Source organism: Rhyacophila brunnea, unplaced genomic scaffold, assembly GCF_057557595.1.
Source record: "Rhyacophila brunnea isolate RB1 unplaced genomic scaffold, BYU_Rbru_1.0 scaffold_21, whole genome shotgun sequence".
NCBI classification, from domain to species: Eukaryota; Metazoa; Arthropoda; class Insecta; order Trichoptera; family Rhyacophilidae; genus Rhyacophila; species Rhyacophila brunnea.
Window position 1 is genome coordinate 10,948,691 of NW_028232871.1, and position 72,089 is coordinate 11,020,779.

Consider the following 72,089-nt stretch of genomic DNA (forward strand, 5'->3'; position numbering starts at 1 on the left):
GTTCACTTAGGCCGTACACAAAGGTACCTAGATCATTTAAAAAAATAAAATTTTTGGAGAACCTTTCAATTGGAACCTTTGAATAAAATATCATAAATAAATGAAAAGTACTGAGGAAATTTAGGTCACGAGACAAAACATTTATTGTGACTGGTTAGAGTGGAGTTGAGAATGCACACTTTCTGTTTTAAACTCAGGCGGAGTTGAGACAATGCTAGAAAATTTCATTTTTTAAAGCATCTTCAAAAATAATCATGTTTAAAAAATTTGATTGGCAATTATTGCCCGCTTGTGGAGTTTAAAAGTCATGTTGTACAGACTGGCATTGCTAATTAATTCATGCCACAAGTGGAGTTAACAACTTTTGAAATTATGATTCTTCTGTTGATCTGATATAATATGGCTGGATATGATTTTGCTACAGTAAATGGATACTTCATTACGATTGGACTAAACATCGAAAAACTTTCCGGGAGGTCACGGGGCCACTGTTTTCAAGGAAACACAAAGTTCTCTGGATTTGAGTTGTACATGCATTTTGCAGTCTGGAATGACGCTTCACAGATGTCTTTGTGTTTTTCAGCTGTAAAAAGTAAGACAAAAATGTTATTTTATTTCTTGAAGACAATGACTGGACGGAGTGTAGAGGCCATTCTCAAAAGATAATGTAGTAAATTCCCATGCGGGTTACGTGAGTATTTGTAAAAGCTTCCAAAAATGGTAAAACTTTGTCGATAGGTAGTAAAATAAATGGTAAGTATTTTGGAAGTCTAGCGCTTCTATTCTATACACAAGACTGCTATGACCGTTATCGGCGGCTATCAAAAGTAGTTTATATTTATTTTCAATTTATTTTTTAACATATTGTGGACATTACCTACAAATTATAAGTTTAAGACGTTAACAACATGTCATAACATACAAAAGCAGTGAAAATACAATTATACATCTATAGAAGTACACCGAGTTTGCTAAGGATTAAGAATTTATAAAATAGCGTCCACCTGAACTCACTCTCACGCAAGTGGAATATATTAAGACCCGAAGCAATTTGGTTGAACATAGTAAAGTTATCCACCTCCCAATTGGGATTACCAGTGGCAGGTTGGTTTTTCACCTTGGGAGAATAAACAACTGATGCTCTCTATTTCGAAAATAGTTATCAGGGACACACTCGGTCAACACTGCCCAGAATGGCAGAGTTCTAATTTATACCTTTTATAAGTCGAGAAAATACGTAGTTAAATAAAGATGTCTTCTAAATTTCAGATTGCAGTATGTAAGCATACCTAAGAGAAAGTCAGTTGAAGTATTATAATTGTTACATAAGTTAGCTGTCTAAACTGTCTGTCTCACGCTAAAAGTTAACACAGCCAACAGAGATGCTGTTTAAACAGCACTTATTGTAACAATTATAAACCTCAATACAAAAATATGGTATACTACCACCGATAGCAGTCTTGTGTATAAAAATGGATCACAAAAGATTGGTATCCTATAGAACTTCAATTGGGGAAATTGTTCAGCGGGTCTATTCTATACAAAAGGCTGCTTTCGTCCGCTAAAACCGCTAACTAGGGTATGTTTGTATCAAATTATTAACACATATTGTAACAATTATAAGTAGCCGGTATTAATTGTTGCAATAAATGATATATTTTAACGGCATGCCCCCTGCCTGTGCTAAAATTTAGAGCATGAGCGATAGAGAGAGAGCGAAAGAGACAGTTTCGACTGATTAACTGATTACAATACAATTACAATTATAATATTTCAATATAAAATGTATGTAACAAATACTAACACATTATCACGTTAGCACGTTAGCGGTCGATAATCGCCTTTTGTATAGAATAGACCCGCTGGAAGGAGAAAAAACTTGATAATTTAACTATCGAGCGGAATTTCACATTTCCAAAAATACACTAAGTTTTTATTTTACAAATAAACTGAATTATGAATTAATACACTATTTTAGTTTCCCTTTTATATATTTATGTAAAGAATGGAGTTGTTCAATTTATGATATTGGAAATTTGGCACCTGCAGTTGGCTGTTTTGTGTGAAGAAAGATAACACATTTATTTTATAGGTTAGGAGTTTGAAATTTTTTGGGAGCATAAAAATCATGCTTTATAACAAAATGCCATCAAAATATCATTTTCGGTCAAAAGTATAGTTAGCTGGCATGTGGATTAAGCAGTCGAAATGTCCCTCTATTGGTAACTTACAAATGTATCTGCATTCATCAAGCGACTTCTTGGCGATCACCTTCATATCTTCAGGGAACATGATGTCGATCTGTTTCTTGGCAGATTCATAATTCAACTTTCCGTTCTTCATCTGGAATATGACAGTGGTTGTAAGTATATATTTAATGGCGTTACTTAGAATTAAAACCTAACTTAACCTGAGCGGTAACATGTAAATTGTACGTGAAACATTTAACCGTTGCACAGTTCGCTGTGACCTTTCTTATCGGAAAGAGATGACCGTATACAAATTTATTGGATTCGATATGAACATTAATTCAATTTTTATGGTTGATTTTGGCAAAATTCATGAATTCAAAAATGAAAACCTAACCTAACAAATAGTCAAGTACTATATCGGCTATTTTCAAAATTTGTTTGCTGCTGGCTTCCCGTAAAGTGTAAACTGTCAAGAACCGTGTTTTATTTAGACATGAATTTTATGTCAGTACTATACGACCCAAAGAGGTTGGACGGTCTTTAATATTCAGCCATATATTTCCGATACAACACTTCACGGTGAAGTGTGAGCAAGAGATTCAGCATTTAATCTATATCAAGCTTTACGGTATTGCTAGATGTCTTTAAATTATCGAGATATTATTTATAGCTTATCCTTTTATAGTCTGCTCTACCCATCTCTTTTTATTTATGTTTGCATTGCATATCAAAATATTCTCCGTCACTGTTGAGATGTGAATTTTAGATGAGATACCTAGGTTCCCACCACCACCCATCATGTATGTAGAGCCGTGGATATGCACGGCCGCCTTCCATGACGCTATAAATGTGTCTGAAAGAAGTGATTTTCTGAAGTAGAAGTAGAAGTGAGCCGAACGGGATTGATACTGCAACCATGCACCATAGTATTTAAAGAAGGAAGTTAAGAAAAAAAAATTTGGACTGGCTCTGCTGTCCGCTGATGTTAAGCGCCCTGTGTATCCGCACACTGAGTGTCACGTGTTGAAATGGATGAGCCTACAGAGGAGTCAGACTATCCCGCTCCCCATACAACGCTGCAAATTTCTCGAATGGGCAAAAGTCGGATGAGGAGCTAGTATATGCATATTAAACAGTCCTCTGCGACTTTTTTATTCACACTGACAGCTTGCACAACACTGAATATACAACAATAACTATCAGCCGATGATTGTTGCATTTGGTTTCTATTATTTATTCAATAAATTTGATACAAAGGTGGCTACACACCAGTGGCGAGGGTGAAGGTAGGCTGTTAAGATTCAACATAAATAGAACACATTCTACATTATCAGTCATACTTATTTGTGTTCATTGAACTAAAAATACACATTGCAGATAGATGGTGCTGGTTAGTTTTTTTAAATTCAATTAAACCCTGACCAAACCGGACTATCAGGGTGGATGTGGGCAATGGTGATCCAAAAAAAAATAATGAACACTTTGTCAGTCATACATAATTGTTTTCATTGAATTAAGTGTGAGGCCTCAGTGCCAGCGTTGAGCGTTTTGCGCAACTCAAACGTATAACCGTATAAATGTATACCAAAAAAAGACATTGTCTACAAACATTTTCAAACACGGTTATACGTTTAAGTTGCGCAACACGCTCAACGCTGCGCCGAACGCTGCCACTCAGGACGTACACTAAGAGTAAGCAGACGGTGTTGGTTAGTTTTTAAAATTCATGTTACGTCTGCCTAAACTAAACCTATAAAATATCTTAAATTATGTATAATTTAATGGCATAATTAATCAAGATGGTAAACATCTTACCATCTGCGCCATTTGAAGCACACAGGCAATGTAGCATTTCACATTTTTATCTTCAAGAAATTCACCCTTACTGATGTCCTGCACTTGTTCTGGAAAAATAAATATTCAAATACAATTAATAGAAGTCAAAATACAATATTCGATAGGGAAATGTAAAGTGGGAATGGGACAAATGGAAGCCAGGACAATTGGACAACACACTGTCGAATGACATAAATGGACGGTGACGATTTTATACAGATCATAGACAAGGAATTTTAATCAGTTTTACCTACCTACTTATTAGTTTCAATTCATTTTGGTCTCAACATAATGTTTTTATTACGGATTGAGAATTAGCGTGCCTGAGGCTTTATAAAAAACTTCGTTGGAACTTAAACATATGCATATTTAAATTCTCACCAAGTATTAAATCATAATATAGTAATTTAAATATAAATATATATTTTAAAAGAACCTATAAGTATGTAACGTCTATTTATTTTTGAATTGCGTGGCGCCCAGTTGTCCCGGCGCCAAATCGTCCTAGACCCGGTAAAGTATATTTCAGGCATGTCTTATGCGTCGATTGCGGGATGGATTTTGGTCAAATAGCATAATATCCATTCAGTTGTGACATGAGGAAGGTCTTCTGGCCTTCTCGTGTCACTTGATGTGAAGAGAATGTGAAAGAAAACATGTGAATCCCCACCATCAGGGCTATTTTAACATATTTATTCTAACACTTCTCTTCGGATGCATTTGGAATCAAGTAAGATGTATTAACTGTGCTACCAAACAACATTTGACAGCTCGGACATTGTGGACAAAACAAATCAAAATTTCACAATGTGAGATTTACAAATATTACAAATATTACTCTCACAAGAGAGAAGAAAAAGAAGAATAATCATAAAAAAACATTAACAATTTTATACAATAAAATAAAGTTTCAAAAACAAAATGCAAAGTACATCATTGAAAATGTCTATGTCTTTAGGGAGCGCATTTACTTATCTTGCACCCCTCTAATGGTGCCTGATAGGTTTGACTCGAGCAAACAGTTCTGACCCAGAATAGGTCATGGCTGTGACCATGTAGGTCAGGGATGGCAAACCTATGGCACGCGAGATGATTCTGCATGGCACGCGAATGTTTTATATCATAGAGAGAAAACAATATATATCAAAAAAATACATAAGAGTTTTACAAATAAATATGTATACACCTATATAATATTAAAAAATAACGACGACATAGCCAAGCGTATTTACTTCGATTTTTAATATTATTTTTACGAATAATATTTACCGATCGATGCGCAAACGGAAACGATGAAATGCATAAATGAATGTAAATATATAATTTTACAGGCCGGTCCTTAGGTTTGGTTCAGACACGGCAGATTCCGCGCGGTTTGATCCTCGCGGAGTCAATTTGTACTACTACTACTAACAACCGCAAAAAATGGATCCCGTGCGGATTCCGAAAGCTAGTACAAATTGACTCCGCGTGGTTAAAACCATGTGGTCCAATCCGCGCGGAATCCGCCGTGTCTAAACCGAGCCTAAGGCTTTGTGCGTCACACATAATATGATCACACTTACCTCAACAGGCGGCGAAAGAAGCCGCATCGTCGACCAATGATTTTGATCGATTTGCAATGCTTGAGACCAATCAGGCAATTCAAAATAAAAATATTCAATATTCAACAAATTTATCGGCAGTCATTCAAATACAAACAATCGATTGTTATTTTGCCTTAAACAGAATCGCTAAAAATGATAGAAGAAAAGACGAATATAATATGAAGGAAGTGTGGTTAAAATGCTTCCACAATCTCTTTGAACATGAAAAAAATTATAGATATAAAATATATAGAAAAGCTAGAAATACGGCAAAAGATAGAATCTCAAGTACTCCATTGTAATTTTCAAACTTCTTTAATATAATAGATTTTTTTACATTTTTTCCCCATGAAACTCGGCACGTCAGATAGTCGAAAAATAATATTGGTGAAATTTTGGCCCAGGTACGTAAAAAGGTTCGGCAACCCTGATGTAGGTAATTGATAGGCGCATATAAATTTAAATTATTTAGGACGCCAGGATTTGAAATCATCTTTAAAAACAAAAACGACACACGTTTTTTGCCCGAAAAAAATAAGTTACAATATTTTTTTCAATATAATGCTCTGGTATTAAATTTTTCCGCATATCTGTCAGTATTTATTTTATATATGCGGAAAACGACCTCAACGTCTACAGAGGTGATTGGGCAAAATTTAAATAAAAGTGCCCGAGTTGACTTTTTTTCTGATAAATCCACAGCTCGGAAATGGCATTAAAAATGCAAGTGTACCTAAACTATCTACCTTCCTAACTTAGCTATATTTCTATAAAATAATTTAATGAAACTAAAATTATAAATGCAACAGCTCTAAGATATTCATTTATTTATGAAATATGCACTAATGTCTCAAATATTCTCCAACGTCTCAAATATGCATTTACATGCACAATAAAATTTTATTTTTGGATTCTGTGTCTTTCACCAGATTTCTGTGCAACTCTCATAGCTGTGCATATACCCTAACAAAACATGCACTAGCATATAAATCCGGCCCCTAATTCTAACCAATAGAAAAAATCTTTTTGAAAAAAGTAAGACATCCGGCAGGAATCGAACCTGCATCTCGTGGGTTTACGCCCCGTGCGCATTGCCACAAATTTTAACTATTCGCCCTTATAATACCTGCTCATCAGCACTCTTCCAAAGTGTTTTCAAAAATATGTATGTTCAACATTTATTATTACTAGCAGAGGCAGCTGGCAGTCGCCAGTCTGTCTCGCTAGGTCTTGCAGACGGCTTGGCGGTGTTGGATATTAATATAATTGTGAAGTATGCATAGACGGCGCCATAGTTTTTCTTTCGGGATGGATTTTCATTCACCTCAGACAGCTTGACATTTCGCCGATTTGTCAGTTTTACGATTTGCAAGTCGTCAAAACAAAATGGTATTTAAATAAGAAATTGGTGCGTTTTCCAAAATCTCTTAGGATAATAATAATATATAGGAGATAATTATTAACATGCATTTTAAGGTATTAGTGGCGAAAGGTAGAGGTAGGTTTTCAAAATTATGTATGTTCAATAATTAGAATGGTACATTCTTAAATCTTCTGAATTTTTCGTTGAATCAAAGAAATAGTTAATTAAAAGGAAAATAGTTATATGTCTTAAAATAAAGACATTGAAGAAATTTCTTTTGAACGCGCTCTAAAATAAGCATGTAGGAAACTTCATAGGGACTCCAGATCATCCAGTCATGAGCGACCGTGTTAAAAAAATAGCCTGACAGCTATCTTCCTGGGATAGTTAACTGTCTGTATACTATATGACATATATTTATCACTTTTTTTATTGATTTTGTAGTTAAGTGTTAATGTTAGAATATCCCTTCTGATGTGTAATTCCCTCTGACGCAGTCTGCACAGCAGGAACATAGTTTCATGATGGGTGCAATGAGTAGCCAAAATAAGACAATTTTATTAAATAATTCTTTGTAATAGAGAGTTTTTTTGTATTATCTTGATTTTATTAACGCCTCAGTGTCTTCAGCCAAATATAATGCATTTGTCCAAGACCACTAATGATAATGTGAGGGTCTGGTAGATAGATTATTGCCAGTTTTGATACCGTACAGTAATCAGACCACCGCCTGCCAACTTGAAATTGAACCAGCCTGGTATATTTTGATTGCATGTTCGCTATGTTGCAAGTGATTTTGAAGTGAAAATATTAATAAAGTTAATTTAATTTAAACTTTATTAGTTTCTGAAGTTTACACTTATTTTCAGTAAAATAAATACATTAACACTATGAATTATTATTCTAAAAATCTTGTCAAAATCCTCTAGTGAAAGTATGTACATTCCCTATAACAATACTTACTATGGTAAAACCATTCATGTGCCCCAACAGATTTATGAATAAATCGCAAGTTTTTAATGGTTTTAGAAACGCATTTGTTAATAATTTAAAGATTTTGGAGACAAAGTGCAGAATACGTGCTATTTTCGAATTACTGGAGACATCTAGCGAAAAAATATGAAAGATGCAAAATAATACATTTTACTGGTACTTTACAATTTAGAGGAAATAATCAATACATGCATGGAAATATTAAAAAGAAAACAATGTTTTTTTAAATGTAAGATAAATGTACTATTACATAATATTACATTTGACCTTCAAAAGAAATTAAATCCTGCGTAAATCAAGGCATAAAAGTCAAAAAAAAATTTGTCTATCTATAAAATATCTAAAACTATGCCATTAACTCATACATAATTATAGATAGAAGAATGTTTTTTATCTATTATGGTTTTGATAGGCAGGGCTTCATGTATTTTTAAAAACAAACCAACATCTCTAATAAGAATGTATACTTAAGGCGAAGTCTTCACTGAGCCTTTTTTAAAGAGGCACCTAGCGGAAAAATACGAAGCTTGCAATTTGAGACATTTTTTTGATAATTTACAATTTCAACTGTATTAATGAATAAATATGTATCTGAAAACATTAAAAATAAAAATATTTAATATAAATATTTTATTTATATTTATAAAAATAATTGATTTGATATAAATAAAAAGGATTTCAAGTTATACACATTTATATTTTTTATAAAAATCGATGTTTTTTAAAATATATATAAAAAATACTAAAACTATGAATTTGTCAAAAATCGCTTAAGTGATGCTTAGAAAACTTAACAAACTAAATTTTAATAATAAATATGACCATAAAATATATGTAATAATAGGGTGCGGACCGATAGAACAAATTCACATTTTATTATATTTTTTACAATTGTAAGTTTGTCTTTGACTTAAAATAAAAAATATTTTTATTTTTAATGTTTTCAGATACATATTTATTCATTAATACAGTTGAAATTGTAAATTATCAAAAAAATGTCTCAAATTGCAAGCTTCGTATTTTTCCGCTAGGTGCCTCTTTAAAAAAGGCTCAGTGAAGACTTCGCCTTAATTCAACGAAAACAAATAACTATGATTGAAAAAGCGTGTATTATTTTTGTCGTATCGCTCATAGCATACCTAAACTATTATGGTTTTTAATTAACTATTTCTTTTATTCAACAAATAATACACAGGATTTTAAGAATTTACCATTCTAATTTTATTATTGAACATATATAATTTTCAAAAACACTTTCTGAGAAAATATATTATAACCAATAGAAAAAATCATTTTGAAAAAAGTAAGCCACCCCCGGCAGGGAATCGAACCCTGCATCTCCTGGGTTTACGCCCCGTCCGTGCATTACCTCTATGCTACAAGGCGACATACTAATTGCGACAAATTTTAACTATTGGCCTTTTTAATACCCACTCATCAGCGTTCTTCTAAATCAAGCTACTTTGGCAATCGGTTTTTGTTTATTTAATCAAAGTAGATACCTATTACTTCAATTACTAACCGATGTCGTGGATTTCTCCAATATTTTTTATGATGTAACTTACTTGAACTTGCTAATAATTTATAATAAACTATTTCTTTTATTCAACGAATACTTCACAATATTTTAAGAATGTACCATTCTAATTATTGAACATACATAATTTTGAAAAACACTTTCTGAGAAAATATATTATAACGAATAGAAAAATCTTTTTGAAAAAAGTAAGCCACCCCGGCAGGGAATCGAACCCTGCATCTCCTGGGTTTATGCCCCGTCCGTGCATTACCTTTGAGAAAGCCTTCTGCAATTTGTATTACTAGTTAAATAAAAACAAATAAGTTTGACTGACCAGGTTTAGTGTGTACTATTTACGTTGAATCCAGCCTACCTCCACCAATCGCCACTGACGCATACATTATTACAATAAATACTGTTTTTGCCCCTTTTGTCAATTTATTTAGTTATACTTTGCAATAAAAGACGTGTCCTTGATTTCATAAAATTATCCTACATTAAATCGTCACTGTTCTGGCAGAAGACACTAATTCGAAAAAATGACATTGAGTTAGTTATACCAAAATGTTCCTTATTTCAAACTTTACCGTCTGGAAACCTTCTTAATAAATAAACAGTCTTTATTTTAAAGTCATCCTTTTTACGATTACTTAATAAACTTACATGATAGACCATTTCAAACATTTTAACAACTTCAAAGTCAAATTACTCAAAACTAGTATTCTCCAGTTAGTGTGTTCTGCCAGAACAGAGACGAAATAATCTTAATTTAATTTCAATAGGTATTCTTCTTCTTCCGTCCATGTCCAATCCTAATAAGATCATATCGGCCTCCATAGGGTGGATGTTTGTACCAGATTTTGTTTTTACGAGAAATGGATGTCAGCCAGTTGCTCAACCTATTAGGTCCATACACTGATACGTACACAAATTTTAAAATAATATGTGTACTTGTCAGACCCAGGATTTGAACCTGGGACCCTCGACACTATACATATAGTGCGTAAAATGCCTTATGATATTACTATGGCAGTGTCTTGCAAATTTTTAACAACACATGTAGAGCGAAACTTTTACTACAATCGCTGTAATACCGATAATATTTTGTGACTAAGTATTTTATATTTATTCAAACAGATGTCACTATGTGCTTAATTTTTTAGATTATCCAAATCGATCGACAGTTGCTAGTAATTTGACTTTAAAATTGGATGAGATAACTCGGGAAATTTGTATGTGCGGCCTATCGATCACGGCCTCAGAGAGCGAGAAAACTTGCTGAAGGCATAGAAGCAGTTAAAATATTACCAAAAATTAATTTGATTTGATGATTACTGTGACTGAATTTCAACGGAACCTGTAGGAAGCCCCTGGCTAATACTGTTGCCTGTATTATAAATTACTGTCCGTGACCATGGGTATCTGTAGAAATGACACTAGAATCCATTGAAGGTCAAAATTAATGATATATTATCATATGACTGTTGCCAATGTTCATCTGATGCATAATTAAAAAAATCTTTCTTGCAAGTGCATAACCTGTAATTATTGAATACTTAATTTTATCTTCCGTCAATCAACGAGAGAATGTGTTTATACCGGAAATATCACAATATGGTTTCATTAGACAATGCCTTATAATCTCCCAAGTCATTATTTTGCTGTTTTATTATGTATGCAGGGCTCGAAATGGACCGGTGCGCACCCGAGCGCCATTCCGGTTCATAAAATCCCCAAAACTATCGCTCCGTCTCGTGGAAAAAATATGTTTGACAGTATGAGCTAGATAGGCCGTATAACAAAAAATCTAACACACTTCTTTTGATAAAATACATATAAAATTAAATATAAACTTTCTTAATACTTTCGTAAAATTATCAAGCGCTCTGGTTCGTAAAATTTTCTATTTCGAGTGCTGTATGTATGTGCAATTGGAAACCGTGGAGGTAGGCTGTTTAGATTCAACGTAAATAGTGCACACTAAAATTTGCCAGTCATTCGTATTTGTTTTTATTGAACTAAGAATAAAATTTGCAGATTGTGCCGGTTTGTTTTTAAAATTCAATTAAACACTGCCTAAACCAAATCAATATAGTTTTGGTATGCTATGGGCGATCTGACAAAAATAGTGCACACTTTTTCAGTCATACTCATTTGTTTTTGTTGAATTAAGAATACTCATTACAAATGGTGTGGTTATTTTTTTAAAATTCAGATTTTTAAAAGTCCTGCCTATTTCATAATATTGTTTGATCTATAAAACATCTAAAATTATGTATGATTTAATGTCATAATTTTAGATATGAGGGTTGTCCAAGAATTAAAGACCTTTATTATTTTAACAATCAGGAAAAAAATTATTTTATAAAAAAAGCAAACGAAATTTTAGGTACATATCTCCACTATTTTTCGACATCGTCCCCGTCGCGATCGATGTACTTGGTGAGCCGTGGTACAGGTCATTGATTCTCTTGTCGTAGAACTCTGCCGCCGTTGTCCTCAAAAATGTTTTCACCTCTTCCACCACGTCCTTGTTGGTCTCGAAGTGTTTTCCGGCCAAATATTGCTTCAGGTGAAGAAAAGTATGGAAATAACTCGGCGCCTGGGTTATGAGCAGGATGACGGACGACTTCCCATTTTAATGAGTCCAAAAGGTTCAAAAAGACCTAAGTGCTTTTCACACGATTTTGTTTGTGAGCTTCCGTCAGCATTTTGGGCACCCAAGGAGCACACCTTTGCATACCCCCCCAATTTTCCCCTTAAAATCATTTGTATGGTAGACTTACTGACGTTTGAGATCAAAATTACGAGCTCACGGTCTGTCAGACGGCGATCTTCACGAATTTTATCATTGATTTTCTTCAAAAAAACGTCACTAATTGAGGACCTCCTTCCTCTCCCCTCCTCATCATGAACAATCGTTCTACCACTCGAAAACTCAGTACATCACATCCTGACATTCCGCTGGTTCATCACATTACCATAATTGGATGTGAGACGACAATGGATTTCAACAGGGTGGACGGTTGAGAAACCAAATGATTGAAAGCAGTTTGCAGGCGGCGGGATTCGACAGCGGAGCGTCCATCTCAAACGGACACAAAGGTCATACCATACTGAAGCAGCTTCCGAGCCGGCTCACCACTCGTTCTAGAGAGGGAAGTCTACGCTACACGCCAGTGCTGCCATCTTTTGAGAAATAAGATCCACGTCGCCAAACATGAATAAAGGTCTTTAATTCTAGGACAACCCTCGTAAATGAATATTTTTTGACTATGGCTTGGATTAAGCGAGGTTTCATAAAATTTAAAAAAAATATCACTATACACATAGGTAGTAGTCTTTAGTTCAATGAAAACAAATACGTTCGACTGACAACGTTAAGTGTGTTCTATTTATGTCGAATCTTAATATCCTACCTCCAACCTTCGCCACTGCTACACAATGAAAGACCCCTAAAAGTTTCTACTGTATCCCCGACCATGTCCGATCCTAATGAGAGCATATGAGCCTCCACAGAGTGGATGTTTGTATTAACAGATTTAGTTTTTACGAGAAATGGATGTCAGCCACTTGCTAAACCTATTAGGTTCATACTATGTGTCATACACAAATTTAAAAACAATATGACGTGTAGGTACTTACTTGCACAGACCCAGGATTCTAACCTGGGACCCACGACGCTATAGGCCGACGTTTAAGCCGAGCCGCTCGGATCTATGGTATTCTGTGTAGTCCTTATGTATTCGGTATAATTCATTGATTTTCAGTTTATATATTTTATTGTGGTTAATACCAATTCAAAGTCAACTTGACATTTTGAATTTGGAAGCCTATAATATACCAAGATGGCAGCCAAAAAAAATATTTTTTAACTTTATATTTTTAATTACCTGGGGTGACATTGTTTTTTGGCATGCATACTTTCTTCATCACTTTCCCAGCATTCTTTAGTTGAGCCTTTGACATCTACGGAGAGAACAAAGTGAATAATATTATCATTTTTTTTTAAATTTTAAAAATTAATATAGGTTAAGTAACATACATAATTTTGGAAACACTTCTGAGAAAATATCGTCTCTGTTCTGGCAGAACACACTAACTGGAGAATACTAGTTTTGAGTAATTTGACTTTGAAGTTGTTAAAATGTTTGAAATAATGGTCTATCATGTGAGTTTATTACGTAATCGTAAAAATGATGACTTTAAAATAAAGACTGTTTATTTATTAAGAAGGTTTCCAGACGGTAAAGTTTGAAATAAGGAACATTTTGGTATAACTAACTCAATATGTCATTTTTTCGAATTAGTGTCTTCCAGTGCCAGAACAGTGACGATATATTGTAATCAATAGAAAAAATCTTTTTGAAAAAATAAGACACCCATTACAATGCTGTCCCTTTTCTAGTTTCAAATTGTCCGAAAAATTGTTAGATACCTACCTACTTACCAATTTTATTAATTATTTTTGACTATCTTAAATCGACAAATACACAAAAAATCTAAATTTTTTTAATTCAATGAATAATTTACAAGATTTAAGAATGTAACATTCTTTAACATACATAATTTTGAAAAACACTTAAATATATGTAAATACTTAAATACTTAAAACTTAAATATACTTAAATATAAAAAATAAAAGCGATAAATTTTAACTATTGGCCACTTTTAATACCCACTTATAAGCGCTCATATCAAGCTAATAAGCGCTCTTCTAAATCAAGCTACTTTGGCAATCGATTTTTGTTTCTTAAATCAAAGTAGATACCTATTACTTCAATTACTAACCGACGTCGTGGAGACGTCGCAATTAGTATGTCACCGCGTAGCATAGAGGTAATTCGTGGATGGGGCGTAAACCCGGGAGATGCAGGGTTCGATTCCCTGCCGGGGTGGCTTACTTTTTTCAAAAAAGATTTTTTCTATTTGTTATAATATATTTTCTCAGATAGTGTTTTTCAAAATTATGTATCTTCAATAATTAGAATGGTGCATTCTTAAATCTTGTGAATATTATTTGTTGAATAAAAGAAATAGTTAATTGTAACATTCTTTGTATTGAACATACATAGTATTGTGGTCGATGTGTATGGGCGTGATACACGAAAGATGCGTGGGTCTTACTTTTTCAAAAAGATTTTTTCTATTGGTTAAAATATATTTTCTCAGAAGTGTTTTCAATGTATGTATGTTCATTAATTAGAATGTTACATTCTTAAATCTTGTGAATTATTCGTTGAATAAAAAAATTGAGATTTGCTGCATATTTGTCTATTTAATATAGTCGAAAATAAAAAGTAAAATAATTAGTAAGTAGAAAGGGGCCGGCATTCTAATATTATGCTTAAGGGTCACACTTTGCCTTGGTATGTCACTATTATATTCAATAACACGAAACAAATGAGAGAAACGACATTGGCGAAGGATGGAGTTCGGCTGTCAATATGCGGTACAAATAGTGCACACTAAATTTTGTCAGTCATGTTTATTTGTTTTCATTGAACTAAGACTACATACAATGTATAGATAGTGTTTGTTACTTTTTAAAATGTAGTCAAACCCTGCCTAATTCAAGCTATAGCAGGTAATAATCAAAAAATATTCGTTTATCTATAAAATATCTAAAATTAAACCATTCAACCATAGATAACATTAGATATTTTATAGATAGAAGAATATTTTTATCTATTATAGTTTGGTTAGGCAGGGCTTAATAAATAAAAAAAATGAACCAACAATATATTGTGTAATATGTATTCTTAATCCAACGAAAACAAATAAGTATGTATAAAAAGTCTGCACAATTTTGTCGTATCGCCTAAAGTATACCAAAACTATTATGGTTTGGCTTAGGCAAGGTTTATTGATTTTTAAAAACGAACACGATCTGTAAATTATTTTAGTCTTAATAAAAACAAATACGAATGACTGACAAAGTTTAATGTGCATTTTTTATGTGGGATCTTAACAGCCTACCTCCACCCTTCGCCACTGGTATATACCTAAAAATTCATGTTCATAATTATAATAAAAAATGTTGAAGATACATAATTTTGATAACACTTCTGAGAAAATATATTAATAATATTTTTGAAAAAATTAAGACACCAGGAGTCGAACCTGCATCTCTCGGGTATCGCGCCCACGCACATAGACCACTATGCTAAACGAGTCATCGTACTTTATTGCGACAAATTTTAATTAATGGCTTTTAATACTTACTGAAGGGCTTTCAAGTTTTTTCAAAAAAAAAAATTCTATCGATTATACTTAATATAATTTTCTCAGAAGTGTTTTCAAAATTATGTATGTAAGTATGTTCAATAATCGTCGCCGTAGATGCCAATGGAGCCAAGCCACAAATTTGGCGAAAATAAGTAAAGTACACAAAAGCATTTTAAAATCATCAAAGATGCAGTCAATGGATTTAAGCCACAAAACTCTTTTGACTACATTTTTTGTACATTTCAATATTCAGTGGTCAAGAGATATAACACACATAACTTCTAAGATACTATTTTTTTTAGTTATTTATACAAAATAATAAAAAGATAATACCACAAAGTATATTCTATGTTGAAAGTTTCACTGTTATATCTTTAAAAACAAGAAAGTTCAATAAAAAAATGTTACTTTTTTTTGTCACACAAAATCTTTGACTGCCTGTTTCTCAGCATTATGATTTTGCGGACAGGCTCCTTTGACATCTACGGCGACATAATTAGAATGTTACATTCTTAAATCTTGAGAATTATTCGTTGACTAAAAAAATAGTTAATTAAAAATAATAAAAGTATTTGAAAATCTCTTACCCCGCTGGAAAACTGCACCGATGACAAGCAAATTGCAACCACGAAGATCAACCCCTTCATTTTTGTACACTGGTTTATATTAGTAAAATTGAAAATATTTATTATTATGTTATCTAAAGATTACAGATAAAAAAAAGTTTAATTACAAGTATGTAATAATTTTTAATAAATAATGTTTATTGATTAACAAAAAACTGTTTATTTATTTTGTGTGTAGGTATGTTATGTTGTTAGTTCAAATGAATGTCTTCGTAATAATGCATTTGTTTATATAGCGTTTTGTTTGTTTAGATAATTGTTACTTTCGCATTTAATTGTTATGTGAATTGACAATAATTGGCATGTATGTTTAAGATTGTGTATATGTCAATATGACAATGTTGACCGTTCATTTAAACTGTCAAAAAATAAATAATACATGGCTCCCTTCCTGAAGCGGGCCCCCCAACCTATCGCTAAGGTTAAGGGCAGTGTAATGGTTCCCCAAATGGTATTCCGCGGAACTCCACGTGTATTTTAAATGATTTTTGGTATTGATCTCGGCATCATATTATGAAACACTGATCGCGACCCCTTTTTGTGGGGAATGGGACAACTGGACGCCAGGATAATTGGACGCCGCACTGTAGTAGACACGTATACAGAACGTAGACGAGGAATTTTAATCAGTTTCTATCTACTACTTAGTAATTTTAATTCATTTTACTCTTAACATAATATTTTTTTATTGCGGATTGAGAATTACCATGCCTAAGGCTTTTTATAAAATTTTCGTTGAAACTTATTATTATTTAACTTTTTTCGTTGAAACTTAAACATATGCACGATGAAATCATTATTTACGTGTGCATATTTAAATTCTCACCAACTATTAAATCATAATTTAATAATTTAAATATAAATAATAATATTAAATATTTTTTTTAAAGTAACTATAAGTACCTAACGTCTATTTAATTTCGAATTGCGTGGCGTCCAGTTGTCCCGGCGCCAAATCGCCCTAGACCCTTTTTGTGATAGCCAAGTAACATGCGACCCTTCGCCATATTGGATAAATAGTCATTTTTATTAGTCAGGAAACACACTAAAAATATATATAAAATAAAATTCTACTAGTGAAATAGCGCCGCATGCGACTCTTTTTACTATTAGAGTAAATTTATGTGTGTGTTTATCTCACTTAACTGTACGATCTGCCACGCCGGGCCCCCAGGCTAGAACCCTGTCAACCCCAACCTTGTGGGGGCCATGAAATCTAATCTGAATAATAATAATTTCTTAAATGTATTGCTAACTCTTTATAGATATTTATAATGTCTTTTGATACTGAAAAATCGCATGTGATAAAATAAATAATATATTGTAAGTATCCCTTAACTCAAAACTATAGTGAAGGATTCTTTTTCAGTACCTAACTTTGTTTATACGGGTCTAAGACGATTCGGCGCCGGGACAACTGGGCGCCACGCAATCGGATGAAATTATAAAATAAATAGACGTTCGTGAATTTTAGGTAGGTACTTTTAAAATATAATTCATATTATTATTTATATTTAAATTATTATATTATTATGTAATACTTGGTGAGAATTTAAATATACACACTAAATAATGATTTAATTGAGAAGAGAGTTCATTGTTTTTTATATAAAGCCCAGGCATGACAACAATTCTCAATCCGCAATAAAAAACATTATGTTAAGAGCAAAATGAATTAAAACTACTAGGTAGTAGTAGAAACTGAGTAAAATTCTTCGTCTACTTTCTGTTTAAAATCGTAACGAACGTCTATTTATTTCATTCGTCAGTGCGGCGCCCGATTGTCCAGGCGCTCAGTTGTCCAATTCCCGTTTAAACGATATATATTAGTGTTTATATTAATACGATTTAAGAAGCTAGAAATTTATATTGAAGTAATATTTTAAAACTAAGTTTTAACTGGATGAAAATATTTAAAATTTTGATTGCAGTTTAAATACAGTTTTACAGAAAAAAAATAATAAGATTTTTTTTTAATTACGCGTCATTTTTAGTAAACATAAAACAAAAAGATTTTAAAAAAAATTAATTTTATTGAGTATTAGCAATTAATAAGTTGGTAATGGTCGTTTTAATGGCCTGTTTACGTGATTGGCATCAATTATTGCTTATTAAGAAAATGTTAATTATACAGTACATAAAATTTTTAGTAATAAAAATTAATTGATTTTGTTCAATTGCATATATTTTAACAATAATTATTGTAATTAAGATTTTATGCACTCTTAAAACTGCCTATCAAGATACTTAGATAAAAAATGCTCTATGTGTATACAGTCTGTTTCACACGCAGCGAATATTAATTATTATCGCGCGACCATGTTACTCATAAATAAAAACGCATAATATATTACTAGGTTTCTTTTGTCATATTGCACTTATGAGAAGAAGCTGGTAGTTACCGGCAAAGTTGAACGATTTGGAGGGCGTTTAAGGATCCCGATGCCTTGGAATGTTTTCTAAAATAAGCCCCCCTGAGTTAGTGAGTCCAGGAAGAAAGAACAGAGGATCTTCGCTGGTGATGTAGTGGTTTCGGTCAATAAGGATTGCGACTATTGCGAGGTATAAGGTGTAGAGAGGTAGGTTTGGTTGACTCCAAGAATGAGAAAGCTTGGTTGCGTGATTACAAATTATACCCCCATTTATTAATCCCCAACAATAAATAATATTTACAGATAGTGTTACAAGTACAATTCAATGGTGTTATTTCTAGGAAGTTACTAGACCGATCGGATAGGGTAGAGCGGTTACCCGATGGTCGTGGTTGCGTTGATTGACTGTGAGTGCTTGAGTGATAAGTGATGAGTGATAAAGTAGGTAGAAATACCTCCTTTATATATTGATCGAAAGCAATGGCATGTATCGAGGCGACACTGCTGTCAGCAAATTCTTTTTGTCACCTGGAACCAACTTGTCAGAGGTCGGAGTCTAGACATGCTCTTTTATATTGCTTCCGAAAGAATTTGTTGACGAGGTGACATTTGATTTGTTCAATTGTTTCAAATTCAGATTTGTTTCAAAAATACATTGTAATAGGAAGTCGCGAATTAAGCGATTTGATAAAAAACGTGCAGGCTTGCGTCTGAAGCAAAGGTCACTTTGTCTAGATGACGACAAAGGTGACTTCTGGTGTACGTGTTCACATGATTTGATGAAGGGTACATATATGCTATAGTTTACATTGTAAGTTAAAGAATATTGCTATGTAGGTATTACTTAAATACATTAGGCATGTTTGAGATTCACGATTGGCAGCCACACGACCATTCGCGGTAAGGTATAGCGACTGAAGAACAATACTACCAGAATTGTCAATTCGGCCATATTTTCGGCAATGGACAGTGTGATTTACTTCAGGTTACAATGTAGGGAATAGCAGAGGTGTAGGTGTAGCATTTTCTGGATCTTAGGATTTGCTACCAGAGATGTCCCGTAGGGGTGAGCAGTCCATGCGTTGCACAGGGGCGGGGAATGAAGAAATGAATACAAATATTACAACTTTTGAGAGCAGTGACGGTTTTCCATGAAGCAGACAATGCGGTCTCTTTATTAGAGAGTATCGACATTTTAGTTTAAAAAATAAGCGAAACATAAAAAATCCTAACATAACTTTTGTTTTATTGTAATAGGTACACATTTTAATTCATATTGTAATGGCGGTTTATCTCACAGGCAAAAACACTCAAATATAATAAAACAGATAAGATACCGTACGTCGTATCCAAAAAATATATAATAAAACACTGACATTTTAATTAGTGGAGAATTTGTCATTGATTTCTTCAATAATTTTTGAGTAGTAAGGCATATTGTATGCAGTGTTATCAAACGAAAAACCCATTTTTTAACGATTTTAACGATCCAACGATTAACCCATTAGAATTGCAATTTGCATTTCGATTTTATTATGATCATTGTTGGAAATAATGCACAAATGAGTTTGACGGCGCACATTGTGAGTACGGGGTTGGGAATCCCCGGTCTAAAGTAACGAGTAAAGTCTTGGTAGTATTGACTTGTGTGTCCCTGATAACTATCTCAGAAATCGGGAGCATCAGTTGTTTGTTCTCCCAAGGATCAGAACTAACCTGCCATTAGTGATGCCAATTTGGAGGGAAATAACTCTGTTCAACGAAGTCGCTTCGGATGTTGATATATTCCACCTACGTGAGCATGAGTATAGGTGGATGTTGTTTTATAAATTCTTAATAAATAATTACAAGATAAAAAGAAAAAATGTCATTTTGACATTTCATTTTGATTTCCATAGTAACGCACGTATATATTAATAATTTAGTTGCTAGGACCACCCCTTTAGCAACCAATAATAGTCTTTTACTTTTTACGGATTTTTCTGAAATAACTTTCCATACAAAACAGAATTAACTGAAAATGAATTCAATTCTGTTTAAAGATGGCTAAAAGTATTAAAAGAATGCATTGGCATCGTGTTCTGATATATTCTAAAAGTTTCAAATGTCTAGCTACTCGGTAAGTTAGTTAAAAATTGATTGCAAGATTTGTACTGGACAAACAACGACCGGACAAACAAGAATACGAACTAATAAAAACGTTGTAAAATAGGTCCACTTAGCTCATTCGGTGTGCTTCCATGCTTTATAATTTATATATTTTTTATAATTTTGTACCTTTTACTTTACTTTTCATACTGTTTTTGTGATCCTGCATATATAATTTGTAATTTGTAATGTTCACGGTATGTAAAAAAAAAAGTTTGTCATTTGAGTCAAATTCCGAATAGCTGTAGACTTTAGCCGATTTATGCAATATATAATTTTCTACCATAGACAGTTATGATAATGGATAGCAATTAAAAAAACCTCTCAATAGTTAAATAAGGATGAAACGACATGTCACATTTTGTACTCATGAAGGATGATAAAGTATTGAGAGTCAGCGACGACATCTGGATGAATGGAATCTCACAAGGCCTGCATATGAATAATTAATTCGCACGGCCGACGCAAGCAGTTGTTTCGTTTGCCTCAAACTGCTTTCAAAGAGCCCCGGGGTTCCTATCAATTTAGGGGCCCTGAGGTATAGCCTCTTTAGCCCTGGGGGCGTTTAAAGTTCACCCTGATTAACTGTATGAAGCGTCATAAAGGGAAAAAAATGAAAAAAACAAATCCGACAAGGATATATTATGTTTCGTAATTTATTTGTAGAAGTACTTATACATATTATATTCCAATTTGAATAAAACTGAGCCCAAAAGCAAAACAAACAATACAATCAGCTTTTTAAGACGTTATTTGTGTGTATTCTAGGTAGATAAGTAAATCGTTGTTTTAATGTTTAATTAATGTTTTATGATCTACAAAAAAAAACTTGACATAGGCAGGACAATTATAAATACTTATATACAATTCAAACTGTTCTATAGTAGATTTCATTATTACGTTATAATATCTAGTGACCAGTGGTCGGCAACCTACTACCCGCAGGTAATTGAATTACCCACTACAACATTTTGGGTTAAACGCTAAGAAAATATAATATTTTTTTTGAAATTATTATTTTTAAGTATAAAATTATTTATTTACCTATTGAAAATACCAATAACTAAAAAAGTTAAACTGGACTTTCAGTTATGAATTTTAACCAAGTAACTGAAGGTCAATTTTTTGCGTTGTTATCATTGAACGTGAAGAACATGACCACATGAATGCAATATCATCATGCTGGGCGTCATTACCACAAAAAATTTCATGCTTAAAAATCGCATTTGCTCTATTATCAGCATTTGGTTCAACATATTCTTGTGAGCAAAAATTTTCTCAAATGAAAATGCCTCCAGAATACTCTGCGAAATCGATGAACATCAGAGAATCTTGATTCCTGTGCTCGACTTAAGACAACTAGGTACGTATTTGCCAAATGTTGAAAAACTTGCAAAAAAAAAACATCAAAACCAAGGAAACCAAAACATTATATTATATGTATGTTTTTATAAAACAAATTTGCATTTACACGTATAGATATATATGTATTTTTTTTTAACATAAAATTGTTTTTTTTAAATATTAAAAATTTGTTTCAAACTTTTACCCACTAACCAAATAAATTTTTCATAATTGATTTTTTTTACCCAGTTTCTCAAAAGGTTGCCGACCACTGAGTCTGTCACTGGCTAAAATTGAGAGTTGGCTCAGTTTACTTCTCAATCGCCCAATTTGTAGAAGATGTTATTAAATATATGATATTTATTTAATATTTAATACGAACAATTATGGGAAAACGAAAACTTCTGGGTTGGCGGTGTAAACGCACTTTGCAGTGTGGAAAGATGCTTCGCAAATATCTTTGTAATCATCCCCTAGAAAAATAATTATACCAGATTAGGGTATTTTCTATTGAATACACGTATTCGTGAAATATATGAAAAATATGAGTATTTACTAATACATATACATACTTATATAAAAAGCTATTTAAAATATTAATATTTTATTGCACGTGCCATTGCTAATCTTCAAGGACGTTGAAGGGCAACGGAAGTAAACCAATCATCACGTAACCCGACTAAAACACAGTCATGTTAAACCCTTTATGTTAATTAATACGTTTTTTTTCACTTTTAATACCGAATATATCGGCATTGTCCGATTTCTAAAATGGGTATTTCGGTATCGAAATTTACTGGGATACCGGTTTTGAAATACAGGTATTGCAATTCCTATACAAGATATAGTCACTGATATATTGACGACCATTTCAAAATTGTGACATTTTTCAAGCATAAATGCTTGTATGTAGCCACATCCATAACTTTTACTACTTAAATTATTTTAAAATTGGGTATTTACGGTCGTCAGTGGCGTGCGGTCCATATATATATATATATATATATATATATATATATATATATATATATATATATACGGTAGATGCAGAGTACCCCCAGAAATATAATATTAACATGATATTATGTCAATATTTTTTTAATATCGCAGAGCTACTATTCTGCAATAATACCACACACCGGTGACGAGGGGTGGAGGTAGGCTGTTAATATTAACTTTGTCAGTCAGGCTTATTTGTTGTCATTGAGCTATGAATACAATTTGCAGATGGTGCTGGTTAGTTTTTAAAGTTTAATCGAATCCTACCTACACCAGACGACCATAATGGTTTAGGTACTGATGAGTGATCCGACAGAAATAGTGCATAGTCATTTTATTTATTTTCGTTGAATTATGAATATCTACATGTTAAGCCCTGCCTAAACCAAACCAAAATAGATAAATAGAATATAGGTATGCTGTTAAGATTCGTTATAAATAGTGCACACTAAACGTTGTCAGTCAAACGTGTTTGCTTTCATTGAACTAACACTACAGTGTGTGGATAATGTTTGTTAGTTTTTAAAATTCAATTAAACCCTGCCTAAACCAAGACATAGTTAGAAGAGTTAATAAAACATGAAACGGTGGTGAAATTCTGTCGATCCCAAAGACTAAGGTGGGCTGGACACGTTGAGAGAATGCCTGATCACAGGACGCCAAATCATGACCAAGTGGATCCCACAGTAGAAACGGTCTAGGGGCAGACCAAAGAAGAGATGGGCTGACTATATCGAAGAGGACTGGATAAAGATGGGGAGGGCTGGAGACTGGAGAGGAGCAGCCAGGGAAAGGAGCGTGTGGAGAACAATTGTAGAGGAGGCCAAATCCCGCCCCGGGATGCAGTGCCGAGAAAGAAGAGAAGAAGAATCCAAGACATACAAGATAATAGTAAAAATATTCGTTTATCTATAAAACATCTAAAATCATACAATTAAACCATACTTACATACATTTAAATATTTTATAGAAGATTTTTTTTTCTTTTACGGTTTGGAAAAAAAATATTTTTCTTTCCGGTTAACGCGCGTTAACATGATCTTACTTTCTACTTCATTTATCTTTGGTCAATTTATGGCTACGGCCGTATGTTGTAGCCTTAACCACTGGGAAATGCCAATAGAAATGGCGTATTTCAAAAAAATACTACCTTATTCTTAGGTCAATAATTATTATAAAACAATCAATATTCGTAGGATTTGAATTTGTATGGTCAAAAACGGAGCTTGTAATCAGTATCTTTAGAATTATCTTCAAATGTGTTAATCGTGCCCATTTTTTGAATAATAAAATGCCAAATTCTTGTAAAATTTGGGTCAAATAATTTTTTATCGTGAATATTTCACTACATAATGTTAACATTAATTTTACTAATGGTTTTATAAATGCGTTTAAAAATTAATAAACCTAAAAAATCTTAACACCACTGCACATGGATGTACTGAAATATGACTATATTCAAAAACATTAGATCGAGAGGTTTAAAAGAATACTATTTTAAGTAATAAAAATACTTTAAGCGGTCATCAAATGTTTAAAATAAATATATAAATAGATTATCTATAACGTCTAAGGAATGTCCAGGATCATGCTCTGAAAATAGCATAAAAGCTCCATTTTGACCTACGCGGCGCACGTGGGTCCTTAAGTGTGACTGTGAAGTTAAATGTGCACTATTTATGTCTATTGTTAACAGCCTAGCTTCACCCGTCGCTACTGACATAATATATTATAATATACTAAATAAAACTTTGTTCGTGTTTGTTAATTTTTAATTACATACCAACGTATCTGCATTCTGTCAACGCCTTTTTAGTTGGTTCCTTCATATTATCCGGCATCATCATATCGACTTGCTTAATTGCTGATTCATAATTCAATTTACCATTTTTTACCTAAAATATAACATTGTTTAATAAAAAAAAGCGTCATGTCACTGGCGACAGAAAATGTAAAAGAAAAATTGCAAATTTATTCAAATAATTAGAACATTTTGAAATTATTTAGCACACGTGAGAAGCATGGTTAAGTTGTGTCAAAATAATTACAAGATAAAAATAACTTTTTATATACAACGTTTTTAAAATTTCTGTTGAATTATTATGCTCAAACTTGTATTTGATATGAAGTAAATAAAAAACAAACAAACAAACAAATATAGAATTGAAATGTCATTTTGATTTTCATAGTAACGCACGTATATATTAATAATTTGGTTGCTTGGACCACCCCCTTAGCAACGAATAATAGTGGATTGGATTACGGATTTCTTCCGAAATAACTTTTCATTAAAAACAGAGATAACTGAAAATGAATTCAATTCTACTTAAAGATGGCTAAAAGTATTAAATTAAAAGAATGCATTAGCATCGTGTTCTGATATATTCTAAAAGTTTAAAATGTCTACCTAGTCGGGAAGTTAGTTAAAAATCGATTGCAAGATTTGTACTGGATAAACAACCACCGGACAAATAAGAATACGAGCTAATAAAAACGTTGTTATAAAATATGAACATCGCTCAGTTGTCATTCCGATTTTATAATTCTCGCAATATGGTGGCCATTTTTGAAGTTATACTCCTTTTGGAGGGTTTGGGAAAACAGATCAAAGTGTATTTTTGGCGTGTGACGAAGTTGCGCGCGCCGATGTAATACGTTTGGCGTGTGACGGAAGTTGCGCGCGGTGTTGATGCAGTGCAGTACAACGTGAGGTGATCTCATTGTTGTTCTGGTGATTTCGGCTTAGCTTTTGCTAACTGACAATGTTCGTGATTTTGACATGAATCGAAATGTGTAGGCATGTAGAAAACGATAAAAAACTTTCATTGAGTCGTGCCGGTGTCGATGCAGTGCGGTACAACGTGAGGTGACCTCATTGGTAACTGACAATGTTCGTTTAACGGTTCAAAATGTGCTACGGGATAGAAGCATCAGTCTGATAACATTTTAAAAACTAAGAAAAACGACATTACACACTTTTTTCCCGTAGCGGCAGTTTACTGTGACGTCACGTGATAGTACGCGACGTGCAGCATAATATAATCACAACTTAAGATTAATTATTAATAATCTGGTTAAAATAATATCTACTCACTGTTTGCGCCATTGTGAACACGCACGCTATGTAGCACATTACATTTTTATCCTCAATAAACTCACCGGTTTTAATATTATCAATTTGATCTGAAATAATTAATCAAATAAGTAAGTACCTAATTGCTCTCCTGAGGATCAAGTGACTTCACTACATATAATATATTAGTATGTATTACGCACATAAACAGTTGAGAAATTTCAAGGGAAAATGATCCCTGATGAACTGATCGAGAGGTGAGGATTTAGAGTAGACCAACATATCTGTATAATATACAGGTTTCCATGACAAAACAGAACAGTGACAAAACAGAACAACGATAAATATAACTATGACCTTTCAGGAAAAATATAAATTTAATATTGAAATTGTCCTATCTCTATTATGTTGATAGATTTTTAATAGCACATATTTTCAATACACCATAATAAATCAAATTATATACCTAATTTTTGCATTCCTAATCGCTAGAAAGCCTCAAATAAACGGGATTTAACTCGGTGTTGCCGGCAAGCTTAGGATATCTCATCTTAATCAATATAATATGTTCAAATGAATGGGTGACTAGCTATAACGAAATAATGACCTAACCCAGGGGGTGGCAAACTTTTTGGATGGAGGGCCAAATTCAAGAATTCAAAATGAGCGGCGGGCCGCAAGTAAAATACCATTTTTAGATATACACTATTTATTATCACGAAAAATAAACATTACAAAAAAATTAATGAGAAGAATGAAACTGTTGTTCATTTTTTAACCTTTTTTTTTAATTCAGGTGTTAATTTTGTAGTTGATATTCTCAAAACTGCTTGTAAATGGGCATCGGAGATATTTGATCGTAAAGAATTTTTATTGAGGTTCATGATCGAAAATGTTTGTTCACATATATAGGTAACATTTTTCTTGCATAATCTTTAAGTTGGTCGAATTTGAATTAAGGGCATTGTAAAATTTGGAGATTTCTTCACGACGATGCAATTCTCTTAAATCAGTGACACACTGCAGATCAATAATCTCAAGTTGTAGCTCTGTCGGTACACTAACAATATCTATTGAAAATGGATCGCGTATTATTGCTAAACAAATTTTAATCTATTGTCAAATTTTTTTTTAAAAAATAATAAAAAAGTTATTCGTAATCAAAAGTACAATTAATGATGGCGGGCCGCAGTTTGCCCCCCTCTGACCTAACCTAACCTAAATAGATTCCACAAAAATTAATGTTTAATTTTTCCCCTGGCTGTTCTGTTTTGTCCGGTTACCATTGTATCCATTTCAGTTCAATTGTTTACTATTAATGACATTTTAACGCGCTTTGAATGAGTTAATAGTGAGCGTCTAATGTATCTACTACGGGTTTTTACAGAAGACTTCAAATATTTAAAATTTGTCTTCAAACCTTATTTTATTGTATTAATTTCAATGTGCATTTACCATTGGAGAATGCGCATAGATTCTGAATATGTCGCAAAAAACAACTCAAATGGAATAGCACAAAATTTAAATCAAATAAAATAAATTTATGAACGCTTATTTAAATTTGAAGACAATATACTCTAAACTTGGTTACATAGATAGCACTTACATCATTTTAATCCACATCTCTACTCCACTAAGCAATGCTATTAATTAATTACTTACAAGGTGTGTTTTAAATCTATATTTGAATATTTTTATAGAATAGAATATTTTTAAGATTCTATGCAATCTTATATTAATGCTAAAAACTAACAAACGAAATAAAATCAAGATTACTAACCATTTGTGACTTTATTTTTAGGTTGGCAGACACTCCTCATTAGCTTCGCGGCCTGTTTTACCTGTGCCTTTGACAACTAAAACAATATTTATTATTTTGTGAGGATTTTCATGAGGATACCAGTGCAACTCAGTCAACAGAATGACGATCGCGTTATCGTGTTGAATTTATAAATCAAGTACTTGGATGATTCAAGGTTTTTTTCTTTAATCTTATATATATATTTTTCAGAATTATTAATAACGATGTCCTTGCTTTTTCGTACAAGGTGGTTGTTAGTAATTTTGAACAATCACAGACACCCAGGCTTTGAGGAAAACACATATATATTGTGTGTCCTGACCGGGAATCGAACCCAGGAACTCTCTGGTGGAAGGCAAGCGCTTTACGCACTGCACCACGAGAGCCGCCTAATATTATATTATATTACTAGCTGATGTACCAGGCTATAGATTTCGATACTCCATTTAATAAGGAAACAACTCAAAATTTCAAGGTTTTGACTTAATAATGCCATTTGATTTAAAAAGGTCTCCTCTTTACACTTCAGCAAAAAAGAGTCAAAATGTCATAAAATCGAAAAACCCTTTCTGAGATTAATCATTAATTCAGTTATATACTGGAATTTCTGTGTTAATTCCTTATTAAATTGTAAAATTCTGTGCATTACTGAATATAAAAAAAAATATTATTTCTTAAAAATTAAGGCTTTAAATTTAAAATGAGAATTTATGCAAAAAATCAAACGCAATTATCTAGGAACAAAGTTTTTTGAGTTTTGTGCCTATTGAAATTTGAAATATGGTATCGATTTATATTACAATGTAAATTGCATTATTGAATATTATAATATCGGTATTTAGATAACATATATCAAAATAAAAATCATTCTGACAGTAAAATCAAATAAAAGAACGTAAAGCAAAAAAAGAGTCAACATTTTCTTCATTGTGTCATCACAAATCTAAAAACCCTTTCTGAGATTATTCATTAATTCAGTTATATATCTACTGGAATTTATGGGTTATTTTCTTATTATTTTCTAAAACTTTCATCGTGCATTGCTGAATTCCACTAAACTGAATACTTCTAAAAAAACATAAGTACCTTTTCTTAAAAATCAAGGCTTTAAAATTAAAATGAGAATTTCTGCAAAAAATTCAAACGCTATTATCTTGGAACAAGGTTTTTTGAGTTGTTTCCCTATTGAAATTTGAAATATGGTATCGATTTATATTACAATGTAAATTATATTATAATATCAGTATTTAGACATAAAACATATCAAAATAAAAATCATTTTGTCAGTTAAATCATATAAAAGAACGTCGAATTAAAATCGAATCCAAAATAATAATATGCAAACCTTATTTTGATCTATCGTGTAAATTCAAAATTGGAATTGGCAGGGAATATTATTTGAAAACAAACAAATTTTATATTTTCTATATTATGCAGATGCCAGTTTGTGGCTAAGTAGGAATATTAAATCAAGAAACATATTATTTTGACTTTTATATGTAAGTATGGAAGATAGAGATTAATTTTTAATTATTAATACCGTGAACTGAAGCTCCTTGATGAAAATCAAATTTAAATTTTAATTAATGAGAGTTTTTTTTTTTAATATTCCATAATATTATAAATCAGCCAGGTTTTCCCTTTAGACGTTAAGGGTAGATTGCCAGCGGCGATTTTCTCTTACGCTTATGACGTCATAGATTCACCAGAATATTTACAATGGGGCCTCGAAAAAGCTCAAACCAGTAATGAAATAATTACTTTTCTATTTTCTTTCGACCATGTCCGATCCTTATAGGATCATATGATGTTTGTAATAGCAAATTTTATTTTTACGAGAAAACGATCCATACTCTGACTCATACACACATTGAAAAACAATATGTGTACTTGCCAGACCCAGGATTCGAGCCTGGGACCCTCGACTCTATAGGTCGGCGTTTAATCCACGCGGCCATCGTGGGTGGGTGTGAAATTATTACATTATAAGAAAATGTTAAAAAAAAATATCTTTCAGAAATTCAAAGTATTTGCCATATTACTTGTACATAAAAAAATAACCACTAAAATGATAATTGTGATCCTAAGAAAGAGATAAGTTTGTAGTTAAAATTTTTGTTTTTTTTTAATTCTTGTCGTGGGGGGGGGGGGGGGGGGAGGGGCTCTAAATCAGTCAAACCCTCAGGCCTCCAAGTCCCTAAGTTAGCCAATGATAGATGAATATTATCAAATGAATATTACTTTATCTTTTGTAACGCAAATGAAAATACATAAAGTATAAACTTATTACCAGATTGGGGATGATCTCTGTGCAATTTTTATTTTTTTCACTCGACTGTTTTAGATTTATTTTAATTTAAGAAAGATTGTCCTTTTATTTATTCTGTAGTATAGACAGTGATGAAAGAAAATATTGAAACCTGTTTAATAATACGCTGTCGCATCATTGTATTGTAAGATATAAATACATACGATTTAATTTTATAATTTATAATAAAAAACCGTGCATACAAATATATTTCTAGTAATTTTAATTTTATAAATAATATATTGAAATAAAATCACTTACCCCTTCTGTGTAATCAAAAAGACCATAGATAAACACGAATACGAGAAAAAACGAAATTAGTTTAGCCATTTTTTTTCTTACGTTTCCCTCGTAATAAAATTATACGAATTTATTGTAAGAGGTTTTATGAAACTGTTTTTTTTTCTGATTGAAGTATTAATGTGAATTAATTCGCAGTGCAGTCGTTCGCGAGATTTTATAGCTCCGCGGAAACAATTAACTTGCTTATTTTGATGAAGCGTCACTAATCCATATTAAATAGTTAACACGTTTATTTATAATATCGTAAACGCATTAAGTGCATTTATGGGTTTATTATGATTTTTTAAGTATGAAGTATATATTTAGCCGACTTGAAACCTTTCTTACTAATAAGAATAAAAACCCGTGCCATAAGGCATCTTCCATACGGGAGTACAGTGGTGAGGGGTGGAGGTAGGCTGTGAAGATTCTACATCATTTCTATATAAACCTAAATGCATAGATTTATATTGAATTTAAGAAACAATTATTTTAATGCCACTTCTTAAGTATCCTAAGTGACGTTATTTGCCATTTTTTTATAAATTTGTAATTGGAAAAAAAATCCAGAAAATGTTTTTTTAATATTTCGATATTACAGAACTAAAATCGAATTAAGTATAGTTTCGTAATTTCTAAATTTTTTCTTTCCTTCACATTTTATGGCTTGGCGTTTATGATAGTTTAGAATTAAATGGACGATAATTGGTGCACACTAGTTTTTGTCAGTTATACTTATTTGTTTTCATTGAACTAATAATACAATTTTCAGATTTTGCCGGTTAGTTTTTAAAATTCAATTAAACCCTGCCTAAGCCAAACCATAATAGTTTAGCTATGCTATTATATAGGTGATCCGACAAAAACAGTTAACACTTTTCAGTTATACTTATTTGTTTACAAATGGTGTTGGTTGGTTTCTTTTAAATTCATTAAACCTCGCCTAAGTCAAACTATAATAGATAAAAAAATATTATTCTATCTATAAAATATCCAAAGTATATATAATTAAATTGCATAGTTTTAGATATTTTATCGGTAGACAAGTATTTTTTGACTATTATCTATTATGGTTTAGTTTTTGCAGGGTTTAATTGAATTTTAAAAACTAACCAACACCATCTGTAAATTGCAGTCTTATTTCAATGAAAACAAATACGTATGACTGACGAAGTTTAGTGTGCACTATTTATGACGGATCTTAAGAGCCTACCTCCACCATTCGCCACGGGTATATGGTGCTGGTTAGTTTTTAAAATACAATTAAACCCTGCCTAATCCAAACGATAATAGTGTAGGTGTGATATTGGCGATCCGACAAAAATAGTGCACAGTTATCAGCCATACTTATTTGTTTTCGTTGAATTAAGAATACGTAATATTACAAATGGTGTTCTGACAACTGCTCTCATTTTATGCACTGGCGCTCATTCAATATTGGTATATTGGAAGTTGCAACACACATTATTGCACGTCTATAATGAGTGTTTCATTTTTCAGTATGACACTCACACATTCAAAACCATGCGTCAAAATGTAGTGTATTGGGGTATAGCCTATCGGAATTATATTTATTAATATTCTGTTCTGTGATTTTACATTTACGATACATTTCAGAAATTATTATAATATTACCATAAAGTAATATCTTAAAAAATTCATCACTCCATTTTAAAAACGAAAAACGATTTTTTTAAATTGCCATCAGCTATCACAGATAATATGTATTTTTGGTCTACCTTCAGCATGCCGTATATTATCAATATACCTTCATATATTATATGTTTTTCTTACCAGGAAGACAATATCATGCATATATTTAAATTCAATCTACAATCTCGATTAAACTAACACCAATAATTAATGTAATGGCACTTACAAGTTAGAACGGGGATAAAAAGTAGTAGGCTATTATATTTATCTATGGTGTGTTTTATGGGTCTTGATAGTCTACTCAGCTGACCCAGTAAACTGAATAGAGTGTGGGTAGTATTATAATTTTGATCAAATTTAATGATCACACAAAAATTTAATATGCTTCCATTAGTATAATATTTATTATTGTATTACCTAGGTATTGCTTTGTATTAGAAAAAGGTTTAATAATCACAAATAAACAATCAACAAAAAATAAAAACACTGAATTTATATTTTAAAAAGGTTAGAATATTTAGGAAAAAAAAGATTTCAGTATGAGTCTATCTGACGAGATAATCACTTGAACTATTGAGAAATTCGATATAATGACGATTTTATAGATGTTTTGGCGCAAAATTTTTGCAATATGTTTTGACCTCGATAAAAAATGGAACGAAAAATTATATTGTCAGCTAAATAAAACGTTTGGAACTGTTATTAATTTTATTGTTTTGTTGCAAGGGGAAAGTAAGGTATTTCGGAATACATCGAAAATAATTAATTATTGTCAATCATTTTTTCATGACAAATAAATTCTCTCTCTTTCTCTTCTAGAATAGGTGCTGGAGAGTTCTGGATCAACACTCTTCAACTCTTCGTATCCTCTGCAAAGATACTACCGATTTTTCAATGAATTCCGTGATTTGGCAACGTGAAATTTTACCAGGCGCACTGCTAAAGACAAATAATTAATACATTGGACGCTAAAGGAGGACGTAACGATTAGGTGGCCATTCGATATAATTAGGATGCCATTTAAATATGTTAATTAAAAAGTAATTATCTAGTCAGCAGACACGGGTTAATAGTTAAATGAGCGTCCACGGTGGGCAAGTACGAATTTTGCGTCTGAAAAAAATACATGTGGTTTCTACAGTGTGTTTGAACAGGATTTGATCACGATTGAATTGTCTCCTTTATATTTTTGTAAATTAATTGATTTACACAAATGGCTTAATCAATGGTGCTGTAATCAAAAAGTAAACAAATTAATGGTAAAAAACACGTTTGAATTATATCATCTGCGTGGTAAATTTTTCATATACCATTTTTTTTAATGTGTAGGTATTTAGTTTCAGAACAAACATCTATAAGAAGCTTCTTCGAGAGGCAACCAGGATCTTCACTGGATTGTAGAGATAATGTTAAGTTAAATTAATACTTGTCTTTCACTGATTATATACGTGAAATTGTTGAGGAAATGTGGTTTATAACATACATATGTAGTTTTTGATTTTAGCAATACATTATATTATATAATCTTATTTTGTAGTCGTCAATTAGTATATTATGTAATAAAAAATCCGGTATACTTGGATGCGCTGTGTGGTGTCCATATGCTCTAACTAACTGGGAAGCGGATATGGTCAAGGAAGAAGCAATCATAAATGAGTTAGTAGGAAAAGGTATTTATATAGAGACCACTATTTATTTGATAGCACAGATCGTGTTTTAATTAAAATGATGATAATAAATTTCTTCCCTTCCACATCCCTCTGGTCACCTTATCGTACCAGTTCTCGCAGGAGAGAATTAATTGTTATTAAGAAAGATTAATATTTTATTGAGTTTAAATTCTGTTTTAACAATGAATTAAACATTATTAATTTATATGCTTTTACTTGCTTGAAAAACAATTATAATATTTGTCTACTTACTTATAATAATGCATTTATGAAACTGGAAAAAAACAATAAATCACAAAATAATTATTATATTTCTTGTGTTTTACATAAATACCATATTTCCCCTTTATTTTTGATGTGTAATAATTTACCAATTTTTTGATGATATATGCAAAAATATGGTTTCAATTTAAAAGTTCTGGATTACACAATCCAAAATTGTTTTTTTTATTGATTTAAAATAATGGATAGTTTCGGTACCTACTTTCATATTTTCAATTATATTTTTTTAAAAATTTAGAATACATACCTACTATTTTTATGCGACAATTCAAGATTATGATATACAATTATTATTTACTATACTGGTTGATAAAAGTTTACACCAGAATCATTTTTCTCTGGATGATATTTTTTCCACCATTTTCCTATTCTGAGTATATATAATATAACCCAGTGGCGAGGGGTAGAGGTAGGCTGTTAAGATTCGAGATAAATTGTGCCCACTACCAACTGTTGGTTAGTCTTTAAAATTCTGCCTTAAGCCGCGTTGACACGGTCCAAGTACGATCCAAGTACACTTGGACCGAGTGCCATCCAAGTGCACTCGTATGACACATTTTCATATTAATTATTCCTATCCAAACTACTTGGACCGCGTCCTACTCATCCAAGTTAATTTGGATAGGAATAATTAGTATGAAGCTGTCACTTTGATGGCGCTCGATCTAAGTGTACTTGGACCGTACTTGGACCGTGTCAACGAGGCTTTAAGACGATACATCAGTGAAACGGGAAATAATTTTCAACTATAGGCGCGACGAAATTTTGGACTCGCTGGTATTCGGAGAGAGAACGTCGAGCTGGGAACACGTCAATTTGTTTCGTGATGGCGACGGGGGTATTTATTCTTAAATCGTGTAAAGATGATTAAAAACGTTACCCATTTACTTGAAAAAAAAACATGTCAATGAATATATTATTGTTGTTACTAATAGAACAATAAACAGAACATTGAATGGACGCATGTTGGATTTACATGACAAATTATATTTCGTTCGGCATGCGTCATTTGCACCCGAGACCCGCAATCCGCGCATCGCCTGGCCACGATCTTTTTAGACCGTGCCTTAACTGAGGTATAGCCTTAAAATCCTGCCTTAATAAACCATAATAGTTTAGGTGTGCTATGGGCGATCCGACAAAAATAGTGCACATTTTTCAGTTAGGTACTTATTTGTTTTCGTTGAATTAAAAATAAGTATATAATATTACAGATGGTGTAGGGTAGCTTTTTTTAAAATTCATTAACGGCCCACATGCGCCACGTAGGTCAAAATCGAGATTTATGGTATTTTCAGAACATAATCCTGGACATTCCTGAAACGTTGTAGATAATCTATTTATATAATTTTGAAGCCTTATTATCCTATATATTTATTTTAAACATTTGATGACTACATAAAGTATTTTTATTACATAAAATAGTATTCTTTTAAACCAGCGGTCCCCAACCGGTGGTCCGTGAAAGAATTTTGGTGGTCCGCAGAGTACCTAATTTGAATATATTTGCAATTTTCGTATTTATTAAAAAGTTTTAGTATATTCTTATAATATTTTTTATGTACCTATATGTCGACGTAGAATTCATATTAATTTAATAATTTTATTGATTATTTTTTAATAAATTAAATTAATTTTTTTTTGCATTTTTCGTAATGAATACCTATCAGTAATAATAAGTTTATTTATTACAATTTTTTTATCATTATATTGACATATCGAGTGTAGAAAAATACGTGGTAGTGCTCCGCGGGATTCAAGATTTTGAGTTTAGTGGTCCGCGAGGTCCAAAAGGTTGGGGACCGCTGTTTTAAACCTCTCGGTCTAATGTTTTAATGAAAGAATACCCCATGGAGTGTGTCATGTATGTAAGTACAAGGAAAAGCATTTGAGTAGATAGAAAAAGGGTTTTAAAAGTGAAATCAAAGTGCATTGAATGTTTAATTGTAAAACAGATGAAAAACAAAAAAGTTTTTCTTAAGGGCCCACATGCTCAGCGTAGGTCGAAATGACGCTTTTATGGTATTTTCAGAGCATAACCCTGGACATTCCTTAAACGTTGTAGATAATCTATTTATATAATTTTCAAGCCTTATTATCCTTTATATTTATTTTAAACATTTGATGACTGCATAAAATATTTTTATTACATAAAATAGTATTCTTTTAAACCTCTCAATCTAATGTTTTAGAATAAAGTCATATTTAAGTACATCCATGTGCAGTGGTGTTAAGATTTTTTAGATTTATTAATATTTAAAAGCATTTATAAAACCATTAGTAATATTTATGTCGACATTATTATGGTGAAATATTTACAATAAAAAATTATATTGATAATCTCTGTGATCCCAAATTTGACAAGAATTAAGCATTTTATTATTCAAAAAATGGGCAAGATTTACACATTTAAAGATAATTCTAAAGATACTGACTATAAGCTATGTCGTTGACCATGCATATGTGATAAACATCTACGAATAATGATTGTTTAATAATAATTATTGACGTAAGGATAAGGTACTTAGTTTTTTTTTGAAATACGTCATTTCTAATGGCATTTCTCAGTGGTTAAGCTACAACATACGGCCGTAGTCATAAATTAAGGAGTAAGATCTTTAAGAGTAAGAGGTACTGTTCGGTTATCAGGGATACAGCGGAAAACACATTTTGAAAAAGCCGATAAACTGGATTATTTGTTAGGTTAACCTAACCAAACCTAACCTAACCTTACCCAACCTAACCTAATCTAAACTAACCCAAACTAACAAATAATCCAGTATTTCAGGTATTTTCAAAATGTGTTTTCCGCTGTATTCCTCATAACCGAACTGTACCGAGTAAGATATTTGAACATGGGCTGGGCATAAACTGGGTTATATTGGGATTTTTAATCAGCTTTAAAGATATATATATATATATATATATATATATATATATACCTTACCTATGTATATGTTACGCCGAATGTGTGAAATTGACTATTACATGAAATGGGCTAAATTTTGCCTAAATCATGAAAAATGCAAGCCCGTTGCCTTATTCATGAATTAGACAAAATATCTGGTGAGTGCGTGAATTCGCCAGTAATTTTTCTGCCTTGTTCATGCATTGGACAAATTAGATAGTAGCGCTACGGTGGTATTCTTTGCAATTAAACTAAATGTGTGAAATGCTCGTGGATTGGTCAAAATATATGTATATTATCTATGGTCAAAATAGATGGTCGCGCTTCGGTGGCGTTTTTTGCAACTAATCAAACTAACCAAATGTGTCAAATGTCATCGATTATAATATAAAAATATACCAATCAATAACTACAATGACGTTCAAATTCATTAACTATGCGCAAAAAAACTAGAACTATAATATGATTACGGATGAATTTTATTAAAAGGTATTTTCGCGATTTGATTCGTGCTTGGCTATCGATCGTGCAATGGTCGATTGTATGTTTTTGATAGTTTGTTGACACTTGTTAGCTAACCTCAAAATGGACATTCAGTTGAATAATTCAGAATTTTAAAACCTAACCTAACGTAAACTAACCCAACCTAAATAATAATAATAATATTATATTATGTCAAATCATAACTAATAAAACCATCCGTATTAAATTTACTTTTTCTACTGTCATGTTGACAGTTTAAGAATTCCATGCCCTGGCGAATTCATGTACTCGGCAGAAAATTTACCTAATTCATGAATAAGGCAACAGGCTTGATTATTACATGATTTAGCCAAAATTTAGCCCATTTCATGTAATAGTCAATTTCGCACATTTGGCGTAACATATATATTATTATGGGCCCCCGGCTATGTTCAAAATTTGTATTGCGCCCTTCGTGGCAACAAGGTTCCGGCCCCTGATCTATGGTGTAGGGATATCCGAGATGGGGAGTACTAATAATTGTCCACTCACTATCTAACTGATAGAAAAACAAATTAATCAAAATAATACTTAATTAATTACACAATTAAACAATTATTTTATTGTCGCAATAGAAACAAGTCTCTGAATATTATTATAAACAATGGCGACATTATTGTTATCAACGGGTCATCATAGTTTTCATTTGTATACGGAAGTAGTAACATACTAATGTAAATAGAGTAAGTAGCTATATTTAGTCGTGACTAGGGAATCCAATCCCGAGCCAAAATTTTGATTTCGGGATTACAATTTGACAATCCCGGGATTGGCATTTTTTCCATAGTTAATATTAAATTTTTATATATACAAATAACACTGATAAAATCGGTCAAAAATAAATATAGTATAATTTATATTATCTAAGACATTTATTGTTAATATTGTGTACGTTCAATTTTGGAAATGCATAGGTTTTAATGGAGTAAATAATATTGTAATATAAATAATAATGTGAAAGTAAAACAGTTTTATTTATTTATGAAAAGATAACAAATAAAATAAAATTTCAATTAAAATAAAAAAATACATATTGTGTTGAAAAAATTAAAGATTTAAAAGTAATTTAAACATTATTCTGAATAATATGCTCGAAGTAATCTCCAGAATAGCATTTTCTGGTAGTGCGCAATAGTTTACTTTCTATAAAAAGAAGACAGTATAGGAGTAAATGGCTGAAACGTCTAACTAAATGTTTCTTGATTTATTTATTCTATTTCTCAAATTCACTTTACGGATGATACCTGCATCGTACATATTATGTGGAATTTTTAATTTATGTAAAACTATTTACAAATCTAAATGATTTTCATTTATAAAATTTCGTAAAATCAATATTGTGTTTAGTGTTTACTGATAGTAAATACTAATGAATGAGTTACTAAAGCAAATCATGTTGTATGGCTTTTCCGCTTCATAAATCTAATTAGTCAGCCAAATATGAAACTGCTGTAAAACGTATGAGATCATGGTGGAATTACTTTGTTAAAAATGCGAAGCATTGTTTTTTCCAATTTTTCTCATTTTTATCAATTTATGTGAAAAAATTAAATGAATTGGCAACTTACACATGGGTAATAAATTAAACTTCATTCAAACTCAGTTTATTACTAATGTAGTTATTTGTTAAGTATAAGTATTTGTATAAGTATTTTCTCTATTATATTTTCGTTTTTATTTTATTTTCTATGAAAATTGATAGAAAATCAATCTCGAAAGTTTCGGGATTATGTTTACCAATCCTGGGATTCATAGGTATCGAAAATAGTTCGGGATCCCGGGATTGGAATCCCTAGTCGTTACACTCGCGAGAGGTTTCGAAATCAAAATATAGCACGTGCAAACGTAAATAGAGTGATTTTGAAAGCGATTTAGTAAAGATCAAGCAAACAAAACATGGTGGAAAATTTGAAGAAATTCTAGAAGCTACATTGACAGCAACCTTTAAAATATCTGGCAATATTATTTGAGTGACCCCACCCCATCTCCACCCGCCATATATATGCAGCCGTGATTTGTGCACGACCGCCTTCCATGACGCTATAAACGTGCCAGAATGAAAAGATTTTAGTGCCACACTTCCTTGTCCCGAAGCGATACTGCACGGGACTGATGTAGCAACCATGCACCTTAGTGCTTACAGAAAGAGTTTTAGAAAATAAAAAATATCTTGACTTGCTCTGCCGCCATTTATCTTTTAATGACATGAAGTGTCCTCTGTACCCGTGTACTGAAACTCTGCCGAAATAGAGGAGTTAGGAGTTGAATGTGATGAATCTAAGGAGTGATCGGAATTATTCCGTCCTCCATATGACGTAGCAAAATTTTCAAATGCCTCAAAGTTGGCCTTGGTTGATATCAAGTCGGCGTGGCCAATCAGACCTGTGTGTGGACCGACCCTGGCATACAGCTCCGCTCGGTCGGATCCCATCAACGGGCAGTCCCAGAGGACGTGTTCAGCGTCTTGATGGTCGTGCTCGCATGTGCATTCCGGCCCATGTCCTATCAAACGAAAACCATGCAGCTTGGCTGCGAAGTCACCATGGCCGGTCAGGAACTGGCTTACCCAGTGTGTTGGTCTTAGTTGTTTTATCTGAAGCCTGCAGGACACATCTGGAAAAAACAGATACGTTTGTCGTCCCTTGGTGGATGCCGACCACCTCGACTACCATATATCGAGTGCTATCTTGTATACTCATCTGCTGACAGTATGCCTGTAAGGTACGTCTTCAGATCTCATTGGAGGTGTCAGATGGACGACTTGAATAGTAGTGTCGATCTCTCAGGAGGTGGGTGATCGATCCTCGTACTTGGACGAGGTGCGTCGAGGGGCAGCACGCCTACCAGAACAGGAAGCGCGTCTGGTGATGTCGTCCTGTAGTCTTTTGTTAATTTGATCAAAACCATTATTTGAAGTACACATTAATATATAATTTAGTGCGATTATAGTAGGTATATGAATATTACAAGCAGGGCTCGAAATGGACCGGAGCGCACCGGAGTGCCGTTCCTGTTCGTGAAATTGGTAAAATTATCGCTCCGTCTCGTGGAAAAAGTAATTTGACCGTCTGAGCTAGACAAGCCATATAATAGAAAATCTAACACTTATTTTTTATGAAATTCACGTACACTTTGTTAACTATGTAAATATCTTCAGAAAACTGTCGAGCGCTCCGGTTCGTAAACTTTTCCATTTCGAGCGCTGATTACAAGGTGATCGCAGATCGCTCGCGAGTTGTAAAACGTCCACAAGTACCATGGCTACTTGTAGCTCTTCTACCTGGGTACTAACAAACATTATAATTATTTGAGAAAACGTGACGCGTCTGCATGTATTTTTTATACTTGTGAGATTTTATCAGTGAGTTGTTTTAATTATTATTAATTAGATGTCACCTAGAGAAAATTGACATTAAGCAATTATCATATTATGAAAATGTCATATTATTGTCGCCGTCGGTATAATAATGTTCAGAAATAATAAAATTTCCATCCATTCCTATCAAGATTTACGCGAAACTAAGTTATGGTAGATATGGTACCTACCATGTCAAGCATAGTGACTCTAATTTTAAACGAAACTCTTTTGTTCGGCGCTCTTGTTTAAATTATTAGATTTATTTCTCCACCGATCCATTCAATCCAATAATAAAAGTCACCTGCTTTGTTATACGCGCCATCTCCAACATTTTTTATAATTGCCACCAATCGAATTTCAAATTCTTTCTTAGTCTTTTCTCCTTCCATATTATTCTCTTTTTCTGTTCTATATTAGATTACTAATATGTATCAATTTCAATATAAGTACATATATGTTTATATTATAATACATCAGTGGCGAAGGGTGGAGATGGGCTGTTGTTAAGATCCGACATAAATAGTGCATATTAAACTTTGTCAGTCATTCGTATTTGTTTTTATTGAACTAAGACTACAATTATTTACACAGTGTTGGTTAGTTTTTAAAAATCAATTAAACCTTGCCTAACCAAACCATAATAGTTTTGGTATGTTTTGGGAGATTCTACAAAATAGTGCCCAATTTTTCATTCATACTTATTTTTTTTCGTTGAATTAAGAAGACATAATATTAGGTACGCATGTTGTTGGTTAGTTTTCTAAAATTCATTAAGCCCTGCCTAAGCCAAGCCACAGTAGATCGAAATATTATTATATCTATAAAATATCAAAAATTGTTTATTTATTTATTTAGAAAAAGAGTATTACGGCATTACAGCGATTGGCCAATGCGCCATAATACATAATAAATACTTACAAAATTATAAAAATATTTGAATTACAAATAACAACTAATATAACAAGAAAGTAGAAAAGACAGCATGTGTTTATGTAAATATTAAAGAAACATGATAATATTATATACAATTATAAATTTAACCTATTTAACACGTCCACAAACATTATGTAGTTAATAAAAATTATGTATGGTTTAATGGCATAATTTTAGATATTTAATAGATAGACGATTATTTTTCTTACTATTAGGAATCTATTATGACTAACTATGAAAAACTAAACAACACCATCTATAAATTGTAGACTTAGTTCAATGAAAACAAATACGTATGACTGACAAAGTTTAGTGTGCACTAGAGTAATGGTGGATCTTAGCAGCCTACCTCCACCCTTCGCCACTAATACATCGTCGGTGTTTTGTAAAAAGGGCGAATTAACCAAAATGCTACTTTACAGGAGGAGGATTTTTAACTTTTGACATTTATTTGTTTTTTACTTGTAGATGATTATAAATGTCTAACAAGTTTATAATAAAGCTTAGAAAGAATACTGTCATTATAATAGGTATTATTATATAATATTTTAAAAGGCCTATTATGTCACATTTGCTTTTTATTTTGTAATTTTAATTAATTTAATTTTAGTCGTTTATCGTTTTTAAGTACTTTCCTGTGAAGATAAAAATTCGTTGTTTTTACACAACAAAGCTAGTAGGGTACATATTGTATTTTCATTAAAATCTCGATTTCGCCAAAATGGTTGATTCGCCCTTTTTACAAAACACCGACGACATGTTAATATTTCGCCTATAAGTGTTCAATATTCTTTTTTATTGTTTTTATGTATTTTTTTCCTATTTTAATTTCTACTTGACAAAAGAATTTTTATCTATTCTAGGCAATGACATTAATTCTAGGCGACCAAAACTATTCACCCTTCACGATCCTCTGCTTCTCGCTGGATAGAGTAAAGACTAAAGACTGAAGAATACGAGCGGAATGCAGAAACATTTGTCATAACTAAAATTTCCTTAGCAGAAAACACTATGCAGAAACATTGTCCTTAGTTAAGATCATTTCTATTGAAAATAATACCATGCTTAAAAATTCTCTTTCCTATAGTTTAGGTAAATTATTTTATAATTGTTAAACGATGACAAAAATATGACAACTGCATTTTATAAACGCAATAACTATAAATACATATTAATATTTAATTATAATACTCTTATGTTTCCGTTATAAGTCGTTATACGTGATTCCACAGGCACCGTAAGATATTTTTTTAACATGGTAACACTAGCGTCAAGTGTCATTCTTCACCTGGCATTTTGTATTTCTGCGGGCTGGCGTATAAAAGTTAAATAATATTCTGCAAGTACATGCCAAACGAATTAACACTATCAATATCCATATTGAGATACATTGTTAAATGAATTTGAGTGTATGGACTGTTTTATAGACATGCGAATTTATTTTGACAGCAGCTGTCAGTGGTAAATGGTAATAAAGAAGGGGGCGTGTTCATAACAAAAGTAGTCTATGGTTAAGGATTCCTTAACTCTATACTCAGGATTGTCTATAGTTAAGTCATGCTTTTCGGCGACTTATCCTTAGGATCGAAATCTTAGATTATGCATTCCGCTCTACGTCTAGTAAGCCTTCACTTGGTCGATCAACGCATCAACGCTCATACTTTGTTTATAAAGACAGTGACGTACCGAGACAAAATGCCGCCCCTAGGCAGCGCCAAAATACCGCCCCATTTTTTATCATCTTTCGTGACTCCAATATCTAAAAATGTGTTGTATGGATACATTACTAACAATATATATCACTAAATATATATCATAAAAATTAAATTTACTTATATATAAACTGACGTCACTGTTCTCTGTCAATATCAACTGGTACAATATTTTTCTTTCGATATTATGAATTAAATATAAATGTTCTCAATACCATCTGTGAATTATTTCAAAAACTATTATGATATTTTCCATTGCTACCGTTTTCTACAGAATATTCTATTATTAAAATGGGTTTGTTACATTGAAAACCAAATAATACTTCGTTTAACTATACATAGATGTCGTGTTATATATTAAAAAATTAGAATTAATAATTAAATAATAAATGATGTAGTTATTTCTTACACAGCGTTTTCCTTCAAATCAATTTCGATAACGGGAATGATTAAAAAGAAAAATGAAGAAAATTAAAAATAATAAAAAGCCCATGGAATGGATGGAATTATTGATTTGTTTCCACAGAACATTATTGTATTTTCTGATTGTTTGTAATGGCTAGCTCAGATCCAGGTTTGAATTAGCTTTTGTCATTTATTACCATGGCATAACGAAGCGGGCCCCCATGTTAGGATATTTTTCGGTCCCCCCTACCTATCGCTACGGTTAATTATGGATATTTAGTGTATTTATAGTACTTAAATCCACTTGAATTATAGAGTTACCGAGTACCGACACACAATTAAAAATTGCATCGCATTACCACATACTTTAAAATATTAACATTACAGAAGGAAAATGGTCCCGCAGGCGACTTTTTTGCTGTTAGAGCAAATTTGTGATGTGTGTTCATCTTACTTATCTGGTCGACTCGCCACGCCGGGCCCTCCATGAGACCGGGCCCCCAGGCTAGAGCCCTGTCAGTCCCCCTTGTGGGGGCCATATTTATTACTAAGTGATGTAAATTCAGTCAAAGTATCCAAAAACTAAATACCTACGCTTGAGTGAATGGCGACCCCAATCTTGGGCAACTGCTTCTGAGACATTACCAGTCATAAAAATAATGCTGTTTTACATTAAACGTAAGAGCCCGTTCCACTCGTGGCGGAATATAAAAAAAACATATACATCTATCTATATTAGAGCATTTTAAAATATTAAATAATTAATGTTCGTAATTTATTTTTCGTGAACGGTTTTGATAGAATTTTTAACCGTTTTCAAATAATATCCATTAGTTCACAAACAGATGTATCTTGACCTGATACAGGCGCGCACATAGAAAAATGGTACGGGGGGTCCATTTTCAAAAATTATTCATAATAATTTATTATGGATTTTTAAGGCGACGAGAGGTGGCGGGATTAACAAAATCTATCAGAAGCCACTGACATGTATTTTCCCCGCGAACCCCCCCCCCACACTTTCCGGCTACACACCTCATACCCATACACTCGGAATTTGGATACTAGCGATGAACACCTGGCCTGCAGGTATAACTGAAGCGAAGAGATACTCAAGTCGGTCCAACCATTGGGCCATCGGGCTCCGTCCAACCTGGTGGCCACAAAGGCGTCTTATTGCGGATGTGAAGATCTCTTCACATAGTTTAGTACAGGGTTTCCCAAACTTTTTCTACAATGGAACACTTCGTAAACACGGAAATTTTTACGGAACACTTAGTTTATTTTGTAGATTATTTATTAGTGCAGCTAACCGTTCTGTCAATTTTGGCAACTGTCGTTCAACTGACAAGACTTGTCAGCCGGTCAGTTAAAAACAATATACCCCATCTTTTTCATACGCACGGTGTGAGAAAAGATGGTCCTCCGTCTGTACCTAGATCATGGCCCCCACATCCCGAAGCGTGCCCCCTACTCATCGCTAAGGTTAAAGGCAATGTGACGATCTACAGTTGCATATTCCAAAAAATGGTGTTCGAGATAAAACTAAGGGTATTTTTTAGCGATTTTTTGTATTTTAATACACCCACTTTTATGTTGATATGCACAATGATGGACATGTTAAATATCGACAATATTCAAAAATTGTAAGTATGGTAAAACCAAATATTATTAAATGTTAGTATGGTCGAAGCGAAACAGCGCCACAGGCGACATTTTTATACTATTACTGTATGTTTGTGATGTGTGTTTATCTCACTTGGCTGGTCGATCTCTCACGCCGGGCCCCCGTAAGCCCAGGCCCCCAGGCTAGAGGCCTGTCAGCCCCCTCCCCTTGTGGGAGTCATGACCTATCTAGATACTTGACGTCATATACATCAGTGGAGATTGATCATCACTCGCCTTTCAATTTTCAATTATTTTAGTTTTACTTATTTTACTTCTACTTAGTAGAAGATCTTTAAATGTGTTGCAGTGTATAAAACCTTTCCAAATGGTCGCGGAACACCTATTCAGGATCGTCGGAACACTGGTGTTCCGCGGAACATCGTTTGGGAAACCCTGGCTTAGTATGTCCGTATTGTTTTAGCTTGTGTTTACATATTATATGTAAATTAATTAATCATTTATTTTCGTTAATTATTCTCCACGCTCCTCTCTCTCATGGGTAGGAAATCCAATCCCGACCCAAAATTCTGATCCCGGGATTTCGGGATTACAATTTGACAATCCCGGGATTGGCATTTTTTTCCATTGTTAATATAAATTTTTTATATTTACAAATAACATTGATAAAATCGGTCAAAAATAAATCTAGTATAATTTATACTATTATTTAAGACATTTATTGTTAATATTGTAAACGTTCATTCTTGGAAATACACAAGTTTAATGGAGTAAATAATATTGTAATATAAATAATAATGTGAATTTAAAATGCGATTGCTGTTTCTGATAGCAAAGACATAATAAATGGATTAGCGAGATTTAAAATAGTAAAGCAAATAATCATGGCGTACTTATGGCCTTTCCGCTTCATAAATCTAATTAGTCAGCCAAATATGAAACTGCCGTAAAACGTATGATATCATGGTAGAATTACTTTGTTAAAAGTGCGAAGCATTATGTTTTTTCAATCTTTCTCATTTTTAATAATTTATGTGAAAAAATAAAATGAATCGGCAACCTACACATGGGTATAAATCAAACTTCATTCAAACTCAGTTTATTTCTAATGTAGCTATTTTTTATTAAAAGTATTTTTTCTGTTATATTTTCGCTTTTATTTTATTTTCCATAAAAATTGATAAAAAAATCAATCCCGAAATCCCGGGATTATGTTTATCAATCCCGGGATTCATAGGTATCGAAAATAGCTCGGGATCCCGGGATTGGAATCCCTACTCATGGGACATTGTCTCTGTAAACTCAGTCAAAGCACACTTGAGTGGGTGGCGACCTCAGTTGGGCATCTGGTCCTGAGACATTCCCAAACGTAAGCAACTGCTGATGCTTCGCATCAAACGTAGGGCCTCGTGATACGCTCGATTAAGACCGAGTGTGGTGCAGTGCGGGTTGGTTTGCAGTGAACTATTAGGTAGTTATAATAATTACGGGTGTTATATTTAGTGTCCGTTTGTATCATCCAGGGGTCCGCGTCGTCTTGTCTTTTAGATATAACGCTGCAAATATAATAATATATTAAATCAAACATTGGATGCCGCTGATGATTACACCAATCCATGAGTGGAACGACCATTGCGAAATGACGAGATGAGTGAAGTCAACCCTTTGAGAAGGCTGTTCGACAGCCGAATCATCCGGGTCACAATCCTCCAGTGGCGAAGGGTGGAGGTAGGCTGTTAAGATCCGCCATAAATAGTGAACATTAAACTTAGTCAGTCAAACGTGCATGTTTTTATTGAAATAAGACTACAATTTACAGATGGTATTGGTTACAGCGCTCGAAATGGAAAAGTTTACGAACCGGAGCGCTCGGAAATTTTCTGAAGATATTAACATTGTTATCAAATGTTGTGTATTTCAAAAAATAAGTTTGTTAGATTTTTGTTATATGGCCTATCTAGCTCAAACGGTCAAATTATTTATTCCACGAGACGGAGCGATAATTTTACCGATTTCACGAAAAGGAACGGCGCTCCGGTGCGTTCCGGTCAATTTCGAGCCCTGATTGGTTAGTTTTTAAAAATCAATTAAACCCTGTCTAAACCAAACCATAATAGTATTTGTATATTTTAGGCGATACGACAAAATTGTGCACACTTTTTCATTCATACTCATTTGTTTTCGTTGGATTAAGAATATGTATTCTTAATCCATGGTTCATTTTTTTAATTCTAAGCCCTGCCTACGCCAAACTATAATATATAAGAATTATTATTCTATCTATAAAATATCCAAAGTTATGTATGATTTAATTGCGTAATTTTAGATATTTTATAGATAGATGAGTATTTTTTGACTATTATCTATTATGGCTTGGCTTCGCAGGGTTTAATTGAATTTTTAAAAAACTAACCAATACCATCAGCTGTAAATTTAAATTGTAGTCTTATTTCAATAAAAACATATACGTTTGACTGACAAAGTTTAGTGTGCACTATTTATGGCGGATTTTAACAGCCTACCTCCACCCTTCGGCTCTGCAATCCTCAGCCATGAGGTTCTGACGAAGAAGAAAAAAGATTCTATGCTTTGATTTAATTATTGATAAGCTCATTGATAAGATGACAACATGAAATATTTTTTAGAGCTGATAAGAATAGTGATAAGATAATGATTCCAACAAAAGATAGTTTTAAAAATAATCCCATTGTGAGTTCAATTTACAATCAAAATTCAAAAATACAGTGAGCATAAAGAGATTGAATAGGTAGTGAGAATTATTTAAAATTCATAGTAAAATTTCTGTAAAGTGCGTCGATATTGTTGACTTCTGTGAGTTTAAAGTGAGATAATATTGTTGTCGTATTTAAAAACCATTTTCTATACATATAGGTATAATATATCTACATATTATTTGAACGCACTGTCAGTGGGCTAGTATTTATTACATCATCAGAAAAATTGTACACATTTAATTTATTATGATACGTGACAGTAGTAGGTAAGTATTTTTACCGGTGACGAAGGGTGGAGGCAGGCTGTTAAGATCCGATATAAATAGTGCACACTAAACTTTGTCATACTTATTATTTTGTTTTCATTGAACTAAGACTGCACATTTCAGATAATGTTGGTTAGTTTTTAAAATTCAATTAAACCCTGCGTAAACCAAGCCATAATAGATCATAATAAAACTATGCCATTAAATTATACATAACTTGAGATATTTTATAGATAGAATAATATTTTTATCGAGTATGGTTTGGTTGGCAGGGAACTAACCAACAGCGTTTGTTCATTTTCATTAATTCAACGAAAACATAATAAATATGTCTAAAAAAGTGTGCACTATTTTTCTCGGGTCGCCCATAGCATAACGAAACTATTACGGTTTGGTGGAAAATTTTACGAACCGGAGCGCTTGATAATTTTACGAAAATATTTACACTGTTACTTATCTAATTATATACATATACTTATGTATTTAAAAAAACGATTTTGTTGATTTTTTTTATAATATGACATACCTATCTCGCTCAGACAGTCAAATTAATATTTACACGAGACGGAGCGATAATTTTGGGGATTGTATGAACCGGAACGGCGCTCCGGTGCGATCCGGTCCATTTCGAGCCCTGGATTAAGCAGGTTTTAATTGAATTTTAAAAACTAACCAGCACCATCTGAAATTAGCATTCTTAGTTCAACGAAAACAAAAAAGTATGACTGACAAAGTTTAGTATGCACTATTTATGTCGAATCGAACAGCCTACCTCCACCCTTCGCCACTGGCACATATACAAATGTGAAGGAAGGAAGAGAATATTATTTATATTGTGTATTATTATTATTTATTGTTTGGCAATGTTCGTGTTGGTACATACCTATTTTAATATTTTTAATTTGTAAAAAGTACCTAGTCTATTTACGAAAAATCAATGCAAATAAGACAACATTGTATAAAAAAATAGATTTTATTTTTTATCGTGGGGGCCTCAATATCAGTAAGTGCGTCAGGCGTCCATAAGCCGAAACGCACCATTCATTATATTGTATATTATATGCATTTCCTATAAGGTCTACATATTATTATTGAGGCTAATTTTGCAAAAATGTCCCAATTCTTTATTGTCAACCTTCACACAATACTCCGGCTTCTGAGTTATAATATTAAGTTATACTTAGTTACTTAAGCGTCAATTACATTGAGCTTCTTTACGAGCTGTTTGTTGGCGAATTTAAAAGCGGGCGATTCAGCTACTGCGACTGAGAACCCACAAGCCAGCGACTATTTTGACGGAACGTAGTTCGTTTTTTTACCGGGAGGTTGGTACTGCGCTCTACTGCGCAGACGCAGTAGGCCCACACGCCGGCGTGTAGCGTGTAAAGTTGACCGGCTTTCAACTTTTCTCGGTAGAGTGTTTACAACCTGCTTATTAGCTTATTCGATGATTACACTGGGCGACTTTATAGGCAGATTGTAAATTCGCCAACAAACAGCTCGTAAAGAAGCTCAATGTAATTGACGCATAAGTGCGTCAGGCCACCACAAGCCGAAACGCACCATTGCCTTTCCTATAAAGTCTAAAGTCCTAAAAATGTCCCAAATTCTTTATTGTCAACCTTCACACAATACTCCGGCTTCTGAGTTATAAGTAAAGTTATACTTATTTACTTATACTTATAACTTTTTATGTAGGTAATAATAAAAACAGTTGGTAGGTAGGTAGGTATTATAATCGAAAAACATTGCTCATTATGGAAGTACTTATGACACAATTATATTAATACTATTATGGTCACAACTCACAGTTTCATTCTCATTGATTTTGACACAGTATACAATACGACAGACAAGCAATACCGAAAATAACAGAAAAATAATAGGTATAAAAAAACAAAATAAGATTCGCTTAGAATCTTGACGTTCGTGTGCATTCCTGTCAAGCGTTGCCAACTTCAGTCTGTTGCAACCGGTACAGCTGTTACCTGCATAATTTAGTATGTCAGAAAGTTTACATTTTGCGTTCACTTAATCTGTTTAAAATTGTCGTAAATTACTATGAAAACTTGTCAATTACTACAATTAAACAATTATAATAGTTGGTTCATATTATTTATACATTTATTAAACTATATTCAGTTAATTTAAATGTGTATTCTTCTCATAAAAGTGTCTGTAAAAACTTACCGGAGTGTTGTATTTTTTGTTTATAAAGTTGTTTAAACTTCAAAGTGGTGTAATAATTAATAGCAAATATGTGTTTTTTTAATCTAAAGTGAGTTAATGCGGATATTTATAAACCATTAGTGCGTTAGTTAAACATATTTAGATAAATTTAACCACTTAGTAAATACATATTGCATTGTTTCTTTCATACAGATAAAGTGTAAAATTATTGTCCCTAAGTAAAACAGAAGTACAGCATTTTATAAATGTAATAAGTATGACATAAAGTATTTAAATTTGGAATTAAAATCTGAAACGGAAACAAGATTAGAATCTAGTTATAATATTTCTTTTTTGAAATGTATTACTTACGTAGATAAAAGTTTTAATGATTTAATATTTTTATAATAATTAAAATCGTCAATAATTATTATTAGGTTAAAATAACGTGTGTGTTGTTCAAATTGAACGTGTAATTTTGTGTACCAAAATAGTGAGTGTTGGTGTAAGTTCATGTAAGATAAGGGGTGAATGACTCGAATCAACATTGGATCCGTGCAGGAGTCAGGTAAGAATGGACCTTCTTACCTTTTCTGTTGCCCTAATAGGCCCCTAATGTTGTAATAAAAGTTATCCTGCATACATGGGATCAGTGATTATTATTATTATAAATTACAAGTAGAACAAATGTTAGATAAATCCGTCTCATATGGTATAAATATTATATTATCAACGTGAGGTATGTATTTGTAAATATATATTTTGATTAAATAATCCACATATCTACCTACCACATATGTTTACCATTTTTAATGGTAATTAGTATCTACTATACCAGCGGGTCTATTCTATACACAAGCCTGCTTTCGGTCCGTTACGGCAGCTAAATAGGGTAGGAAAGTATCGAATTATCAACACTTATAGTAACAATTACAATAAGTTAACCGTCTGAACTGTCAAAACTGTCTATCTCGGTCTAAAAATTATCATAGCCAAGAGAGGTGTTGTTAAAACATAGCACTTATTTTAACAATTATACTTAACTAAATTGTTGTAATTGTTACAATAAGTATTAATAATTCGATACTTTCCTACCCTATTTAGCTGCCGTAGCGGACCGAAAGCAGCCTTATGTATAGAATAGACCCACAGAGGTATGTAACTTGCGGTCTTATATGCCATAATATGCGGCTTTTATAATAAATCCGAGATTTACAAAATACACCAATTTATTTTATTATTTTAATATTATCTTAAAATCCACCAAATAGATACCTATTCATATTAAGTACGTATTTATTTTCTACAAAAGGGCATTCATTAAACGGATAGTTAACTTAAAAATCACACAATTTATTAATAAGATAAAAATGTGACAGCCAGTCACCATGTACCAATACCTTCATTTTTTCTTAGGGGCTGTCCACATAATACGACGTCATTGGCTATTTTAACCCCCCCCCCCCATCGTCGCATTTCGTCACATAACCTTTCACCCCCATGTCAATATTATTACGTCACATTTTTGACACCCTCAAACGTTAAAAAATAGAAAAAAATGTTTTTTTTTACATATTATTTATCCTTATATCCACGATCTCTTTGATGATTTATATTTTTTGTTTACTTTGTGACGTCAAATTTTCTCTGACCCCCTAGTCAAAAATCATCACAATATATCATTAGGTATATCAGACCCCTCTAGAACGTGACGTCATAATATGTGTGGATGGCCCCTTACGTCAAATGACAATAAAGCACCGAGACATTCAATAAAACTAATTTATATATTAATTGGTCCTAAGTTGTAATTTACCATTTTTTTAGTTACGTATTGCTTACTTGTTTATGTTTTTTTTAAAGGTTCTCACTTTTGTAATATAGTTAAATTTTTATAACATGTCAAATGTCCAAACGAATGTTCGATCTCTGGTTCGTGATGAGTGATGACTGTCGAGAGTATCAATAAACAATAAAATACTTTACCTATGTGATTTTAAATACATAATGTAGTCGCATTGTATGCCTAGTTTCCTGCCATTCCCCGTAAAGCAGCGATTTCCAAACTGGAGGCGCGGAGTGTTGCAAAGGGAGGCGCAAAAAGTTTAACACAGTTATTATTAATGTAGCCACAGTTTGCAAATGCATAGTTTATAAAACGGCCGCTAGTTATAAACTACATAAAAAAACAGTCCTATAAAAGGTTGTTTGCAAACTTGTCTGAAAATATGGAGACTAATTTTATAATACTTTGCGCTGGCTATCTCGTGAAAAATGAAATAAAAGGGTCAAATCATAATGTTGAAATTTAAGGCAAATTTGTTTAGGAACGATAATTTTGTTGTTAATCTTGTCTATTTGGTTGAAATAAAAAAAAAAGAGTAAATAAATTAATGCAAAGACCACTAATGAATTCACTAATTTAAAAAGACAAAGTGAAGGCATTCATAAAAAATCGGAGCATTGGAAATCAAAATTACAAAAAAATTAAGTTCGCCATGTTTCCACTTTTAAATTTCTGCGCCAGATATATTGAAGCAAACAAAAATCTATTTAAGTATTGAGTTCTTGGTTAGTTTGCTAATGCACTTTTGACATTATTTTATTAATAGTAAAAAAAAGTCGCCGTTGCTTTGTTTCAGGACTATTAAATATTTTAAATATGTGGTTGTGCGTTGCGATTTGATGTGATACCTTTTTCATTTTTGTATTAGTAGATTGTTGACTATTTGAAAAGGTGTCTGTATTATTTAATGAAGTAAAGGGGGGAGGCGCCAAGAATAGATTTTTTTTAAAAGGGAGGCGTAGTCACATAAAGTTTGAAACCACTGCCGTAAAGTACCATAACCCTAGTATCACACTACTTTTACTCTCTTACAATGGAAAAAAAACAAACTTAAAATAGCCGTAGTTCTGCCTACGTGTTTACCAGTGGCGAAGGCTCCATACTAAGCGATTATTTAAAGCCTACCTTCAAGAAAACTATATCTTCAAGTATTTATTTCAAATTTAAATACATTGATATAATGTGGAATATTTTAAAATATTGAGTCATCTATGGTCAGAATTTGAATTTAGCGACTGTTTATTAGTCAAGTATATAATCAAACAAAAAATTACACGTGAGTAGCGACATCTGTTTTTGATCTTTGAATGACGATTATTGACATCATAATCGAAAATTGTTTTCTATACTTATGATGACTCATATCTTAAGGCAAGTCTACAAATTTTGTCTCATTTGATAAGTGCTCGAGACACCGCTTATAACTCTTCAGTCAGATTGTTGTTCCAAACACGGTAGTAGAGTTTTATTTTGTTAGACAAAATTCAGTGATTTATTGTGTTCTGAATGTGGATAGATTATGTTATTTTGTACCCTAAGTCATTTGTCAGTGCTTTAAATATATAAGTATTTATTAAATGTCTAGTCTTCCGATTGATTTTGAAAATTGTTATAAGTACGACAGACCAAATTTTAAGAATATCATTCTCGAGTTCGGTTGTTAAAAAAACATATATTATCAAAACTGGAAGGTCAAGGGTTCATTTAGATTTGCACACAGCAAAAAAAACTTATATTATATATCTATTATCACAACAATTTATATGACAAATATTAGTTATTAACTGGCAGTTGTAAAATGATTCAGTGTATCGTTGTCATTTTAGTGTGAACCTATTCATCAGTAATAATATGGTCAGTATTATCTTCTTATCTCCCGTAAGTATACCTGACAAGTATGCTCTTTTTCTCTGATCTCCACAGCCTACCTATTTCCAAAAGTCACCCTTCGCCACTGGTATTTACGTACATTATACATTATAATACTTTATATCGAATGTAATTGTAATCCCTGGATTGCAGTCCCTAGTATGGGTCCCTACAGGTATGGTATTACTCACTACACCAGTGTGCTTACTGGGGTATAAAATAATAATATAATACTTTTTAACTGCTTGGCTGAATATTCAACTTGCAAACATTACAAAAACGACTTACCTTCTGGCGTAAAGTCGAAGACCTACACTGAACTCTCGTTTATTGGCTTCATTTCTTCGATAATAATATTATACTGAACGAATTTTATTACTTAGTTATTGCCCCCCTTGCAATAATAATCGCTTGGATAGTCTACGCTAAATCTAACGTAAATAAAGTCGAACTTGGTTATTACGAGGAAGATGGGGCAGACTGAATTTGCTCGTTATAAGCACTATGCACTCGTTATATAACATTTTTCGCGCTACGTTCTATGTAATCATAAAACATAAAAAATCTGAAAACCATCGTAAAAATCCCCGAAACAAGCATGTCATTCATAAACTACAAAATAAGTTGTTTATTGTAATAACGTGCCGGGCGACCGGCGCTGGTAGGTACCTACAGACTTCACAAAGCTTGAATTTTTTACATTCAATTTCAACCACTTTTTCAATGTTGTCGGCGAAAACACCAATTAGATACGTAGACACTTAACTAGTGTCATAAACAGGGAACTCAGAAATAATGGGAACTGAAATACATAACGGGTAAGGCGAAGCAGGTAACCGACTCCGAGTAAGGAAGAATCCGGGCTAAACTTACACACGTGTAAAGTATACGTTTTACCTCAAATACTGAAAACTGCTCTCGGTTTATGCATCTACGCTCATTTAATGTTGGTGTATTACACGTGCATAATGCGTGCTTCATTTTTCGTAGGACACTCACACATTCAAAATACTGCATCAACTCGATATTCTATTTATTATCTGTTCTGTAGTCATAAACGTAATCCGATCCCGGCGGCATCGGTCTCAACTGTTTAACTGCCCGGTCGGACTTTATTGTTTAGGGTCGAAAATTTTGTTTTTAAACTATCGACACATTACCGACGGTATACCCGAGAAGTAGCTCGTTATAAAAATGAATAAATGTATGGAGAAAATCATTTTGTGATATAAACAAACTGATAAAACCAACCACGGGCATAATACGAGGCGCAAATTTGTGACGTGAGGCGTCTGCAATTTTTAATCATGAGGTCGCTATACAATTATACATTCTAGTGTGCTTTGGTGTAATGTATTCAGTTTAATTCATAAATATATTGGTAGAAGAGATGAGCCAGAATGGAAAAAAACATCAGAAAAATAAAAATTAATATGAAGTATCGCCCACGATGGCCGAGCGGCTAACGCGTTGGCACATGATGTTGTTTGTCCCAGGTTCGAATCCTGGGTCTGGCAAATACATTGCACTCAGAGTATGGATCTCATAAGTTGAGCAAGTGATAACATCCATTTCTCGTAAAATCAGAAAAAAAAAACTGTTGATACAACCTCCAATAAAAGGCCCATAATATGATCTTTTTAGGATTGGACATGATCAAAAAAGCATGGAGGAGATGGCTACCTGAAGAGATCCTCTTGTTCGCCATATGACGAAGCATTTAAAATTGCCTTTTTTATTTAATTCTCAGCCTTGTCTATTTAAATTGTTCTACTTCAGTCATTTTTATCAATGCTATGGGTGACAAACTTCGATATCTAAAATAGCTCAGTGGTGGTTTTAGGTACCTACTCAGAAACCCTTGGTGCAAACCCTTTTGGATGCTCCCCTAAGGCACCGACGTGTTTGCCGGCCCTTTCGTGAAAACCACTATTGATTTTTTTACACTACAATTTTTTTTTTACTGATTTTATAGACGTATTCAAATTGTGAAAAGTATGCACCTTTAAAAGGTTTAGGAACTTTCTGACGAAACTAGCGTCTCACCTGGTTCGTGAAAAAGCTCCTCTGCCAGTCTCGACGATCCTGCGCCATCTTTTCTTGTACTGCATAGTCCGGAAGGCCACCGGGAGAGGAAAGCCTGTGGTCAATCAAGCAAATAAGGAACCCACGGCCGTGTCGTCTTCTGACGAAGTTCTGATGGTTTTTGATCACAGCGAAAGCACGTAAAAGATCTTGACATAAAACTATTTCATAAAGATAACAAGAAAGTCTCCATCTCTTTTTACCGTACCCTTTCCGTGAATAATAAAAATACATTTCTCGAATCGAAAAAAAATCGTGACGTTGAAAACCTTCTTCTATAAAGATGGAGTGTATGAAATTGAAACAAAAAAGAACCACTGATCCACTGAATAAGTTGGCTTACAAGTGACTTTGCTTTCCATTTTCAGAGAACTTCACACTATTGCTATGACATTTATTAACCAATTTGTAGGACGTATAAAGACAATCCACCACGACGAGTAGATAAGATGCCAGTAATACTACATTTTGGCATAATTATTTAGTTGAAAAATCCTGTAAAATTTGTGTAAAAACGTTTATAACTAACTGCATTCGAGTAATCACGGTGAACATAAAAATGAACGCCATATTATTGCGTGAATAAGAAAATCAGAATGGAAACTGAGCGATGTTAATATTTGTGGATTAGTTAATTTCAAATGATATTCATTTTTGAATTTCGTAACAGAAAATAAATAACGTATAATATTTCCTTCCTCCTTCTATTTATAGAATGCCACGAAGGCCGCGTGGCTTTAGCGTCGGCCTATAGTGTCGTGGGTCCCAGGTTCGAATCCATGGTCTAGCAAGTACACACGAAGCGCCTAGTTTAAAAAGCCCCTAAAACGATTTTAGGTAGTTCTGAGAAAAATGAGAAAAACGATTTTAGGTAGTTTTGAGAAAAATAAGAAAAAATCATATCTATTAAATCTGTGAACTTTATTTATTTATTTTTTAATTCGTTACATTCTAAAGAGTATTTTGGCTTTCTATTTTAGCGGTATTTGAAAAGCACACCCAACCATTTTAGCGGGTTTTGAAATTTACCTTAATTTTTGATTGATACGTATTGGCAAATTTTGGCGTTTTTTAAAGTTCAACCTTTGGCCATCATACAGGTCACAAAAATATCCATCTAATTACATATTTAAGTCAAAAATTTTCATAAACCGTTTTAGGGGCTTTTGAAACTAGGCGCTTCACATATTGTTTTTCAAATTGTGTGAGTCAGAGTATGGACTTAGTAGGTTGAGCAAGTGGCTGACACCCATTTCTCGTAAAAACAAAATCTGTTAATACAAACGTCCACACTGTGGAGGCCCATATATTATGATCTTATTACGATCGGACATGGTCGGAAAAAAAAGAAAGATTTATTGACAAAATTCTTTGAACTAAACTTTGTCCAACATGTTCTAGTTTTTTTTGTACTGTAGATGTAAATGATGTATCTTTGGATGAACTAAATGAAATGGTAATTTAAAAAACGTCATTATTCCTTACGGCAAGTTAGAAATTGGGTGACGCATTTGATCGACAAAACCACCATTGTATTGGCGTTGTTTTTACATTTTATAACAATAAAATTGCAGCAAAATTTGACTGCCGTGAGATAAACCAAGTAAGATTATCTTTGTGGGAACACAATACGATACGGTTCAGTGAAATCCTGAGAAGCTAACAAAAAATGAGAAAAAAATGTTCTGCTATAAATATTCCTGCAAATAATGACTAAAATGTTGTCTCTTTTTGTAACTTTTTGCATGCACCAGTGGCAAAGACTCTGTACCTACTATTAATAATTACTTATCGTTTATGTTGATTTGTAAAAAATAATTGAAAATGAGACAGTTTGCTATAGGGTATAGATAATTCCCACTAGAGTTGTAATTTTTTTTTTAAATTACTCGAGATTCTCGAGAATTCTTGAAATAAACAAAATGTTTTCTCGAGTATTCGAAATTTTCAAGAAATTTAACAAATTCCGTTTCCAATGGATGAATTTCGTTCATAATCAAACTCGACAGCTTGTTTTTATCTCTTTCGACAATAGGTATCTATTTATAACTGAGATATTAAATTTTCTTGTGCAGATTTATCAAGTGAAAATATCTTGATTTCTCGGAAAATTAAAAATTTTGAAATTTCGGAAAATAATTTCTCGAGATTTGAGATAGGCGTTTTCAAATTATTTTTCGATCACAACGTCTAGTTGTCACGAATAGTGCGAGTCGATGTATTATTCAATCAGCATTTAATAAAATTATAACCTAAAAAACAGCGTTTTTTAATTAAAGCAAATATTTATAAATAGTGTCAATCTGTAATTGTTACTAATATTTATATTAAGATATTAAGTGCCACACTGAAAAACAAGAAAGATTTATATAAACATATTAAGTATATCATTTGGTATTATTGACTACTGTAGGTATATTACACACATTGCTTACTAAGATTCATGTGCTAGCAGTGGCGCACCCAGGATTTAATATTGGGGGGGCCCAAGGAGGAGAATGTAAATTAGTCCCATAGGATCTTTTTCTTCTTCACAGCCTAATTTATCGTCTATCGGCCTTTTGTCTGTTGCACTTGTCTATTATCGGTGTACCTACACCATGGTCACCACATCCTGAAACGGGCCCTCTGGCTAGGATATTTGGCGTGCCCCCTACCTACCGCTAAGATTAAAGGCAGTGTGAAACACTACATTAACGTTTTTCAAATTGTTTTAGTTCAAATTAAGGGTACTCGTACAGTGAATTATTGGCGATTTTTAATACATCTACTTTAATGATGGAGTTGTCGAGTATCGACACATAATAATCAAAAAATATATTGCACAATTATATAATTGAAAATGTTCACGGCCATGAAGTACAATAGCGCCGCAGGCGACTTTTTTTACTATTAAAGCTAATTTATGATGTGTGTTTATCTCACTTATCTGGTCAACCCGACACGCCGGGCCCCCCCAGCCCGGGCCCCTAGGCTAGAGCCCTGTCAGCCCTCCCCAGCCATGACATACACTACTGCGGAATTCGGGTAGACACCGAGAATTTTTTGACAGTTCCATTAGGGATTGGGTTTCTAAAAAAACCTGACATTAGTGTTTCGAAATTTTTGTGTTAGAAATTAAAATCTAAGAATTTTTTCTAAAAAGGGTGCTGGAGAATTACAAATCATTTTTTTGCCGTGTTTTTATTTGTCTAAGCCCAAAGATATAGTTTATCGGCTTTCAATTTCAATGTTTAAAATCAGTCTGATAATTTTGGGGGGTGCCAGGGCCCCTTGCCCCCCCCCTGGGTGTACCACTGTGTGCTAGTATGTATTGTCATTCTCTACTCTTATTATAATCATTTACTTCCGTCCAACAGGCAGCCTTCACTACTACTTAGTCTTTTTATATGATAAACACTACACAAATCAGTTTTGGTAGAGTTTGTGTCACAGATATAGCATAATATTCTGATTTATAGACGTTTATTTTCGAGGTATCGAGAATTAAGAATTATTTTATTCTCGAGAATTCTCGAGATTTTTTCACGGTATTCCAGGAAAAATATTATATTTCCCTCAATATTAATTTGTGTCTTATCTTATTACAATAAAATTTCTTTTTCCAATAAATTCATCGTTTCTTTCAACCCTACTAATTGAAATCAGACTCCCGAGATATTGTGATTGTTTGATGTATAGTAGTCATTACAAACATTAGATTTAAGCTATATTCCTCGATGGACCTTTTTAATTCATTTACTTGTTTTAAGTCTCTATGAAGAATTGTAGAGATATTTGGAATAACCGCAGTAGGATAATAATTATTGATGTGAATGAAAAATAGTATTTGAGAATACAGTTAACAGGCTATATTATTATAATATTATATTAATCATATAGAAGTTATAAAAAACTGCATGAAAACAATTATCATTTTATTTTATAGTCATACAAAAAGATCTGAATGTAATACTTATTATATATTAATAAAAATGCATTGAAGACTTACACGTTAGTATAAATGTTATGTTTAAGTTTACCAATGTCAAAAGTTGCACTATCGTTTTCATCGATGAACTCTGGAGACCTCTTGGTTCTTGACAATATACCGTCACCAAAACGAGTAATTTCTACAAAACTTCTTCTCTTATAATTTTTCCTTCTGCTTTCTCCTCCTCCAACTTTACTTATTGATCCAGTGTTTTCAGAAATTTTTCCACCCTTTTCTTTAGTTTTGAAAGAACCATCTAATCTTTCTTTTACTAATTCTGTATTTTCAATTTTTCTTTCATCAACTCTTTTACCATTAATTGGGTCATTTCTTCTTTCTCTGAATGTATTTTTGCCAATTGAATCATAATGGCCCAAAAACTCTTCCCCATTTGTAACACGATCTATAAATTCTTCACTGACTCCACCTCTGCTGAGATATTGTTCTTTTGTTGTACCAGATTGGTCAGCTTTAAATACGTCTTTGATGGCAGCAGATCGCCTTCTTCTTCTTCTTTTCCCTGATATGACCCCAAGTTGCAGTAGGACAGGATTGCTGACCAGAGCTGCTGCAGCACCCAGCAAGGCTACTCCAGCAAGTGGCAGAAGAATACCTTTGAGAGCTAATATCTAAAACAATATACATCACAGAATTATAATTCAATTATGATCACAAAAGTATAAGTAAATCGGATTGTCATAAGCATCGATAAGTGCAAAAGGAAATATACCAGGAATATATTATCCTCTTATCAGATCTCTTTAATCTATACGTCGAAATTTTTGAGAACATAATTTAAGCATTGGAAAAATGGCGTCGCTGAATGAGGTAAAAAGCTCTCTTATATAGGATACGTGGATGACCAAGCGGATGAATGAGTCAACTATCAGCAAACTCCAGATTGGAGACGGACTCTCCTCAGTTTACCTGTGACAGACTATTTAATTTTGCATTATATAGCCTTTAGGGAGAACAATAACCTGAAAAAAAATCGTAGTACTCGTACCTATTTGGTCACGTCGAAGGTCGTAGAAGACAGCAAGGAGCTCCGTTCCCCATGGGCGAGCCAAATAAATAATGCCACAGGGTGAACTCTACACAGTGGACTTGAGATTGTTGGTTATTTGGTAAAAAAGAAAACAAATGCCAGATATTTAACTATTTTATTTATTTAGATATATTATGCTACATTTTACCACAAGGCATTTTTCATAATACGGACAATAGAATATTAAATTCATTTTGTCCAATCATCAGTAACGTTCCTAGACAAAATGCCGCCCCTAAGCATTGCCAAAATGCCGACCATTTATTTATACAGTACTTTTTATCATCCTTTCATGACTCCAATAATTCAGAAACGTGTTTTATGGATTACATTACTAACAAGATATATACCACTAAACCTAATTTAAATGCCATCTCTGCTTCAATAGACAATATTGAGAGTCTACGGTTTCAGATAGGTACATAAAAAATATACTTAACAACTTCCAAAACTCGCGAGTGACTGCCAAACATATTTGGATAAATTTTAAAATTAGGTATGTCCGTGTCATTGCTGTTTACCAAGAACGTGACGTCCAAGGACAGCGGAAGTATACTAGACATCGCGAACCCGATAAAAAAATCATGTGAAAACTTTTATAGTAGGTACCTAATTAATACATTTTGTTTCCAACAAGCTGATTTTTTTAATGGAAAGATATTTCCGTTATTACTTATATATCTACCTAATGATTCTCCTCAATTTGTCGCCCTTTGGGTAACTGCCGCCCCCAAGCGACGCTCAATATGCCTACCCCCACGGGACGTCACTGCCAGTCATGGGGATAAATCGTATAAAAATAGGTTGAAGACCAATAGGATGTAATAAGATTGTATGTGTGATTTCGTATTATAAGCCGTGGCATAATAATTGGCAATTGGCATTGTGGGTCACTGGTTCGATTCCACAGTTTTTTTTACAATGTAATATGTTTAATTGGGTGGAAGGATCCAATGGGATGTGTGAATGTGTAACAACCACTACTCGTAAAAGCTCTACAAAAAATATAACATGACTGGTTAAGTGCTTAATTTGCATGGTTTAATAATGTTTGCAGCATCTGACGAAGTTAACGAACGTGGTAATATATATCTGGATTTGTGGACAGACAGGTATATACAGACGAATGTCGTTGAAAAATATTATGTCACTATATTGCAGTAAAAGTCATTATCGATACTGATCTGCGTTCGTATCTTTACAGCAATGTGTTGTTTGCGAACATATCTAAAGTTATTAGCCAAAAATGTTATGTATACTAACGAATGATAATATGCATTGTTAAGACTCTGGCTATACTTCAGCTGAGGCATGGTCTAAAAAGATCGTGACCAGGCGATGTGCGGATTGTGCAAATGACGCGAGCCGAACGAAATATAATTTGTCATAAAAATTCAACATGCGTCCTTTTAACTCATTCGCTGCTGACTATATAATGAGATTTTAATAAGCACCTTTAAAATGCACGTTATTTACATCGATCGGCCGCCTGGTCATTACGCGAATGTGCGTCTTCAGCGTCCAAAGTATTAATGTTATGTTTATTATTATATTCGTAATAATAATAGTATATTCATTGACATGTTTTCTTTTTCAAGTACATGCGGAACGTTTTTTAGTAATCTTTACACGATTTAAGAATATATTCCTCCGACGCCATCACAAAACAAATTGACGTGCTCACACCTCGACTGTCAGTCTCCGATTGGCGACGGCTGCGAAATTATTTGCCGTTTCACTTACGTATGCTCTTAAAGGCCGGAGTGTCTGTCTGTATTGATCTGTAAAATATAAACCGTACTCCATCTAAGTTTGATTATTGGACTCGTCTCCTCTCCAGCCTTAAGGGCCAGAGTGCTGTGTGAAGGTCGAAAATGAATAGTTTGGAAATGCGAGATTAGCTTAGATAATCTGTACAATTTGTAGGTCATTATGATACTTTGTCTTGTCTGATCTTATAAATTAATGACCACATGAAATATTACATTAATCCCATTAAGGGGGGACATGCTCGTCGAAGGTCAAAATTAAGTTTTTATTGTATTTTCAAACCATGATCCTGGACACTCCTTAAACGTTGTAGATAATCTATTTATATAATTTTGAAGCCTTATTATCCTTTATAGTTATTTTAAACATTTGATGACTGCATGAAGTATTTTTGTTACATAAAATAGTATTCTTTTAAACCTCTCGCTCTAATGTTTTAGAATATAGTCATATTTCGGTACAGAACTGTGCAGTGGTGTTAAGATTTTTTACATTTATTAATTTTTAAACGCATTTATAAAACCATTAGCATAATTTATTACGAGATAATTTTTGTAAAATATTCACCATAAAAAATTATTTTGATAATCTCTGTGATCCCAAATTTGACAAGAATTAGGCATTTTATTATTCAAAAAATCGGCAAGATTAACACATTTGAAGATGAATCTAAAGATATTTATTATAAGCTATGTCTTTGACCATTCAAGTATGATAAAAATCTTATGAATAATGATTGCTTTATAATAATTATTGACCTAAGAATAAGGTAGTGTTTTTTTGAAATACGCCATTTCTTTTGTCATTCCCTAGTGGTTAAGCTACAACATACGGCCGTAGCCATAAAATGACAAACTATAATTAAAGTAGGGAGTAAAATTATGTTAACGCGCGTGTTTGAACCGAGGCTTTGATATGCTTTAAAATGTTTTTTTGCTTAAATTTTGTCGAACAAACTTAATTTTTCCATAATATCGGACTTACGAGGTCTTAATAGTGTGGTGACGATAAGTACTTTAATATTGAGGTCTTGTATGTTAGGCAGTGTTTTAGTACATAATTAGATGTCACTGTCAATACGCAAAGCAAAAAATAAATATGCAAAGTTTCGGAGTAAACTCGGGTCTGCTTATTACATTTATAGGCCCTAAGCGGCCTAAGTTATAATCAATATTTGATTTTACCCCATGATCGCTGCCATGCTGTGGTGGTCCACCGTAACCATGGTACACTGGCCCCTTGTGTTCGTAACCATGGTCGAACACGTAGTCCCTGTTGTCGTAGGCTTGGTCTCTGTTGTCATAATTGTGGTCTCTGTTGTCATAATTTTGGTCGTTACCGCCCTGATAACCGTGGTAGGACTGCTGGTAGTTGTAGTTGCCCACGTCGCGGTCATCGTTTGGGCCGGGACCGCCCCCGTAACCGTGGTGATCCGATCCTTGGTAGCCGTACCCTGAGGGGAAACAATAAATTATTGTGACTATCTATGAATAACTGTACTTTTCCATTTGAATTGTTTTAGCGACCTGTTTTTTAGACATCTTTGAGCGTACTCTGCACTTACACTAATGGCCTTTTTTAACCATGTCCGATCCACGGATTGCAACTTTAAATTCACAGATTTTTGTTTGAGAAATGGATGATAGCCACTTGCTCAACCTAATAGGTCCTTATTTATTATATTTAGGTACATGTGCCAGATTTTCCAATGCTCTTTACTTATTAATAATGTTTTATGTTATTTTGATGAATTAATTTGATATTTTAAAAACGTTAAGTAATTAATACATTGGACGCTAAAGACGCGCCCAGTGCGTAACGATTAGGTGGCCATTCGAAATAATTAGCATGCTATTTAAATGTGGTAATTAAAAAAGTAATTATATAGTCAGCAGTCAATGTGTATAATATGTGTCACTACTAGGAAATGACCTAATTCATTTTGTCCTTTTGATCTGAAATAAGAAAAAATAAAAAAAAATATGCCTTCGATTTATTTTCCGAGATAATGAAAGAAAAACACTTCACTACCTACTTGGCTACTAACAATGACAGTTCGGAAGCGTCTGCTTTTGTGTGGGACGGTAAATTATTCGCAAACCCCTCAAAGAATTCACACCACTCCGAGCTGCCTCATGCAGGCTTTCTAAGTAATTCATATTTAACTTTGATTATTATATAATGTATACTATTTGAGTCCTCACCACCTTCCAATAATTAAATAACAACGTTTACCAGAATTTTCCTGAGATCCAAATCCGCCAAAGCGGACTGTATGTCCGGAACCGGAAGCAACGTGATCGCCCTAAAAAAGATTTGATAGATGAATTTTAATATTTAAAATTTATTGATATTCTAATATGTGAGTCATATACTATCAAAAGTAGATTAGTTTTGTTGGGTTTTTAGTGTTATAATAGCATGAAATATGTTTCTACATTTAGAAATTAGAAATTCAATTCAAATTCAACAGTTCTACTTTTGTTTCCAAAGTAATGGACAGTTCTAATTCTGATACCAAGCGCTATTTTCCATCACAATTTGATACCACACAGATATGGTTTTGATTTGAATATTATATTGCTAGTCGTACATTATGGTCAGAAGAATAATTTGGCATACTTAGTTAAATTTCGATATATTTGCGACAGTTCTACTTTTGATACTATACGACATTCAATTCATTTTTTTTTTACATATTGTATATTGTGGACATTACAAATTATAAGTTTAAGACGTTCACAATACAACATGAAACATTATTATAAAGAAGAAAGAAAAAAAAGAGTAATAAAAGGGATAAAAATGAAAATATAAATAGAAAACATAATATGTATAAACATACAAAAGCAGTGAAAATATAATTAAACATATATATTAGTTCAAAGAAGTACACCAACTGTGCTAAGGAGACCCTATTTTAAGAATTTAGAAAATAGAGTCTACCTAAACTCACTCCCACGCAAGTGGAATATATCAACACCCGAAGCAATTTGGTTGAACATAGTTATCGCCCTCCCAATTGGCATTACCAGTGACAGGTTGGTTTTGCACCTTGGGAGAGTAAACAACTGATGCTCCCTATTTCTAAGATCAGGAACATCAATGTCAATAAACCCACATGGCCAAAATATCAGCATATGTGGACGACATTGACAAACTGATGAAATGGCAACATAGAATCGTTAATACTTTTAAGTAAATATGTTTATGAATCTTCTTCTTCTTCTTCCACGGCGCTACATCCCAGGGTGGGATTTGGCCTCCTCCACAACCGCTCTCCACTCACTCCGGTCGCTGGCCACACTTCTCCAGTTACCGGGTCTTCCTATATGAAGCCAGTCCTCTTCTACGGCGTCAGCCCATCTCCTTCTTGGTCGGCCTCTGGGTCTCTTCCGTTGGGGTAGCCACTTCGTCATGATCCTTGGCACTCTAACTTCAGGCATTCTCTCCACATGTCCCGCCCATCGAAGTCTTTGGGACTTACAGTATCTTATGATTGTTTGCTGTTCAATCAGCTCTTCCAGCTCGTGGTTCATTTTTATTTTGTAGTTCCCATTTTCCAACGTGGGTCTAAAGATTTTGCGGAGTATTTTGCGCTCTAAGATAGCCAATTTATTTTCCTCTTTTTGAGTTAAGCACCAAGTCTCACACCCATAAGTGACCACTGGCTTTATAATTGTTTTATATAATAGAAGTTTACTTCTTCGGCCTAGAATTTTCGACCCCACCAGTCGCTTGCAGGCATGCCAGCATTTATGCCTGGAGATAAGGCGGATTCTTATCTCCTCTGCTGTATTATTTTGGGTATTTAGGCTGGATCCGAGATACGTGAACTTGTCCACCCCTTCATATGCATGCTGTCCTATGACTATATTCTGCAGCGATATCTGATCGCGTGTGCTGACCATATACTTAGTTTTTGACTGGTTTATTTGCAACCCAGCGTTTTCTGCTTTTATTTTCATAGAGCCACCATGGTCGATCATCCGCTGTTTGGATCTGCTTGTAATTACTATGTCGTTAGGATAAGCGCACAACTGCGCTGTACTATTATCTACCCACCCTCTTATGTTGGTTTCACGAGCTATGGATTCCACCATTTTTATGAATACTTAGAGAAAAATATTTTATTTGATGATGTTATGACTTTTGAAAAATGGTATTTTATTTCGAATAAAAATACAAATTACCTACATTAATGTACTTTGAAATATACTATGGTTGCGACTTATAATCTACGTGTCATATAAACAAAAGCAGAATAAAATATTTCACTTAACCAGGCTTATCTCTAGATATGCATATATAGAGAATTCAAACCGAGTTCAGTGACTCCAAATGACGAGAATGATATGAAATTTTATATTCTTCAAATTATATTGAAAACATAATATAACATCGCGTCCAAAGTTAACTCGTGAATATAATATCGTCAGATATAGTGTTACCAGGTAAAGTTTAAAGTTTAGTAACACTCTGTACATAGTTGCATTTCATTAAATAAGACATACATTCTAATGTAAGAGACATAGTACGGGGTATAAAGCATCAAATATATTATCATCACGTTATGTGTTGTCACGTGCTGTCACGGTAAGCTACCGCTACGAGAAATAAAGTGTGTAATGTAGTTGTTATTGGTATTTAAAATGTTATCCGACTGATGTTACCATCCCGTAGCACATTTTGAACATTAGTAAAATCTGCCGAAATCACCAGAACAACAAATAGGTCACCACACACGTACCCCGCTGCATCGACATCCGCATATCTCAATGAATGTTTTTATCATTTTCTACGTGCCTACACATTTTAAACTCGTCAAAATCTCGTGTTCATTATTTTTAGTGGTTTTCTCTATTGATTTTCTATTAAATTATTAACTATGATCTGTAGGTTGGGTTTTATTAAAATATTATCTTTTGATCCAATATCGTAAGTAATTTTAACGTACGCATACGTAGAAACTGTTAAAACTAATTGAAATTAGCATGAATAGAGTTCAACATACTAATACATTAGAGTTGGCACTCTCTATCATTGAAGTTATAGAGATAGTGATCATTCAAAATATTCTGCAGAATAACGAAACCAAAGACTAAATTTGTCGCAGTGACAGCACAAAACTATTAAACTCCGAAGATATCCATTAAACTCAGAAGATACAACATATCCAATCACTTGCTAATACGACTTTATGGTACAATACAGTACAATTGCAGCATGCCACTAAACTTTCGTTGGTAGTACTATACCGATGCATGGGGGTATTTTATGTTCATGTCGTGTTCGAAAGCCTACATTATGGGAAGGTGGTATCATGAAAAACTTTCTCCTGAAAAATTGCCCGCATCTCCTCTACTTGCGAAAAGTTTAAGGTGGGGAGAATTTTCCGGGGGAAGAAATAAAGAAAGGGGGATAACTTTCCCCCGCGTTTGTTTTGACAATTTATCTCATGCCCACTTGTGTCTTTTGTGTATTCAAAATATTATAATATTTCAAGCGATCTGAATATCAATATACTGTATTCTCTTGTAAAAGTTTACCGTTTGGTTTTTGAAACGATGTTTTGATCATGTCTTGCATTTTTGTTTGTATTTGTAGTTGAAAAAAAACTAACATTATAAAAGGACTAAAGGATCATGCAATAAAAAGTTTTAAATATATTTTTGCATATATTTAAGAGTACAATGTCAGCATATAATGCGGAAAGATCTAAATCATTAGATCAGTGATTCTCAACCGAGGTTCCACGGTATTCAGCGGCTCTGCGAGAATTTTGTAATGTAATAAATTAATTCTAATTGGTTTAAGTTTTGCACTATTCCATTTGAGTCGTTTCTTGCGACTTCAAGTACTATGTGCGAAGAATGGAGGTAGGCTGTTAAGATCCGAGATAAATAGTGCACACTAAATTTGATCAGTCATACGTCGTTGTTGCAAAACTAAACCCTGTTACTCAACCCTGCATTAACCAAATCATAATAGTTTTGGTATGTTATGGGCGATCTGACAAAATTGTGCACAGTTTTTCATACATTTTATTTCTTTTCGTTGAATTAAGAATGCATATTATTACGCATGGTGTTGGTTAGTTTTTTAAAACCCATTTAGCCCTGCCTATAGGTATCAAACCATAATCGTAAAATATATTCTTATATGGATAAAATATCTAAAATTATGTATGGCTTAATGGCATAACTTTAGGTATTTCATAGATAAACGAATATTATATTTTGACTATTATCTATCATGGCTTGGATGAGCAGGGTTCAATTAAATTTTAACAACTAACAAACACTATTTACGCATTGTAATCTTAGTTCAATGAAAACAAATAAGTCTGACTGACAAAGATTAGTGTGCACTATTTATGTCGAATCTTAACAGCCTACCTCCACCTATCGCCACCGATGGATACAATATATCGATCGCTTGGCATAATAATTCAGAATGTTATATTATTTAATAGGTAAAATATGAATACAAATATTTTTTAAAGGGTTTTCTTCAAGGCCTGAACAAAAACGATGCATAAGTGCGAATGAGAAAGTATTTGGCACCCTTATAATCTCTGCGACACGCGCTAGAGTAAGATAAAAGGTTTACAGATGTGTAGAAGATTTTGTTGTCGGCGAAGCCGCCAAATCTTAGTTTGATGCTTAACGAAGCGTCGATAATCTGTGAGCGCGTGTTGCTAAAATTGATATTTTTGTGTTAAACATAGAGTCAGTGGTAAATATTTTTAGTTAATTAGGTAGAAAAGATGGTTATGTATGTTATATTAAAATGTGGTAGCCGTACTAAGAAGATGGTATTACGTTTCATATGTAAGTTGATACATGTTCGTGATAATTTATTTGTATATTATTATATATTTTAATATCAAGTGACCGTATTTCTTTAAAATAACTTAAATTGTAGATATTGTTACCTAATGGTTGCATTTTGACCGCTTAAAAATACTATATAACCTAAAAGAATAGAAAATTATATTTTAATTCTGAGCGTCTAGTGCGAGCATTTTGGGCGAGCACTAGCGAAATGATCTATGGTCTCAAACATTTGTATACATATGCGTTCGCTCGCCCACAAACCAAACGCGCGGCACGCAGCTTCATTTAACAATGCAATGGGTGGCGTCTAGATATATCTATAGTCTAAGGTTTTCTTTGACTTTTTCCAAATTTTCGGCTTGCACCCACCCGGGTGGCAGACACCCTTGGTGCATCCCTAAATAGACGAATACACGTCAGGGTGACAACATGTTGACTTTCTCAAACGAGTGGAAAACAATCTAGAAGTTTGACGTATGATTAAAACAAGAAACCTACAGTAAGCAGCTTGATGACATTATGAGGGGATAAAATTACGGCATTCTTTATCAAAAGAAAAGTTCAACGGAAAACGTAACTGAGGAAGACGCTGCATTTCCTGGCTTAAGAAACTTCATGACGGGTGTAGCTTCACCGAATTGTTCCGGGTTACAGATGATAAAGCAAAGATTGTTCTACCGGTGCTCCGTTAGGGGATGATATAAAAAAAATGGCTAGATGTAAATTGTACGTAAAACATTTCACCGTGGCACAGTTCGCCTAGAGTTTTCTATCGAAAAGAGATGACCATATAATATATGGTCTCCAATTTTATTAGATCCAATATGAGCATTAATTCAATTTTCATAGCTGATTTTGGCAAAATTTATGAATAATTCAAGAATGAAAACCAACCTAACAAATAATCCAGTATATCGGCTATTTTCAAAATTTGTTTGCTGCTGTCTTCCCGTAAAGTGTATACCGACAAGAACAGTGGTTTATTTAGACATGAATTTTATGTCAGTATAATACGACCCAAAGAGGTTGGACGGTCTTTAATATATCGCTGCCTCAGTACAAAGGTAGACTATTAGACAAAAACCTGTTAGGGGAAAATGACTATCAACGTTCTTGAATACCAATAAAAGAGTGATTAGATATTTTTATAAAGCATTTATATATTATAATTATTATGTAAATATCCAAAAAATGAACATTTTCTCTAAAATTATAAAGAACCACCTTTCCCTTCCATATTTAAATTAAATAAATGTATGTAATAAAGTGTTGTCTTGCACTAAAACAATCATACTCCTTTGATATGCATGTTGATGTCATACAAATTTATCTGAAATATTATGATAAAATAAATATCCACAAAAATATTGCAGCCTTACCCAGAAACTTCAACTGTTTCTCCATATTTTGTAATTCATAAGTCAAAACTACCATTGTACTGAGGCAGCGGTATGGTCATATGTTTCCGATACAACATTAATTCACGGTGAAGTGTGATACGGCGAACTGCATACGTACAAGTTTCCGGACACGTAAACAAATAAGATGACATCTGTAGATTGTTTTTTCAATAATAACGATTTACTGACCTTAAATATAATGTATAATATTTATTATCATATTTACTGACCTTATTAAAGAATGTTCTTTCCTTCGGTTTTCCTTCGGGTTGTGTGTAAAAGGATATTTTGTTTTCGGCACCTCGTCTGCTGTCAAAGGGTTTTCTCTGAAATAATATTTATCGATTAAT

General features: G+C 33.0%; 2 protein-coding genes across 2 annotated transcripts; both read right to left on the reverse strand.

Moving 5' to 3' along the window:
* Positions 1-447: 447 nt before the first annotated feature.
* On the reverse strand, positions 448-16,411 carry LOC147070714 (general odorant-binding protein 72-like). Its single transcript, XM_085948901.1, has 5 exons — positions 16,305-16,411; positions 13,383-13,458; positions 4,008-4,096; positions 2,232-2,343; positions 448-583 (listed from the first exon to the last, which is right to left on the reverse strand). The coding sequence occupies exons 1-5, from the start codon at positions 16,362-16,364 to the stop codon at positions 495-497; spliced, it is 426 nt and encodes a 141-aa protein (XP_085805027.1). The 5' UTR covers positions 16,365-16,411; the 3' UTR covers positions 448-494.
* Positions 16,412-22,443: 6,032 nt separating this feature from the next.
* Positions 22,444-30,785, reverse strand: LOC147070715 (general odorant-binding protein 72-like). The gene is made up of 5 exons (XM_085948900.1): positions 30,650-30,785; positions 28,060-28,135; positions 26,301-26,389; positions 24,990-25,101; positions 22,444-22,680 (listed from the first exon to the last, which is right to left on the reverse strand). Exons 1-5 carry the CDS (start codon positions 30,716-30,718, stop codon positions 22,592-22,594), a joined length of 435 nt encoding a protein of 144 aa, XP_085805026.1. The 5' UTR covers positions 30,719-30,785; the 3' UTR covers positions 22,444-22,591.
* Between the last annotated feature and the right edge of the window lie 41,304 nt (positions 30,786-72,089).

Excerpts from the sequence above, each read along its gene's own strand:
- LOC147070714 (XM_085948901.1), bottom strand. The coding sequence starts at position 16,364 with ATGAAGGGGTTGATCTTCGTGGTTGCAATTTGCTTGTCATCGGTGCAG. Across the intron at positions 4,097-13,382 it reads AAAAAACAATGTCACCCCAG|AACAAGTGCAGGACATCAGT; the intron begins GTAATTAAAAAT and ends TTATTTTTCCAG. Across the intron at positions 2,344-4,007 it reads TGCTTCAAATGGCGCAGATG|ATGAAGAACGGAAAGTTGAA; the intron begins GTAAGATGTTTA and ends GTCATATTCCAG.
- LOC147070715 (XM_085948900.1), bottom strand. The coding sequence starts at position 30,718 with ATGGCTAAACTAATTTCGTTTTTTCTCGTATTCGTGTTTATCTATGGT. Across the intron at positions 25,102-26,300 it reads TGTTCACAATGGCGCAAACA|GTAAAAAATGGTAAATTGAA; the intron begins GTGAGTAGATAT and ends GTTATATTTTAG. Across the intron at positions 22,681-24,989 it reads GACAGAATGCAGATACGTTG|GGGATGATTACAAAGATATT; the intron begins GTATGTAATTAA and ends TTATTTTTCTAG.